This window comes from Gavia stellata, chromosome 1 (genome assembly GCF_030936135.1).
Source record: "Gavia stellata isolate bGavSte3 chromosome 1, bGavSte3.hap2, whole genome shotgun sequence".
NCBI classification, from domain to species: Eukaryota; Metazoa; Chordata; class Aves; order Gaviiformes; family Gaviidae; genus Gavia; species Gavia stellata.
In genome coordinates this window covers 101,823,736-101,884,683 of record NC_082594.1, presented here as the reverse complement: position 1 = coordinate 101,884,683, position 60,948 = coordinate 101,823,736, and the positions used below count along the sequence as shown (strand labels likewise).

Sequence of the window (60,948 nt, the reverse complement as noted above, 5' to 3'; positions counted from 1 at the left end):
CTATCCTGACTAACAAGCATAGCAAGTTGAAAAGTAATTAATAGGCAATATATGTTAAAAAAAGAGATACAAGTCAAACTCCTGCCAATACTCTAGGGCTCTTTGCACATTTGTTTATTCTTGAATGAGCTTCTCCTCACTGGACTCAGAAAGTAGTAGAATAGGACAGACACCATCAAAATTTCCAGATATTTGGACAATGGTAGACAGCAACCAGCATTGCACTCATGAGTCTGACTTGTTCCCAGGCCTACAGAAGTATTGAAGGTATCACAACACACCCTATGAGATAGGGAATTGATCATGGCTTGGCCGGAGTTACAGATGCACAGCATTAGAACACAGTACAATAATCTGCACCAGCAAAACAAATAAAGGATAAGCATGTACAAATGACAGTAGGAGACATGCAACACAGAGCAAACAGAAAACCAGGTATCACTTCATTAGGATTAATAAAGGACACGACAACTCTGGGCACCAGGGGAATATATGAAAAGCTCTTAGTTGCACTTAACAGTTTTCATTCAAGCAGGATGCGGCAGCAACAAAACTGCAAATAAAATGAATTCCTGGCACAACTTTAATAGCAAGAAAACATGCACACACTCCAAGTGTCAGCAGGTCCACACAAAAGCAAAAGTTAAGGAGATAAAGGACCTGCTTGGTAAATGGTATACAATGTACTCCAATATGTAGAAAGAAGGACAAAAAAAGGTAAAGTGGAAGAAAGATTTCAAGATGGGACAAAGATACAAACTCCAGAAAACCCCACCCCAACAAATTCACTCTCTATGAAAAGGATTGAGACTACGAAGTGCAAGCTATAAATACATAATCAGTCCAAATATGAAAGTTGTTATTGACAGACTCCAAATCCAGCAGCCAGAGCAGCACCAGACTGAAGACTACCGGAAAATTTCCCATTGGTGCCCCCCCCCGCTGTGCTACCAGCATGCAAAACCTTTGCAGAACCTTTGTAAAGCCTGTAACAAAGTTCTGAAGCCACAGACACCGAGCTGTGCCTATCCTTGGATAAGAGGAAAAAGTGATTTCATAAAGAAGACCTAGGAAATGCTTGTAAACCTCAGAGACTCTCAGCCTTTTGGACATATGGAATAACATCTTACGGAAGAAGGGCAGGGGTGAGAGCAGGAAGCAGCATTAGGAAGAACTGGAGCTTCTTGAACTGCTCTTTTGAGAGGTAGAAAGTCCAAAACAGAAGGGGTGACATGACTGCCAGAGGTGACAAAGTGCCACTTGGAGCCACTGCCTCTTCCTCCAGCTGTTCAACCTTTCATACTTAAACTCCCATCCTTTGATTTCTTTTCAGACCTCAGATGGAGTGTACGACAACAAAAAAAATTGCCAGTTACTAAAAAAAAAAGCAAGATGACAGAGATGCTACAGTTTTAGATATGTAAATACAGACCAGGTAAATGACAAAAAGTTTCAAGTGTGATAGTCACTACTTTATCAATGGAAATTTTGTCAAAGATAAATCCAGTCCTGTCAGATCCATCCTGTCACCTACTCATCAATAGAGTCACCTTTGCAGTCTTGCTTTATTCACTGTAATGCACAGTATCTTGGGGGATGTCTTATCTTTGTTGTTACTGGTTGTTTTGTTTTCTTCTTTTTAGACATCCAAGTATGAATTACTAAAAGCATTAAGCAGATATAATTTTCTGCAAAATGTTTCTGAAGTGTGTTGGGCAAGCCAGGATAAAAGCAAAGATGTTAGAAGAAGCACAACAACTGAACCCAAGACCTAGTTAAGTGAATTTCTGAACTTAGTCTATGCCTAGAGTAAAGGTCTACCCCTTGCTATCATTTCCTATGTTTGGAACTGGGAGAGGGTTTGCAGCATACCAGAAGAAGCAAGCAAGCTCTATAGATACAAATCACAAGTTCAGGTTAAAGAACTTGTCTTCCCCACGACATTCTTTCTAGTGTGACAAAGCAAAACTTGACCAGGCAGGTGATTATGCCTAGGGCAAAATCTGCGCTGTAACTGTTAAAACAGTTTGAGCGAGAGTTGCTGCAGTTCATTCCTTCCCCACCCTTGACAAGCCTGGACTACACAAGAACAACTACTACACTTGTTCAGCATTTCAAATATCAAAGTTGCTGCTCTGAAAAACAAAACCCTGGTTAGAAACAAACTTTAGTCTTACATGTTGTTGAATTCACATTGGTAACAAGTAAGGTCCTTAATGTAGTAATGCATGTACAAATGCATAATCCAATATAGGAACGTGTATCACTAAGCTGGCAACAAGTCTTGCAAAATGACAAATGCTAGTCATCACTTACAGATTTATGGAGACTGTGCACGCTATCCTTATGCAGAGGGCAGATAATAAAACATGAGCTATACTTCCAAAAAGAAAAAAGGAAATGAGGTCTTCTATGTAAAGCAGGATGGCTGAGTTGGAATTGCAAGTTATTTCTGTTACTCTAAGCAGGAATTCCCCTGGATGGGCCTGCTATTGATGAGCAGCAGCACTTTGCTATTTCAAACCACTTCTGTGTCTAGAACAATTTCTTAAAAACATCAGTACTTCTCAGTCATAAGTAGAGAAGAATGATGAGCATTAATATCAATAACTCCTTTCTGCCGTGAAAGGATTTCTATCCATATCGAGAGTGAAACCTTCAACGCATTTTTGCATATGTTTTGCAACACAAAGACTTACAGTTACTAGGTAAAGCCATTTAAATGTATTTTCATATTCCAAGAGCTTTAAAACCAGAATTATTCATGTTGTAGAAGAAAACTGGTAAGGATATTATGAAGGCACAGGGATTATTATAGAATAGTAAGATGTTGATACCTTTATTAGGAAGCACAACTTCAGGCACAGAAGAATCAGTTTTTAACTGGAATATTCTGGACTGTATTTTATTCATTAGTAGATTCCCATACTTTGATTGAGATCATGCAAGTCTCTTAATAAGGATGGAAAGCTTTTCTCCGAATAAATTAATTTGGTTGGTAAAGATGTGACTGGGACAATATTCTTATCTTTTTCAAATCAGAAGTGTTTGGAAGCTTAAAGTTCAGATTTTGGTGCAAAATCTTCAACTAGTTTCATGCATAAATACCACAACATTTACAAGAAGACAACAAAATATTTTAATTTAAATATGCCCGATACTATACAACTGTATAAAATACGAACTAAGCATTCATTTGAACATTAAAAAAACAAACAGAAAAAGCAAGCAGCACACTGTAGTAATGATAACAGAAGGTGGCACAAGCCAGGATATACAACCAGAAACACAGGCAAGTTACTGTCTCACAACCTTTGTTTACAATTACCATCAGAAGGGGAAAGACATTGTAAGCAACCCAAGACTTCCATCGTTTCTAGTGCCCACCTTATTAGGCAGATGTCAGCATACCAAAATGACAAAAGCCATGTTGGTATTTAACATTCTATTCTTTTTAATTGAAAGGTAGCACTGCTTTCTTAGGATTGCTAGGAAACAGAATGGCAACTGCCTGGGTTTCTAATGCAAAACTAATGCTTTGACTGGTAATCATGGAAAGATGGAAAAAGGACAGAACAGGAATTATTCCAACAATTTTAAACTGAATGAAGTGAAACACGAAGTACAGCAGTAATTTGCGAAACAGGGAAAAAAAATCTTGGAAAGGCTTAAAGGCAGTTGTAGCAAACCTACAAAGTTTCTCTCCATTTATTTATTTTGTGTGTTAATAAGCAGGAGGTGCATCCAGCTGATTGTTACACCTTAGTAACACAAAATAACCTTATGCACCCCCATGTCCATGAAACACTGATCCAGCAACACTTGACCTTAGCTCTTCTTAACACTGTTAACATGGAAAGAGTGCCACTTGAGTTAGGTCCAAGACAGACACCAAGTACCAGTGTTTGTTTCAATTTTCAGGGCATACCAATCAAAACAAGATCATAACTGCAAGTATTACAATATATTCCTGCTCTGTAGACACAGGGTATCAATTTCTATTTTCCTTAGTATAATGACAGGCCTTCAATAACACTGCGTTTACACTGCACCACAGCTTGGAATGGCTTCATTATACATCTTACTTTTAAAAATATATATTATTTATTTAAAAAACAAGGTGTGAACCTGGGCATTTAAGTCGATGTTTGCTTCAAATGGCACAGAATGGATTTCTTTGTTAACTCCAGCTACAAAACTCATTCTCAGACCAACTGTGGCAAAAGCAAACCAACAGAGGACCATGCTTTGATTTCTAAAAACAAGTTGAGAAGCTTCAAACACCCCCTTTCTAAAACTGTAAGTGATAATTTTCCCATAGATATCAGTTACTATCTCTTAAAAAAATACTGAAACTTATTTCAAAGTGAGGATCTCCATTTTAAAAAACAAGTAATAAAATACACTTCTGCCATCTTTCTTCCTCTAAACTTGTATGTCATGAGCTACTGTCTTTAACACAAACATATAAAAAACCTAAAGCTTCTCCCACATATACCCATTACTTAAGTATGCATCATTACTTGGCATTAAGCATTTCTAAATACTAGCTTATTTTGGAAGCAAAGCTAAGAAAGTTTATATTTATGGACATACAAAGCCAGTAGAAAAAGATACAAGTGTGCAGCTTGTAGAACAGTTCACATCAGGAATGAACAAGGAAAAGGCACTCCATCTCTCTTTGCTGTTCTACACACTGTGTGCAATCTTTCAATCACTGTTAAACCTTTGCTCACAATGCAGATTCACATACTGCGTAGAGTTCACGTCTCTCCATTACCATTTTCTTACTGAAAAATTACATTGCTGTGAATATGCAACATTAGCTTTATTTATACATTTAAGAGTACTTTTCCAACTGAGAAAGTCAAAGCTACCGAACAAATGTTATTGAAGATATAAATTATTTAAACTTAAATAATTTAAAATCAACTTATTTAAACAACTTTCCTATTGCACATTTTTCCATTACTTTGCCAGATAAAACCCTATATAGGCATTTAAAAGATTAAAATTTTAAAAGCACAAGTTACATAGCACCAAAATAAGGTGCTGAAGAAATTGTATGCCTGCTGGAAAATGAGTGCCAATAAAAACAAATATAAATATATATGTATATACACATCTAGTAGTAAGTCCGGGATGCTGAGATAATAAATACTTTAAACAATTTCCCAGATTTCCAGAAACATGTGAGAAACTATAGAAAATAATGCAAAGTTACTTTAGAAGACCAAGAATACACATGCACAAAATCTATTATAAGAAAAAGGTTTACAATTCCCACAGTTTTAGTTTTTAAAACCACCTCTGTTATCGCTATGTACTCCACACAATGACTAGCCTATTAGTTTGAGGATTTATGCAAGTCAGAACAAAGAAAGCTTCCCCCGCTTGCTTTATAAAGGAACAGCCAACAGTACCCCCAAAAAAATAAACCTAGTTTGTCCTGTTACATCTCAAAATGTCATCTTCTGCCTATCTTTTGTTCCCAGTGATCTGGGAATACACTCATGACATCCATCACCCACATCATCAAAAATAAGGATGAAACTTCCTGTATTTTGTCTGAGCAAACTTATATTGGAATTTCTCCTATTGTAACTGCTGCTGTTGCCACCAAACCTGTGACCTGCTGTTTCCACAGTAAATGTTGCCCTTGCATATGTCTACTTGTATCCCTTGGAAAAACAACAGCAGTTCAACTTAAATGGGTAGGAGTATAATCCGGCCTTCTTGTCTGAATAATTTTTGGTTTGGGTTTCTTCGGTTCTTCTTCCACATCGTTTTCCTGGTCACTCTCGCATACGTGGACAACAACACTAGGAGTAGTGTCAGTTGCAGCATGTAGCTCATACTTTTCTCCTGAAAGTTAAAATATTAGCAAAACTGGTTAAAATGGATACATTCTGTAGAAAAGTATGAAAGACATTACTAAAAAGCAAGAAATACATAAAAATGTGTAAGTAGTACAACTGATGATAAAAGCCTCATGCCACAACATGAAGTGCAGGCAGGTGCATTGCCACAGTTACATTTACCATCCAGAAGTATTTAGGTTCTGTTTTCAAAGCAACATAGCTCAGCCGCTCTCTTAAAAGCAAGTTTGCATAAATTACCCTAGTCACTCAAGAAAGCATTCTACATGAGCAGTCCTAAGTCTTCTTGGTGGATTTTAAAGCATACAAGATTATGCTTGTACCCACCGTATCCACATTCAGGAAGACTTTGTTTTCCTGAACGACAGCAAAACCACAGGATCTCCCTTCCCCTCAAAAGCTTTCAGTGCTAAGAAAGCTGGATGCATTTCTTCCCACCTCACACAGAGCTGCTCTAACACTGCTCTGGCATTCTGCGGAGCAGCAGAGCTAGACAGCAGGCTTCGTGCATATATAATGTGAAACACTCAGATGTAATACAGCCAATGTGTAGAAGTGCTACAATACAAATTTTATTGACCACTGATCTGAAATCTGTTTTTTCCATAATAAGGAATTCCTTTTAAATCTAACCAGGTGTTACATAATTTTAATTTCACAATAGATCAGGGAAAGAGCAAACTATTTACTTTCACTGCTTCCTTGATCAGCTCCCCTTAATTTTTTTTCGTGTTACTTTATACTCATTACCTCCCAGTGGAGAGAACAGTCTCCATTAAGACCACGACAGTGATCTGCACATCAGCTGTTCAAAAGAGCTAACACCTGTGGCAAGCAGCACACTCTAACATGCCAAGGCTCTGAAGCAGTCTCTGCTCTGTTTCCCCAAGAAATTTAGGAAGGGGAACTGGCACAAAGAGCAGTTCCATAGAGGAAATGGCTCTTGCATCCAGTTCTTCAGAAACACACAAGCCATTGTGCTAGACTAACCCCTGCTTCCTCCTTGGTACCAAGTCATTAACTCCATGTTCCAATGAACATCACAGTCAAGAGGCAGAGCTTTATAGGGCTCAACATTCACAATATATATGAAAAATCTCATGGGAAAAGGGATCACAGATCTGCCAATGAGCTCACTGCAGGGCATCTCAATAAGATCTTTCAGGGGAAAAAGGACCAACTTTTACTGCTTAGTAAGCCCTTAAGTATTTAATTTAAGACTTACAAGTTTCTTTTGGGTACTGCTAAAACTTAAAAGGAAAGCTTGTAGTAAAGAAAGCAGCACCCATGGAGCAAGCTCTGAACTTTCACAGAATTAGTAAGCTGTAGTGTTATTTATTCATTCATTTAATGTGTTTCATCAAAAACAACTTTTATTCTGACAAGCATAGTTTTATGGGACTTCTGTTTCAAAAACTGATTCCAGGAAAATAAAATATTTGATAAAAACATTTAGTATGTCAGCACTACTCTTGATGGATGGTTTTAAAGACATACATGCAGGCTCATCTGCTTAGTTTACGTATTTCTGGATAAACAAATGATTTGTGGCAGCATTTTATACCTCCACTTCTAACTGTAGTATCTTTCCTATAAATTGTTCTTGCCATTATAATTCACACATCATTTAACAGATGGTATTAATTAAAAACTGGCAATAATCTAACCTAATTTTTATGCCAGCATAAGCATAAATTTTCGTCCCTCCAAAAACTGCGAAGGGCTGAATTTTCACAGGTAAGAAAAATTCCCTAGTGGTTTGTGAGATGCATGTTATTTTTACTAGAATCTTTCTATATCACCAGCATACAGTCAACCATAAACTACTGCACAGAAAGCTGATCCATGAGGAGCTAAAAGTTCTGCCCTACCTTCTTCTCCACCCCTTACTACTGACATAGTAATACGTGCTCCCTAAGCTGGTAGGTAAACAGGTACATAAAAATACTACAGTAAAACAATTCAGACTACAGTTTTTATTCTCTTTAATACTGCTACTAAATGTGGCTATTTTTCTCCCCCCTAAACTTAAAATACAGTTACAAACAAGTTAAATCAGAGTTGTAGACTTTGGGAAAGATAATTTGCACCAATTCTCATTAAGAAGGTTTTCTTATCTGAGGTATAAAATGACATCAAGGGATGTGATCACTATCACTGAAAAGCAGAACCATGTTTAAAATACGAGTTCAGTTTAGTGGAGCTTTATATCAATTTCTGAAAGTAGTACTTGGTTTAAAACACAAACAGCAGGTAGAACTGTTGCCCCTATCTGTGGTGCTATTTTTAATAAATAGACCTACAAACAGTCTACACAGAACAGTTAGCTGAAGTGACAAGCAACTTATGGGACAGCACTAGAAATAAGGGGTAAGTGTACATTCTTAATACCTCCTTTATTTTGGACAGTGGAGAAAAGAAGAGGAACCTGATATAAACTTTTTTCCTTTCCAGGGTGAAGCTATCTCAAAGTTTCCGATAAATTAATAAATTGCAGCAGATGAAAATTAGAAAAGCAAGGACTGACAGAAACTTCTCCCTCTTAACTCCGAAAGAAAATTAGGTTCATACCGACAGTTTCCTTCCTACCCATACTACTATCTCAGATGCAGAGGTAATTCTAGCGCAGAGCTACACAGCTGTTAACTTGTTCATTGTCTTAGCCTGAAACAGGACTTCCACATCCCTTCAAAAGGTATGTAACTACACAATTGCTTCTTCATTTTTAGGAAGCTGCTTCTTAAATTCTGACAAATGGGCTAATATATTATTGAAGCAACATTCATGCTGTCTACAAGTCACAAAACAGATCACATTGTGGAGGTCTGGGCCCTCCAAGTGATCCTGTGGAATTACTATGTGTATAAGAAACTACCATTTACTGATACTTTTTCTGATATTACAAATTTAATTGGTACAAAGTAATTAATTTGAAAAGTTCTAGAAATCCAGGAAGTTTAAAAGGTATTTTATTCAACCAAAATTCTAGTCTTTCACTCCTTCTTACCTGGTCCTAACTTGGAGATAGCATATAAAAGGTCATAGTTGATGACTGGAGTAGCATCTTCTACTTGCTTCCAGTCAACAGGTGGAGAGGCAGGAGGTGAAATCAAGAACTGTTTGTCTGGATTTGGTGGCGCCAAATGTGAGCTTCCAATGTGCAAAGTCTGAAAAAAGCATAAAAGCCAAAGCTGTTTCACTATTATCAATGAATTCATCATTCGTGAGGAATTTTAAGGTTTGGATAGATGTTATGCTGTAACAGGCACTCAAGGTGGCAGCATGTAACTATATTATTGAAAAGAGCTATATGAAAGACCCAGTATACAAAATACAGACAAGCCACCACATTCATTAACTCTGATGAAACATGCAATGAAGTGTGCACATCCGCATCTTCTTATTATGGAGTTTTACAAAAATTTCACCAGAAAATATCTGTCCTTAAAATACTGAAGTAGGAGGAAGCTGGATATGGGCTTTAAGGCCTAATGACAAATGGTGTTGAAACTCATTACCACAAGTGAGAGTGGTGAGAATTCTAGAAGGTATATAAATAAACTGGCTCCTTCAGGACTGTCCCTAGGGACATCTGAAACAGACACACATAGATTAATTTTCCCATTAAATTTATGGAGGAAAATACACAGCAGCTACTAAAAAGCACCCAGATTACCAGAACCTGAGAGTCACACATCTTAAGCAGCAGACATTAGCCAGCTATAGAGCTGCAATGATGGCAATCTCCAAATACAAACGTGTGCTGAACAAACGATTTGCAGCAGTGAGTGCAGGATCAACAGGTAGAGTCCTGAATGCACAGCTCTACACTTTGGACTTCCTCAAATACTACTTGAGCATGCATGCGTGTGCAGTGTTGGCAGAGCACACTTGGTTTCCCCCACCCTGTTAAACCCTATCTTTGACTGGGCTGATTACTATCATCTACTCCCTTTCCCCAGGGTTATCAAAACAATAGAGAGGGAGACAAATGCAAAATATGCAACAGCCTCCAAATACTTGTAGCTTTGGAACAACCTGTGATTCTCTAATCAAACTGAAAAAAATTAGCAGTGTTCATTAGCATAATTGAAGACCCGTGGAAACTCATCATGGGTAAGTCATGCTTTAGTACCTTGTAAGGATAAACACTAAAAGACTTACCTGAGCAAAATACAGTTTTATTTCCTTTCCAAGGAACTCTGTCTTGTGCAATTGGATTCTAGCATCTGCTGCAGATAAAGGGTTACTGAAATTTATTCGTACTCTTTTGAAGCTCTTAAAATACTGAAAGGTGATATCTCTGTCGTATGTTCTAAACAGCGATTCAAATTTGGCCTGAAAAGAAAGGACCAGAGAAGAAAGTGAATATGCAACACTCTACATTTTCTCTGAAGAAATATAGAAATAAATTGCAGTTACTAGTAGGGTCATACTACCACTCTTGAATGTTGATGTATTTATAACAGTTGAGATTTAGTTTTCTTATTCTCTCTTATTATAGTGAATTTTTCTAATCTATCACTTGTTTTCTCTATAGCAGCTTTTTTCTTCCTTATTAAAAAATAGATTATCATCATTAATAAGTGTTGGACATGATATTCTGATTTAGTGATGTAACAGAAATAGTAGTATTGGTAAGATATTGAAAAGAAATGCTTGTCTTATAAAATCAATATCCAAAGGCCTTGAAAAAAGTCTGCCAAACACGCCTTTGTTTAAGTGTGCAATTTTCAAGGAAACCAACACAACAATAGAGAAAAATGAAAAAGCATATTTGCAAGCTAAATGTAATTTTCTTCAGTGACTCAGCATGTATAACAAAGATCATGAACATCTCCTGTTTTAAAAGCTGCTACTTTCATTTAGGAAAATGAACATATGATTACTGAACTCTAGTTTAATAGCCTCTTCTATTTCTGGAACCGAATTCTGAAAAGGCTCCCACTATCTTTCCTAAAAAAATCTTAAGTACTAACCATAGAGCTCCTGAAGGGCCTTTGACACACTTTCTGTTTTGACTGGGTGGTAAGAGTAGGAACTGGACCAAAACCTCATACCTTCATAGATCTGCAGCTCAGTTACTTTGCTGTCCTATCTGCGTGAAGACTGAAGCACCTTTACCAACAGTTGGCTATCCCTGTTTTGCACTTCGGGTTTGGGCTCCTAAAGGCATCTTTGCAAACCTGACTTGGCTATTTTTCATATCATTCATATGAAGAGTGCTTCCACTCTTACTTCAGGATGCCAGACCAAAGGTGGAGAAAGCAGCAGGAGGCTCTGAAGCTGCCAGGCTCATGCAAAGCGTTCCAGGCTCACATTGAGAACACAGTAACCGGTCACAAGCCTTATTTCAGTGATGGCAATAGATCAAGCATTCAGATTTCAGGTATTTTCATGTATTTTCTCTTCATAAAAGCTTACTAGAAGTTCAATACAAAGCCAAAATAAACAAGTATGTAAAATCACAATGCTTTTTTTTACTATTACATTTTGAATCAGTAGAAAAAAGCAACAAAGATTACTCAAGTAGCCAGTGATTACTTCAAAATTTCATTTTCCTTCCTGAAAAGCTCTGCCTCTTAAACTCGCCACAGCTGTGTACAGAACCACTATATTTCAAAGATATTTTAAAATCCTGCTTCTTGCAGAGCCACATTTAAGCTTCTTCAAAACGAGCTCTGAAACAAGACCAGGACCCTCTGCACACAAAGCCTGTATTTGTTAGCCTCCTGTACTCCAGAGAGAGCTGGATGCAACCAAGACAAGCAAGCCAAGACCATGCTTTTCGAAATTGCATTTCGAAGCTCACATTCAACATTTAAACTCAGAGAGTCCCTGCAAGATTTGTGCAATATATATAGTTTTTTAAAACATGTGTGATTATAGAGGTCATTAGTGTTGTATTGCTAGCATGACATTTAACAAAGTGTTATTTTTGTCCTTGAGGTATCTTAGCAGCCAGTAATTTACTGTATCAGGACTGGATTACGTACATTATATTAATTCTAATCAGTTAAATATAAATCCAAGAGGACTTCTTACAGTTTTAACATTATGCTCTTACCTACAGTGCCAGCCAAAAAATCCCATGAAAAGTATAAAGTGTACTATGTGAATCTTACTACCAAAATTATAATCTAAAACATTTGCTGAAAACACATATGCAAGTGAAGAATACACTATACAGACAGTCAAGGAAGTCTGAAGGTAAACATCTGATCATTTTCAAAAACACACAGCTTAAGATCTAATCATTTCCTGAGTTAGAGTCATTCATATCAGAGCATACTGTTGCAAACTTTAAGACACAAGACCCTTACATCACCCTGAAATTTTCCTACAAGTCAAAAAGCTATCAAGGCATCCATATTTGAAACAATTTAAAACAGCACCTACATATTTCAATTTTCCAGTAGATCACAGAAATAAAAGACAAAAGATGAAGCATACCCTTGTTTCTGCTTGATTGAAGACATCGCTATCTGCCACACAGGCAATGAGAGAACTAAAACTGTAGTTAAAATTTCTAAAATGCATTTTGTGCTTCGCCAAAGCAATACTTGCTGTTCTGCAGAAACCAATGACTTTTAAGGAAGCCGTTGGTCCTGCAGGCAGTGTTTATAAGGCAAACAAGTCCAGCCCCTCCAAAAAAAAAAAAAGGTAGGTTTCAGAGCATCCTGTATGTGACAGTGAATTCCTGAACAAAGTCCTGCATGCTTTGAGGCAGTCAGGAACAAAATGTAAGCTGCGACTGGAAAGAGGTGACGTCAGCACATTAGTCAGCTTCCCTATGCTAATTACCAGCACTCAGGAGGATGGAAAAAACAGCTGAGGTTTGCACAGCAGCTGCTTTATCAAGCCTCTTGCAGCATAGTTTCCACTGGTAGTAATTCCATTCAGCACTCAGACAACATGCTCTTCACTGGAATGGGACAACCCATCTTAAGATGGAAAATGTTACTGCTAAAGGACCAAAGTCTAGAGTAATAGGCTGTAATTAGCCAGGAGGAAAATTTCAAGACTTTGGAATGGAAAACAAATCCCTCAGGTCAATAGCTTTTGGTAATTTTGTGGAAAAAATACAAGGACTGAAATTTAGAGGTCAGGAGGAATTGATTTGGGAAAATACTTTCCCCCCCCCCATTAAAGTGAGAATTCATTTTGAAGCCTTCTTCAAAGCAACTGTATGGACAATTACCATTCTCACTTTATTAAAAACTAATTCTGAGCCTCAAACTGTTGAGGTTTTTTGTTTTGGGATGGTTGGGGGTTGGTTTTTTTGGGTTTGGTTTGGTTTTTTGTTTTGTTTGGGTTTTTGTTTTGTTTTTTTAACAGGAGCTTCATCAGAAATCTGCTGGCAGGGTTTTAAGAGACAACCCGAACTACCAACAGCAGTGATAAGGTACGAAACCTACATTTCTGACATTTTCTGGTTTATTTGTATCCCAGTTTCAGAACATTTCCCAAAAAGCAGCACAGGACACAGGTTTTTGGGTGGGTGGGTTTTTTTGTTTTGTTGTTGGTTTTGGGGGTGGGTTTTTTTGGTTTTGCTTTTGTGTTTGTTTCTTTGGTTGTTTTGGGTTTTGGTTTTTTTTTTTAAATCAAGAACAATTAAAAAAAATCATTAACATTTCCATTAATTCATTAAGTTTAAGCTGAAGCTTTTACAAGCTATTTGGAACTCTCCTATGCAGCTTCAGATCAAAATTTATAATGAAGTCAAAATTATAAGGGCATTTAGTTCATTTTACTGTAACATGGGGCTATGACAGAAGCATCAAGTTTTATGAAACACTTGCAAACAATAGACAGTTATAAGTTTAAAACCTATTTCATAAATATTTAATCATGTATAACCATTCACATGAATAGCCTTCTCTATTTCCATGGGCTCTACTTACTTGCTTAAAGTTAAGGATGCTTACTGTGCCACAGGCTGAAATCCCCATGTAGTCAAACTCTCTGCTAGCGTAAAATTTACCTTAGTGTGAAACACTACTCAGACCAACTTCCTACCGCTTTACCTGCAAAGCCCTCACTTAAAAATAAGCTCAGCTCAGGAAAAGAGGAGATGCTCTGTAGGCCAACACAACAACTGGTATAGATACTGTCAGTGAGATTAAACTCAACTCTGAAAGAAAGTAATAGGTAACAAGCCTCCAGTGCTCCAAGAGCACCTAACATACTTGGGTACCTGAAGGACAAAAAGATAGGAAGAAACAGGAGCTCCTTTCCTCTCCCTGAGCTCTCAGGAAGATGGGATGCAGTGGCTATCCAGCCACTCAACACTGCCAAGATCTGGACTGGGCACACATACAGTGAGAACAGGTCCAAGTTCCCAAGCTCACGACCAGTACCCAGAAACACAGATACTTAAGAAGAGGATTCATAAACAGCCATCATGCCAAGCAGCAAACCACCTGAGCTCACACAGAAAGTCATGCTGAGTATGTCTTGAATCCTGCCCTTGCCCTGGAATTAGGTCGTCAAGTGTCTTAAAGACTTCGGAAGTGGAAGCACCAAGCATGACTCCATAGACCAACGGTCAGGATGCTCATCTGGAAAATATGGCCCTGAATCACCTGAGCATAAAAGGAAAATAGGCTTTCCACATCCCAGGTGAATGCTATAGCTACTGATAAGAAAGTAAAGAAGGTCCTCCCTTTAACCTGCTACTGAGTCAGAGTCATTTGGCATACTCTGAGGCTACCAAGGTGACTGCAGCATCTCTGTGGGTGACAGCTGGGAAGAATTTTTCTTTTGTAGAGCCTCATAGGGCCTACACAGGAGGCAGTTTCAGCTGCTCAACAGAACAAAGCCTTTGGCAACCTAGCTGCAGACCTTCATATAGCTAAGCGTGTCAAAGCTTCCTAGTAGTCCAGTGATTGTAGAAGTCTTCAAAAGCCCTATTTCGGACTTCACAGCTTAAAGTAGGACAGGTAGATCCTAGGCACTTGCAATCCTTTGCAACTCCAGACTTACATTTTTATGCCCAGATCCTGTGAAGATTAAGACATTAAAATTATTATCCTCAAGGCTACCTACCCATTACTGAGACCCAAGGAAAATGACTTTACAAGTCTTACTACAGCCATCTTTCAAATATAACTTTGTAATCTAAAACAGGACTATAGCCTGCTGTATTACTGTGATAGCTGTAAACAAACCAACTATTTTTCAGAACACTTAACACATCACAAAATTTTTTTTTTTCCACACTGTGTTCTCCAGATTTAAAATAAGCATTGAGTATTCTACTGATACACACTAGGTTTTTACTTTGCCCATTTAAAAAGACAAAGAGACCAGTCCTAGTCTGTTCCATTTTATCATTACCATCATTATTTTTTCCGTAAGGTTGTGTCACCAGTCACTCAAAGAAACAATTCAGGTAAAAAAAGATTCACAACCGAGAACTAGTATTCAGGGGAAAAAAAAAAGTTAAAAAAAAATCACTGTGGTGTAATATCCTTACTGCTATGCTTGATTAGAACAAAAATGCAGTCTACAATGTCTCAATTACTGGATTAAACAACTACCTCAAATTATTAAAAAACAAACAGAAGGACTTATTTTTTCAAAAGAAAAAATTTCTCACTACCCCTGCTTCATTTAATGAAGTGTTATTTAAGGCAGCAGCATTATGTTGAGAGCCCCGAGATCTACTGTAGAAACCAAGAGTCAAAGTTACAAAACCACCATTACAAAATCCTGACAGTGTTGCAACGTTTCTTCCCTGGTGTTAGGGTCATGTAACATTTGTTAACCACATGCTAACAAACTGTCTGAAACAAGAACACAGCAAGACTATCAGAACTTCTGTATTTGATGTTCTGATACTATCAGAGTGCAGTTTTTCTTCTCCCTTGTCTTCAGAGAATTTGCTGCTTTCTAACTTCTCTTTTAGACTCCCTAGTGACCTACAGAAAGAGAACAAGGGCAAGGAGATCACCTGCTTCAAGATACATGCTGTCATCCAGATACCAGAGAATGTCTGACACTAAAGAACACAAACTTCATCAGTGCAATGGGATGCTGCTGTACTTTGGGCAACAAGAATCAGGGAAACCAAATGGGTAAGAATAGTATGACATGACACACGGTCAGCCCTGCTTTCTCAGCTTTCACCTTTCTCTTGAAAGGTACAGATTCTGGGGCTCAAGTTTTAAAAGTTTAGTTCTAAAAATTGCAAACAAGTTGCTCAATGAAGACCTAAAGTACTGCCTAACATCAATAGCACCTGACAGATCCTCCACTAGTAGCACTTCCCAAGCAGTGAAATTTAACAGAGATAATTTTTGGATTACTTTTGGGGGTGAAAGGAAAAACAGGGAGTCAAATGAGCATATGGAATAGCGGAAAGTCAAAACGATTGAATGCCATAAGTAGTTATATAATTTAATTTCCACATGCAGTAAAACAGATAAGGCACAGAAGAGGAGGAAATGAGACCACAGAAGTAAAAAAACCAGGCACATCAAAAATGTTCATGGCCGGTAACTATATTAGCAAAGCTAACAATCTGAGGAAGAAAATTAACATGAAAATAAGTGTGTTGGTAATTCTGTAAGCTAATAAAATGACCACCTACGAGCTATAAATCAGAACAATATAGTCCATTTTTTCCCCTCATTCCTGGCAGACTTCTACAATTGCCCTTGGAGGGTGCTCTTTATGTAATCCCTGTATTCCCACTATATGTACTTGCTGATCTTTTGCTATCAACATATAGTTTCTATTCCTGTCTTCATGTTAATTATCTTGCCTTAGCCCTTACTTATGACAGCGATAAACATCTTGAAGTTATCTAGAATGAATACTTACTGGTTTCATTTTCCTAGTGGTTGGGAAAGGAGAGGGAGGGGCAGACAGTAAACAGCTTCCAGAGCTATCCATGCATGTCTGGGGTCAGTAAACTCTGTCTGTGTGCATTAGCATGCACCTGGATTCAGACGACCTTCTAATCCACACTGTTCCATCAGCACAGGAGCAGGTGTGCTGTATGTCTGCATGGGACAGGCACACTGAAGGACAGAATGGGTAAAGCTGATAAATGTTCCTTTCTAGAACTTAACACTCACCTAGAGCATGGCTTCAGCACACATTCAGGTAAAACCAAAAAAACCCCAGAACTCAGACCCACTGAAAAAAGTAAGGAATATGACATATGACGGGCTAATGAGTACGTGTCCTTGACAGTATATTTTTCTCCACTGCCTTTAAGGGTCCTCTGCAAACTAAAACTGCCATCAGGAAACAGTAACATTCACCATCACTGGAAAACCTTCTTTTCCCTGCCCTTGGGATTCAAGAAGTGGGTTGTTTTTCTACGGAGGTTTGTGCTGTGGGGTTTGTTTTGTTTTGAAACTTACTTGATGAGCAAGAGAAGTCACATCAATGCTGGCTGGCTCAACTAAAATGCCAGGAGTGAGGGCAGTGAGTTAAGTCACTTGCCTTAAAATGTCTGCACAGTCCTCAGTCTCATTTTACTAGTCAAAAATGAATCAACACCCCCCACCCCCCAAAAAAAAAATTCAAAAATTCCCTCAAAACAAAGACAACTGAAAGGAAAATTGGACATTATATCTTTTTGCAAGTCTGACAGGATATGTTATGAAGTACAATTAACTGGTAGACCAATCATACTCAAGTATACTTTTCTCCTTAAAATCCTTACAATAGCCTGAGCATTGGGAGACTGGCAACCTTGATGTCTAATCCAGAACACTGGAATGGCTGAGAAATACTCTGCAACAAAACACCTTTTTAACAAGCAAAAAAGTCTTTAGTATTACAGAATAAACTGCACAAATAATATCTGCAAATTTATTTACAGTAAGGAAATCGCACAGAGCACAGCAATACAAGTACACAAACTGGTTTTCCAAATTACACAGAGCTACGTGCAGTGTATTAAGTCAAGGTAACACCCACACAATGACAAAATGGAAAAAGGGGCACGAAGCATGGAGTTAAGACTGTCATCATCAACTCCTCTCATTAACTTTGTTTATAATGTGGAACAACAAACACATGACCATTCACTATTTCATATGCTTACAAGTATTTTAGTCACTGAATTTCCAGTCATAGAGACAAAAATTTGTGCAGTTTTAACAAGATTTAAGCATCTGTTTCTATACAATAGGGTACACAAAAGAAAAGCCTATCTGTCTGTACTATATCAACTTATGTCAAGGACTATGCAGGAATGCCATTTGAAAAAAGTATTCAATGGCTATAAAACTCTGACCCATAGGACAGTATTTTCCTATCTAAAAAGCAACTTTTCAGAAATAAAGCTTGAATACTTGTCAGCAATATTTATCAGAGCACTAGTTCAGCACAATTATCGCTAGCATACTTTGCATAGTAGTGTAAATACTTACTGCAGATAGACACGGCTAGATTCATTTCACAATAAAAATTAAAGGCCACACATCTGGGGTGTGGTGCCACCTCTGTTTTAGACTTTTAGCTGTTCCAGGAAAACCTCTTCCAAACAGGAAACAGAGCAGAAAATGGTCACTCATACCTCTAAGATGTTAGGCAAAACATGTAAAAGCGAGCAAAAAAGCTATGAAGATCCTGCACCTTTACACTAAGATGGTACACATGCTTAAGACACAGGACTCAAACACCTTTATATACTTAAAATTATAGAAGGATAAATACCAATCAAAGCAAGCTTTTCAAAAAACTCTACCTATTTCTCCTATATTTATTTCTGTTTAAATTCATTAACTGATTCACTTCAATTACAAACGTATCTACCGGTAATATATTTACAGTCGAAAGAGCATATCACAAAATACCAAGTCTTTTTGCAGTAATTGGGTAGGGGAACTGGAAAAGGGAAGGAGAAAGTTCTTGCAAGGTCAATCAAACATTCCCCTCACCCCCACCACAGAGAGAGAATTTGGTTTCAAATAATCAAAACAACCTTCAAGACAACAAGATGCTTCTTAAAAGTGTATGAAAATACCTGAAAAAGACTATCCAGCAATATTATATGTCAGTCTAACACATGTTGGGGGCAGGGGGGGTGGGGCCTGAAAGAAAAAATAAAACCACAAAATAAAACGCCAAAAAGACCAAGATGATAATCTTTAACTAAGACAAATGTAAACAAGATAATTCCCATGGGCGGATGCAGTTGCAGTGTTGATTATTTACTTCTATTTAAGGCAGAAAGGGGAAAGAAAAGGTGACGGGGACAATAGTGCAGTCTATAACTCATCACGGAAGCAGTGCACATGCCACACTAGAAAAGGCTAACTATGGAAAGGGAAGGGCAGGAAATCCTTAAACAACTCTAACTTTAACTTAAACTTGTTGAAGGCTTCTATAAATATAGATATCTATATAAATCCTTTCCTCAGAGTGGAGATTAAAAAAGGGGAAAGAGGAATATTCTCCAAAGATCATCTATATTTATTATGAACTAAAAAAGAACAAGGGCTTTTAAACCAAAATGTGTTAATAGGCCATTTTTGCATACTATAGAAAAAGCATCTGTAAACTATTTACAGCAGAATTGAAGGAAGTTATTAAAAAAATGTTCCCACACTCCCCAAGATATAAAGTAATATCTCATAAGCACTGTGTAACTATGAAATAAAGGAAGCATGAGGTATTCTTCCTACCACTATAACTAGGAAAAATCATCAGCAGTCTGACCTTTAAGGTTATTTATTTGAATACCAGCATGGGAAAAAAGTCTAGACAGTAATTAACAGATAGGTGGATTTGCAACATGAAACAATTGAAGAAAGAAAGGATATGCCATGCATATCAGCTACTAAAACAAAAATGTCCCTTCAGATAATTATTTCTTGAGTGAGGGGGCACCTTCTGAAGATTAAGAACACTTTGTTTTGTAAAGAGGGAACAGCTGTAAAGTTATTTATAAGTTAGATTCAGCTGAGGGAGAGGTCCAGGGGATAGGACACATGCTTAAGAGTTGGATGCATGCATTCTTTAAGCAAGTCATACATATTCTGACACTTACCACAGCTGGAGCACTCCACTCCGATGCTGCCTCTGCACATCGCCCATGCGTTAGGGTAAGCTAAGGGGCATTGAGGAAGTGTCGGTGCTGGGCTTGTACACTGGTATCTAAAAGATACCATGTTTGAAGACTGAATGGGGACCAAATTTCAGAGAAATGGGCCTTAGTGTTAACATACAGATATATAAACATTAACAGTGATGTAACTGGAACTATCCTCAGAGCCAAAACAAGAAGCGATGAGGAATGGAAGTTCTTGCAAAGACAATCGCATCATGACAGCTTACAAGAAAGGATGTAGAGTGAAAGACACAGGAACCAAGTTCCCCAAATATCTGTCATGCTAAGAGGGAAAAAGACCCCAGTAAGCGATCCAGCAGTATGTCACAACACAGTCCCACAACTGAGAGTATTTTACTCACACACTATCAAATTGAAGCCAGTGTGGTCAAAGCTCCCCAATATCCAGATGTTCCAGTCACAAGCACACACTTTCAAAATTCCTGCCTTCCATCCTGGAGTTAGAAGCAGCATTCACAATATAATAAAAACACTAACAGAACATTGAACGTAAATTTGGTTTATGATTTTAAAAACCCAAGCCAATAAGCTGTGATCTGTTCTGATATATACACGTACAGTGATGAAGACATGATATATTTTACAAAACAGGAGTTTTTAAAAAGTAAATTTTGAGATGATCGGGCAGGGTTATGATCCAGATTCAAATGTTAAAGACTGTCTTCTAAATATATATATATATTTTATAATATGTTAGAGTAACAGCTTGATGTCAGCATCATAGTCTTAAATATTGCTTGAGGAAAAAATATTTGTTCAGCTCTCTGGCTTTATGAAACACACACTGATCATCACAGCAGGATTAAAAGGCAGGTGGCATTTTTGGTTCAATATGTTTCCATATCTGTTGAAACTTTTCTGAAAAGACCAAAAAAAGTCAAGATATTTTTATCTCACTTTGTACATTCTAGATAATGAAGGAGATAATGATAAAAGGTCAGTACAGAGGAAAAAAAGCAGAAGGAATGAATCTGTGTCAGCTTATCTTTATTCCCTACTCAACATCTAAATCAAGAGTTACCATTATAAAGTATGAATCATTGCATATTAAAGCTTCAGATAAACCAATTTAAGAAGCCCAACTACTTTTTCTTTGAGCAACCAAGGGTTTTTTTCCAAATCTGTTCTGAAAGCGTCACATAGTATTTTAGTGGTTTCCAGACCTATGACCAAGGATCTCTGATGGGTATTTTGGATCACCTGGTCAGACAAGGCATTCCAAAGTTCTTTAATACAAGAAAACTCTGAACCCAGCTATCATTTCTACTGATGATTTTGGAGGCTGCTAGAAGCACGCCACCAACCTGTGTTTTGGTATGACTTGCACTATTACCTCTACTCCTTAATTCCACAGACTGCACTGCAATATGACTTGTCTATAACATGTTAAGCAAAAACTTCAAAACAAGTAAGTGACATCTGATGGTGGAAACCAAAACCCAGTCATTCCTATCTGACTGTACTCAAACAGAACAAAAGCTTTTGAGCTGCAATGAACCTTCCATGATCACATCTGGCAAAATCGAATCAGTTTTCACCATGGCTAGTTAAACAAAAGAGTAAGTAGGGAAGGATACAGCAGTATGCATACACATGTATTTTCCTATTGGAAGGTCTTGAAATTCTGCAATCTGGAGTTTCTCCAGAACAGATGCAGGCTCCTCAAGGCTAATAAATGTAAAAAAGGCAGCTTGGGCCATCACTGCAATAAAAACTTTATTTACTCCAACATAACAGCAAAGTGCTACCTTTATTCAAACCAGCAGTCTTGGCAGTCCCTCCTCCCAGAAGCTGTTTCTCTACCATTACTCTGGTAGACTTTTGAGAATTTGGGAGTAGTCTTACACCCAAAGATAATATACAGGTGTCATTCTATGGACTACTCCCCCTCACAGATGGAGTAGAGCTGATTCAAAAAATCTTCAAGAGCTATTATTACTCTTTGATGACACTTGCTGAAGTAGTATACTGGCTTGCCTACAGTCCGATTACTTTAGAGCAACTTTGGAGCACTTTCTTTTGAATAAAAAAACATTGTGGAGAATGATTTGGAACAGTCAATCAGTCTTTCCTCATGGGATCTCCAAAACCTGAGAGATAATTTTGTTTACCATTTAATCAGTAATTCTTGAAAGTTCCAACCTTATTTCTTCTCCTTTCACTTAAAAATTCCACCTATTAAGACATGTGAATTGCAACCCAGGCTTGCTCCAATGAATGCCCGCTAACTTACTTGATTTTCTTGATCTTAATTCAACAGCTTCTCACACGACAGAAGAAAAACTTCCAGAAGTTTACCCACATCTATTGCTATTATTTCAAAAGGAGAATAAAGAAGAAAACTTACTCAAATTAGTTCTTAATGCAATTACAAACATTTATTTCAAGTCTGAAACTACAGACTGTACCCTGAAGCTGTATGTCCTTTCAGCAGAAAGCCATAATGCCAAGAGATCCAGAGTTTTGACCACAGAAGTGTGCATCACCTATGAATGTCAGCGAGGTTTCTACGAAGCCAAGTGCTGAATTCAGCCATTTCTCTGCACACAGAAGCTACCCACTCCGCAATTACTCCACTGAGGGATTAAAAAAAGATTCAAATAACCCACTGATGATTTTTCTTTTTAAACACAGATTCAAAAGCAATGCCAAGAAGGAAAGTAGCTGTTTTTACTGAATAGACTCTTACAAGATTTTTTTTAATAGGAGCTTAAAATATATGAACTGTTGTCATGCTTGCATTATGTAGCCTAAATATGTTCAAACAGAATATAAAGAGCTGTGCTCTGTCACAGAAGGGCTATTTACAGATTCAATGTGTGACAGTTTTCCAGCCAACCATCTGAAAAATAAATACCTACAGTGTGCTTATTCCTTCCTTGGAAAAATCCATGACTTACACTTCCATTTCCAAGCATTAAACACTAAATTCCTGTTCACTGACTGGTAACATAAAAGTCGTAATTTGGAAATTCCACTACAGAATATTTGAGTAACCAACTAGACTCATTCAGAAAACTTTTTAATATGGCAAATATATTCCAAAATTTAAAGTCTTTTTTCAACATGTTTCCACTCCTGCAAGGAATTTACTCGAATGTTCCATAGTAAATGGATTACCATTTTGACCTCATTCAAGTATTCTGGAAAGAAATAAACATTTTCATAGAGTATATTTACTGGCAACTATTTTTCTATTCATATTAAAAAACCATTCCACCTGGAAAAATGACTTTAAGTGCTAAAAACAAGCATCCAAAAGTTTGCATAATTGCAGTGCCTAAATAGAATAGTGGACTTATGAAAAAAAAGTAAGTATCTTATGATTTTATATGCTGAGAGCATTTCAGAAGAGATAAACAACTTCTATTTAATTAAGTTTTTTCATTGAGAAAAAATATTTTTAATGAAAGGCAAAACCAGAACAAGTAAATAAGAACTGCATAGCACTCTGTCAGTCCATAAGGACAGGTTACACAAACAGAGGCTATTCAAATACTCTAACACCTGTGCAAACCAGCATCTTAAACTGATCACGAATAAACCTGCTGAGGTAAGAACGGAGCCCTCTACAGAAACAGCCCTCCAAGAAACCTCTCTACTTTGTTCAAGAGTTGACATTCTGGAACAAAGGTGTTAACCTGAACTGACCAACCATGACGCTCAGTTATCACCAATTCACGTAATGCCACCTGAAAGCCTAATCAGCACTAGAATTCCTTCCCGCTCATCTATACCTCAAAGCCAGCCTGCACTTGGGAGCTACAAACCATTCAGTCCAGAGTAGCTGGTGTCTCTTTGGAAAACACAAGAAAAGAGCAAAGAGTGTTTATGACTGCTGTATATGTAGGAAGTATGTTAGAAAGCCCATAAAGTTCATTCTCACCTGGAAAGAAGAAAACAGTCATTAGCAAATAGCACCCTAAAAGGTTAGGAATTTCTGAGGAGCACTCTACGTTCATTCGGAGGATTACTAAGAGCCTATAACCCTATATTCAGACTTCATTCAGGGATAATCTCCTCAGGACATTACTTAATCCTTTAAAGAATGATCTAGAAAAAAAGCATTGTTCATTGTGTTTTACTTTGAAAGAGCTCCTTCATGCAAGTATAAATCCACAGAAGAAAAATATCCCTTAAAGTGATAGGGAGACTTTTCTCAAAGTCATCAGACAGCAGGCAAAAAATGGACTGTCTTGAGACTCTTAGCAAGTTTCAATCAAGTATGATACTGGAATGAAAGGTTAAAGGACAGCATTTGTGATAAAGAGTTGTGTAAAAATATCAGGGACCGGGCAGAGTAGGAAGACCAAGGAATAAGCATGCAGAACTTGATCATCAGCTATTTTGCTTGGCAGAAGCCAGCCAGGCAGCTTACGTGGGCCTCCGGAGAAGCTAGAACAAGTATCAGCATATGCCGCAGGATGTAAAGAAGGGAGAATTCAGAGCTTTGTAAAAGGTGATGGCCAAGGTCACAAATGCAAAGTAAGACAGATGTTTGTTCCACGATCTGTGAAATACGCTTAGTGTACAAAGGAATTTGCAAGCTTTAGGGGCTCACTTAATCCACATGCTATAATAAAATTTTAAAAATAAAAACCACTTAGGAAAAAAATTGTCTTGGTCTTCCAGGAGTTTCCAGAGCTCAAAACAAGAGTTAAGAATGAGTGAGGGCTAAGGATGATTTAGAAGGACCATCTCCTAACATGCACATAAAGGCTGAAATGCATACTGAGCAAGCGATGTGCATCTGAAAAGTGTATTTGGCACAGTAAGCATATTTTTGGTTTTAAGCATGAGAGCGCAAAGGCCAGAAGTGACAGAAAGAATTACGAGTGGCTATCTGGGGCGTGATAAAATGGACAAAAATTGAGGAGAAAAAAAGAATCCAAATGGATAGAGAAGTGCAGTGATAGGTTCAAGCTTGGTTCTATATACAGAGCAGGGGAAGACAGTGTTCAGCTCAATGGTATCTTGTATGGCTAAGAATTAACTTTTAAAGCCCTTTCTTGCCATTAAATTTCTCCAGATGTACTTAACTGAAAATGAGGTACCCATCCACTTTCCAAAGAAATTCCAAGTTAAAGTTGCCTAAGCACCATTCCTTTACATTGCCCTCTTTCAAAAATAGCCCAGTAAGTTAGCAAGACAGAGTTCAGTACAGCTAAACAGGAAAAGTGAAAGCAGCAGCTTCCACTTACTAAAAAACCCAAAATATCCAACCTATTCCACTAGACCTAACTGGTCTAATCAATATATCCATGCACAACTGTTGCCCACAAAAAAACCCCCAGAACACCCACAAACCCTCCCACCAAACAAACAAAAAACCAGAACACAAACCAACTTCCTATGCAGCCCCCTAAAAGAACTTGGATGCAGTCGTCTTTGGCCAAACCAGCTCTCATCAAGGAAGAAGCAGCAGCAAAAAGTGAGACTTGTCAGTAATTCAACACTCACAGCTTCCTATCTATGAAAGGATGTCAGTAAGTCCAAGCAACTCCCTTCCAAACAACCAAGAGCTCCCCTAGGCTTTTAGGTCAACAGCCCGTGTCACAAAAACTGCTGCAGGATTCGCTCCAAGGAAGACTGAAAGCTGCAGTCCCCTCACCCCATGTGCCTTTTTCTGCCATTTCCGATATACCCTTTTAATCTTGTAATGCCATAATCATTAACACTGTTCAGATCACACTTGCCAGTGCAAAAAGCATGGAAGCTCACACACTTCAATGCCTTTGCATGGGTGAGACACACAGACTACAGAACTTGGCTGATAATTACACTGATTACATGAAAAAATACATATTCATTACCACCCAGTAAAGAAATATTTGGCCAATTTACTGCATACGAGGATACCACTTTCTGTCAGTTCTCTGAACAACAGTAATCAATACTGAAATGTATGTACATTATCAAATACGTAACTTGTGGAGTACCAATGCAGAAGCCTTCATTTCTATGGTTAAGTTGTTTCAATTGTGCAGTCTTTGACTTTGCTCAGTTGTTACCCTGAAAGTAAAAGCCTGACAAGTCAAACGAGAGAAGACAAGTAACAGTTTCAGAAGGGAGAGTGAAAGCAGCCCTCCCTTTTTAATTATGCCAGCAGGAAAACACAGGTAGAAGAGGCAAGTTCAGGGAAGACAGCAGAGAAATTCCCTGAGCATCTTCAAAAATTGAAGATTTCCCCCAAAATAACCACGCCTTTTGCCTGATATTAAATTTCATATTTATTTCAAAATAAACCTTTTTAGAAAGCTATGAGAAAGTCAAAGAGCAGCAACGGTAATTGCTTGCTATTCTAACTATAGCCTTATTTATGACACATGATTTGTATAAAATCATGGAAAGCTGCACTATTTCCTAGTAGTGGAAGGCAAAGGGTGGTGGTCACTCAAATATTTGACTAATTCATTCCACTGGGTTTTCCATAAGTGATTCATGGCTGTACACAACTTTCCTGGAAAACATTTCACAAAGTCTACACATTATGTAAAGGAGTATATTCCCATTGTCTAGTTTCTAATTGCAAATGTTTGAGACTCTCTTTAAAAGCAAACAGCATGTTTTAGTGACTTCACTCTATCAAATACGGTTTCGTTAACTCAAGCACTCCTATACCCAGAACAACCGCCATCATAGCAAACATGCACACACTTGTTTTCCTAAACAAGCTACTCCAGGCTAACACACAGTTCTACTTTGACATGTAACTAGACTTAGTATATCCTTTAATAGTCTGTTTTACCCTCTTTTGCTTGTCCTGATCCTGACATCACTATTTTGTCTTGATTCTGTTCCCAGCTAAAGTTAATGCCATAACATTTGCCACTTTCCTAAACAAAAGGAGGATCAAATCCTTATTTGTAAGCTCTTCTTAGAAGGGATTTATCACCTTTCAAATGTTGCTGCCAAAATGATACGACAAACCCGAAACTATCAATAAATACCAAGTTACCTGTTAATACAACTGAAGGTAAGACTATGAGGGCAAGTTACAACAATTCGACAACCTCGAAAGCCAGAGGCTGTTAGACTCCAGTGAAAATACAAATAGCTCCTGCAAAAAGAAGTCTCAAAGAACAGAGCTGTCAGCAGATCCAGCGCCCTTTCCATTAACCCAGAAAGGGCTACTATGTTTAAACAGCAGGACACTTACCCTCTCTCAGCGTGTATGTTGGAAGAGAAAACAGATTGTCAAGTATATACATTTGAAGTATATACATTGTGGCTGGAAAGCTCCCCCACAGAAAAGGGCCTGAGGGTGTTGGTTGACAGCCGGCTGAATATGAGCCAGCAGTGTGCCCAGGTGGCCAAGAAGGCCAACAGCATCCTGGCTTGTGTCAGAAACAGTGTGGCCAGCAGGAGTAGGGAGGGGATTGTGCCCCTGTACTTGGCACTGGTGAGGCCGCACCTCAAATACTGTGTTCAGTTTTGGGCCCCTCACTACAATAAAGACATTGAGGTGCTGGAGCGTGTCCAGAGAAGGGCGACGAAGCTGGTGAGGGGTCTGGAGCACAAGTCTTATGAGGAGCGGCTGAGGGAACTGGGGTTGTTCAGTCTGGAGAAGAGGAGGCTGAGGGGAGACCTCATGGCTCTCTACAACTACCTGAAAGGGGGTTGCAGAGAGGTGGGTGTTGGTCTCTTCTCCCAAGTGACAGGACAAGAGGAAGTGGCCTCAAGTTGCACCAGGGGATGTTTAGGCTGGATATCAGGAAAAAATTCTTTACTGAGAGAGTGGTGAAACACTGGAATAAGCTGCCTGGGGAAGTGGTGGAGTCACCATCACTGGAGGTGTTCAAGGAATGTGTAGATGAGACATTGCGGGACATGGTTTAATGGGCATGGTGGTGTTAGTTGATGGCTGGACTTGATGATCTTACAGGTCTTTTCCAACCTTAGTGATTCTGTGAATCCCAAATCTATAGACACACTCAAACAGAATTGGAGTTTCTCAGACAATTCTTCTTGCTTCTTTATAGAAGGTTGGTAATTATGAACACTGGCCTGATTCAAGATTTAGGTGAAAATTATATTCCACATGGCAAGAAATTTACTTGTCCTCTGAAGAGGAGCATCTCTGAGGAAATCTTCTCTGCCAAATCCTCCGAGACGGAAGTCTTGAGAAACTGGGAAAGAGGGTAGATTGGGGACAGGCGGGTGGGTGTAATTTCATTTTGTTTAAAAATTTTGAAAAGAAATATAAACGCTTATTTTCAATGCTTATTTTCCCAAAAAAATATTATAAAAAAACCAAAATGTATGTGTATTTTTCACTCCTTCTTCTATACATCCCATTTACTAAAACTCCAGCCTTAGATGCCCTAGGAAACAGGATTTTTCTTCTAGTTTTTTTTTTTTGTAAGGAAATTTAGAAAGAGCCTCTGCCAATACTTGCATCTTCTATTAAAAGTGTGTTCTTTTCTTGGAAGTCACAACACTACAAAGAGTTTGTTTACATAGAGGGGCTGTGAAATAATTACAAGTTTCAGGAAACTACTTGACCAACTGGTTTCTAAAATCCCTTGTGGTGTCAGTTCAACACACCACACGCCAGTGAGGCCGACTTCAGTACTTGATCAAAGTTCTGGTTACCCACTGTCTGATCAAGCCCAAGTTAGGAAGGTACTACTTAAACAAATGAGTCTTCAAAGTAGTTCCCAGGACCCTCATCTCCTCCCATTTTCATAAAGAAATCTAAGGCAACTTAATTTTGTTTAGTATGCAGATAAGCTCTGGGTATAGTGAAACTACATATAAATAATGTGAAACGATGTTACATCTAAGCTGCTGCCTCTCTGCAATTCAAAGGGTAACAGGTTGATTTCTCTCACCAGACATTCTTTCCTGCTTAAAAGGGCAATCGATTACTCAATTCCTCCCTTCCCAGACAGTCTGACAAAGCACTGCTCACATTTCTCATGGCTTGAATATGACTTACAAATTTCATTTTGATGAGAGATTTACAGTCCTTGCTTCAGGCAAGTTCTGCTGGACTTCCATTAAGCCCCCATTTGAAATTACTTTGTTTACACTCTATGCTCTATTCCTTTTTACCAGTTTTAGAAACATAGGTTATCACACATATAAGTAAAACACTGCCATCAAAATAGGTTTTCAGTGTTATAAAATTGTTCCTATTTCCCAGTGGAGGTTAAATAATAAAGAAATTTCAGTGTGATATTAAACACGATGTAATTGCTCAGGTTTCCCTAGTGCTTTCAAATTTCTGGTTTACTTGTTCTCATAGTCCCCCAAACCCTGTTTTGGAAAATACAGCCATGAAGCCTTTTCTCCGGCCAAGGAAGAAAGGCAGACAGCTCCCTTCAGGGCGTTGCCCTGAGCTATTCTTAGTCTGCTAGCTATTAATGCCACTCTCCAAGGTATTTCTGAGAAACTTCATTAAATTACTGCAACAATAACGTCCTAGTCAAAGGAAAGACTACTATCATATACTTAGCCTTTATGTAAATACAGAAATAAAGACATCTTTCCCCCAACGGTTAAGGCTTACGATTTTTTCCAGGTGAATTGTGTTTTGATTGAATTACTTCTGTAAAAAACTTCGGCGATAAAGTGTTTTATTTCACAAGTTTGACTATGAGGAAAACACTAATGTGCTCAGGTGTTCTTCATTAAAAAAGTTTGTGCATGATTAACAGATACTCTTTTAGGAGTCAGAGTTTCATAAACACTGTATTTTTAACCACCACAGACTGGTCACTTCTCAAAGTCTCTTGATTCTGACAGCCTCTAAGGAAAGCCCTACCTTGGTTGTTTCTAAAGCTAACTCAGAAAATTTTAGCTGACATTTCAAACCTGCCAAGCAGAGCAAAAAAGAGCTTACAACAAGCATTTCCAGTTCTACATTACGCAACCAAAGTGTTACGACAAGGTTTTTGCAGATTTAAATGCAAAAGAATTACACAGTCTTCAAATAGGACAATATGCAATGCAAAGTACTAACCAGAGCAGTCAGCAAAAAAGTGATACTTAAAACAAGCAGGGGGGGGAGGGAGGTGGGAAAGGAAGGGAAGAGAGATTAAACAATAATGTGCAAACACATGAAAAGATTAAGTGTGTTGGAAAAAAGAAGTGGGGAGAAAAAAATTTTAAAAGTCTTACTGGCAGTTCCGTTAAGAAACCATGGTCTTGTGAATTTACAAGAGAAGCTACATCAACCACCAGAAAGAGTCAGCTGCCTGTTTTGAGGCTCAGGAACTAGCAGTTACATTAAAGATACACCAGCTTGCAATAACAAAACTTTCCAGGGTATGTTCTTCCTTATAGGGAAGAGGAAAAAAACCCAACCAAACCATCCCACACTGCTAAACTAGGAACAATTCTCTTTTAAATTGCTCTACTGCACAGTTTCATATGTCATTAAATGCCACTGCAGGATGTGGCAATTACAGTAATTCCTTTTCTGTCTGACATGGATGAGGCTCCAATATACTATAAAATAAATACAATCAGATTTGTCTGTTCAGTAGTAAACTTCGGTGTCCCACATACAATCTATTAAAAAATAAGGTTATTCACTCCAAAATTTAAGGTGACATGCTGGGGTTGACACATTAAGACTTTTCAGCACTTACTTGCTTACGGTCATTCTTTGGTTTTAGATTTATAGATCCAACTACTATTTCCCCCAAACCCTCATGGTCTGTCACACAGCTAACTTCTTGGTCTTCCTGGCCTTTACTCCTATTGGATATGTCCAACTGTTCAGAAAGAACAAGGCTGACCTTCCAAGATAACACCACCGCTCAGTGTAACTGTTCCCAACACCATGCCAATTCCTCAGTGCCATAAGCAGCAGGTTCTCCTGCCACAGAGCTGCCCTGGTGTGCAGGGGCCTGAAAGGGACCTCAGCTCCTCCGCTGACACCACCTCAGCTTTTGGACTTCATTAGCACAAACTGCCAATAGCTTATCTGTAAGTAGCTGTATTGCATTGCAGTTTTGAAGCACTGAAATGTTGCAGCTGGCTTTTTTTTCTCCTGTTACCTGGCTTTCACAGGATCCTTTACCACATACGTAAAGCGTATACTTGGGCACTTTTTAGGGATAAGATGATGGGCAACTGCCCTCCTAGAAATTATGGTTAAACAATAGGTCCCAAACACTGACCTGTGGGACTTTAAACCAGATTTAGTCTAGGGAAGGGAGACAGGGAAGCAAAGACAGCACAGATGCAGAGATTTAAGTAACTTCTACTTTCCAATTTACAATCAACCACTAAGTGATCAGAAGTTAATTCTTATCATTCTGTCTGGTTCTCCTACGATCTAGGATTTTTTAAAATGTATTTATTTAGAAGTGATATTAGACTTTAAAGCATCACATGCCTTCCGTTTCATTACTCACCATGGCATTTAAAAGAATGGATCTACTACAAATAACTTTAATAGCTGATTAACTGTGGGAAAGAAACACTCCTCAAAAAATAGACACCAGTGTCATCACTTGTTTCCCAGACCAAAGGACTCTCTAAATAGCATCAATTCAGGTCCCAGCTATGTCATACAATGTCATACATATGCCTTCTTTATCACCCCTGTATTGCAAATTACAATGGGGCTTGACTGTTCAGTATTTCCGTTTACTTCCTGCACTGATGACTTCTACAGGAATCTACCACAAGACAGTCACTAAAATACTCTTAATTTAAATGGAAGACTGCTATTAAATAAAAAGCTAGTTCAGAACACCTTCAGAGATAAAAGCTTCAAAATCAGTGTGGTATTCTGTAACACCTGAACTTCTGTGCATTATGGAGCAGAAAAATGGACTCACAGCACCACATAAGAATTAAGCAGCTGCACATAATTTTGTACTGGTTAATTCACTTTGACTAGCAAACATTTTGTATAACTTTTAGGCTTCAACACACCTTCAGGACTGCATCATCTATGGGGTCAGAGGTTTATTATAGTAGGTATTATTATTTTCAGCTAGCAAATTAGAATTTGCTGTCATTTACAGTATCTAGAAGGCAGCTCTTCAGAGGTTCCCAAGAAAGAAGCTGGCAATTTTAATTTTGTTTCCCCTGAACATGCACAGACCTCAGAATTGTCATCAGCTTTAAGAGTATTCTTGGCATTTTCAGAAGGGAAGGAACAAACATAAGAGACAAAGTGGCAATGCTCTCACACAAACCCAGTTCATTCGCACCAGAATGGAATGACAGTTTGACTACACTGGATAAGCTCGTGCACACATATAACCTAATGCCAGGAATGCTGCAAAATCTGATGACAATTCTAAGGTGCATTTCTTGGAAACTGTGAACTGTGCTATCAGAAGCAACTCAGAACCCACAGCAGCTATCCAGCTGCAGCCTTGTTATCTACTTGGCCTACTTCAGAGCCTTCAAAAGCCCTGCGAGTCCCTGCCTTAGTGATAAGGGCCCTAGAGTGCAGGACAGATGCTCGGAAAGAATGGCTTCTTCCAAAATTGCAAGGCCAGTGTTGCCAGGATGCTTCCACAGTATCCTAACTGATCAACACTTCCCTCATCACAGGACAGGAGTGACCTCCTCCTCTCACTTTTAATCCTGCTGCTTCTGTTTTCTACAACCAAAGTGGGAGATCGAGGCATTTCTGCTTAGACAAATATGCTTTGGTGCATGTTGTCAGCTAGCATTCTGGTGCACTTAATATAGCTTTTATTTAAAACTCAGTCTCCATACATGTGCCAAATTTTACCTAAGATACCCAGTTTATCCTTTAAATGACAAAGATGGTTAACAGGTGAAAATAAATCTAGATATTACCTTGGCTTTTTTTTTTTTAAACTTGTAGCATTAATGTTTATTTTAGTGATTTTTTTTTTCTTTAAAAAAGATCTTTAGCTCTCATTTCCAAAAAGTAATGCAGTTGTCCCCAAAACATTTTTCTAAATTGTTATGGGGTTTTTTTCAGCTATGACAGGTACATCAACTGTCATACTGAGTGAAGATACAGCCATAATCCTGATGAAATCTAATGAAAAATACTTATGCAATTAACTATTTACTATCATTAAAAAATGCAACTATATTATGCCAAAACTACTACTTGAGGGAGTGCAAAGTTAGAAGGAAGATAAGGACTAAACTGTATGAAAACAGCATGTGTTTCAGGGCTTTTTTAGTGACTAGTTCTTTATAGCATGACAACAGTATTTGTTTAACTTAAGTATTAAAGATGTTATCATAGGCAAGTAAAAGTTAGGGTGTTCACCTTCTGACCACTCTTCTGATATGTTTTCTGTGACTAAGGGAAAAACAAGTCAAGGAAGAAAAAAATTATACTGTAACACCGGAATCTTTAGAAAACCACAGCAGTTGTTCAGAAACAAGCTGGTATTTTTGTGAACTTTCAAGAATGAAGTTTTCCACTGGAGTCAGGGAAGGAAGAATGGAAGATAGTTTCAAAATATTTTTAAAGAATGTTCTGAGTGGGTAGCAGAAGTACAATATAATTGCAATTAGTTATTGTACTTCTAAGAACATACTAAGTGCACCTAGAAATTTCAAAAGCATTTAAAAAATATATTAATAAAGATAATAAAAGGACCCACAGAAGAGTCTGGATTTTATCCTAAATCACATGCATTTTTGGTAAGGTTTTCTCAGGCATGTTAAGTTAGTGACATACTAGATATTGTGATAAATTATGTAACCTGTATTTGCAAACATACTACAATATAATCAATGACAGCTTTAACAGTCAAATAGCGTAACGGTCTGCAAAGTTTGTGAAGCTTCCTATGTAACTAATCCTTTCATTGCAGCCGCCACACAATAGCAACACAAGGGCTGAATTACTTCAACTGCTACTGGCAATATCGTGGTATTAAAAACACCAGCAAAATAGACATATGATGATCTGACCTAATCAGAGATGCCTCAGGGTAATTTTGCTGATGAAACACTACTGGTAACAAAAACCACTGGCTTTTAAGGTACTTAACAGGATGCATTTAATTTCTTTGTTTATATGGCAAGAACACATCTGTTTTGATTAAAGGGGGAAATAGATCAGTACTAGAAAATAACTCCTGAAACCATTATAGCTTCCTGAATATTCAGGGAAACGTTTTTTGTTTATGAACTTACACTTCAATTAACATTGCTGAAAACCAATACAGTCCTGCATTTCATTCTATCTTCTGCTTCCCCCGCCCTTCCTATAGAAATTTTTGGCTTTCACTTTTTTCAGCAGGGGAGATGAAAACTTCATCATTGCAATCTAATATTGATAAGAACAGAGTTTTATTTTGGCAACTTACTAAGGAAAAAACAAGAGACATAGCTGCATCTCAAGTAGTTAATTAAGGAACAATCTCTCCTGAAATAGTCTCTTGTGAAGAATTAATCTGCTATGGGCTAGGTTACTAAAATCGCTTTTAAAGTTTGCTTGGGATATACCAAAGAAAAAAAAAACTTTTAAAATGTGTTCAAAGTTATTATACACCTCTCAGGCAAATGACCTTCTCCCCCACTCCTTTCTCAAGAGAAAAATATCTGACTCCTGATGTGAAGGCTTTATCTATTCATGCCTAATAGGTGGGCTCTATTTAGTGTCCTTAAATTATATGCTGTAATGAGGCATGAACACATGGGCTAACAGCATTTTTAATAGAAGTCACAATGATTTAACCTAGTCTCTGATCCGATTATTCTTTTGGTTATACAACCCCAGGCAAGAGTTATTCATACTTTCCACTGCCTGCAACAGCAGCTGTTTCACTATCACCCTAGAGCCTCAGGAAAATTCAAGCCCTTAATCACTGTTTCCATTAGCCAACCGATCTTTGCTATCAGCTTGATGCGATATGGCCAAAGTGCCAAGTAGTCTAACTACAGGAAATTGATTAAAAAAATCCATCCTGCAAAGAAGCATCCACATACCTCAGAAGTTGGATACCATTCATGAGTTCCCATTGATGCCCTCTTGCTTACACAAGCCACGCACATAAGTAAGCTTTCTCCCCAATACTTGCACACAAGCTTTCTCCACAATACTCCACAAGTATGTATGTTCTGCTTGACACATGAAAATATCTCTCATTATTTAATATCACAACCTACAAGAAATATACATGTTAGTTTTTCTCTCATCTTTTCTTCTTTTACCCGTTTAATTTCATCTTCCTCCCTGAACTAGGCAAACCAGTCTGCAACATACATATTTCCACTTTTAGACAAAAAGCAGGACTAAAAGTAGCCTCAGCTTTCTATAGTAATGGATGCATTAGTCCTACTGCTTCCCAGCAATGCCACCAGCCCTGAATAATTATCAAAATTCTATAAAGAAGTATCAGAAATGGGAGTTGTTCTTAACACATCTCATAACACGTATTATTAACATTTGTTGGGTTACACCTTCCCTTTCTCGTATTTTCACTGGAAGCCTACAGATGTATTTTATTTAACTATACAGATTATGAACAGCTTCTTCACCTACAAAAACTGGAAAGAAGAAAAAAACCAATTTATTGTGACAATACAGCTTGCGTCTTCTGGCAGTTCACCAGCTCAGTTACTCTGGCTTCCTCTCTCTACAGAGAAAGGAAACAGTACCTCTAGGAAAAAGAGAAACAATTCGCCATGCCTTTCAGCCAGTTTTTATTTCGAAAGCATCCTGATTTTTAAGAGGCCTTTTCATCCAGACAGTCCCTTGTTTTGAAAGCAGGCCCAAACCTTCACGGAAGCTTCTAGAACAGTATTCCATCAATGAAAGAAAATAAAGTGATTTGTTTTACTTGCCTATACAGAATCTAAAAGTCAGTCTGACTTTTTTTTTTTTTAAGGATACCAAAATTTATTTTTTTTTTTAAATAGTGTGATAGAGACACACATATATCAAACAAACCTCATCTCACCACAATCTCCACTCAAAGCCAACATGCAATCCAGCATTTTTTTTTTTTTTTTTTGCCTCAAGAAAGCTCTCTGCAGCTTCTCAACAGGGTAACTACAATGTAGCTTCCAGGAGAGAAGTGCCAAAAGCACCTTATTCTTCTCCTTGCCAACTGTCTGACAAATGACTTAAGTTTATCCCATCAGAAACATCCTCCGCCAGGTTGAAAAAAAGTAGGAAAAACTAATCGCAATACTTTCAACTCACTCCTACTTCACTCTCGTAATAGGGCAGTTTGGTCACATTTACTACTCCTAAAACCACTGTTGCATCAGAGAGATATGACGTCTCACAGTTAATGGGGTTCACAGTGTGTCTCTGTGTGTGTTGCATTTTCATAATATCTTTTGTACTTCAGGAACAACAAGTTACTAAAACCCAACTCATTAGGTTTGCAATGTACTCTCAGCTCAATAGCTAAGAGTGCATTTTCCTTCCAGGAAGTCGGTCAACGTCAAAATAACTCCAAAAAAGAAAACCTTTAAAAGGAAAAACAATTCAAATCTAACTATTAACTTCTGAACTATTGGAAAATCTGCCAAGTAAAGAGGAAAGTTCATCTTGGACAATGAGGTTACATTTTAATAAATGAAATCCACTGCACACTATGAGTATTGATAGCCCTGCTTTTATGAGCAGGACCAGTAATAAATAATGACTCACATAGTTAATGAAAAGAAGAAAGCCATTCTAGTTATCTCTGGCAGTAACAAATGCTTGGAGGAAGAGACAAAAGGTATAAAGCCAGGTATGTATAGACTACTCTTCTCCCATCTAAACCTGGCAACAGCACTTCACAGACTCTGAAGATTAAGTTATACCCTAATCACTATGCTTAACAGATACTACTCATAAATCAGTCTCACCCCTTTTTTAATATTAGGCTCCTGGACTCCCAAACATTCTAGGACAATGACTCCCACAGTTTAATTATGCATTACACACAAAAAAATTAAAAATATAAATCATATTTTAGACCTCAGTCCTAACTTCAGGTTCACTGAAGACAGCAAGTATTTCGGCTTCACTAACGCATTTCCAGCATATTATCAGCTTCTATGAGAAAAATAAAAGTACAAACATTCCACACAGTGGCTCACTCCCGCACCTCCCCTCTCTCATGAAAATGACAATCCTTTACGCTTCAAACTTTTTTGGTAGAATTCAATGGAGTTGGTTTGGTTTTTTAAAAAAAAACACAAGCCTGAAAATTCAGATTACAGTAAGTCATACTGCATGAATGATCTCTTCAGACTTAAAAAAATACAGTTTCCCTTGGGGGTTGGGGCAGGTTCTGGCTATCTAAATGGAAAATCTGTAATTAATTATAAAGTCATTCCTAGTTGCTTTTAGGCCAGAGGTGTCTAGAAACCTCTCATCACAGACAAAGTGAAATCCTTACATTACTTGCAAAAGTCTCAGTTGGGTCCATCCCTCATATACTTATATAATCAGCTGTATTAAGTCTTGAGGGGAAAAAATCCAAACTCAAAAAACCACCTACAGTCTCCATGTCATGGTTGTGAGACTTTTGTTTCACTATGTTGAAGTCCCACTGAAAAGCAGGGCTTCTGAATTATCTTACATTTTTATAAATTAGCACATAGAAAACATTAATTAGCTTCACCAACTCTTCTTTCACATTGTTTTACCTGCCACACTGGTGTCAAAACAGCTCTTAGATTATTTATCAGAAGATGCAGCAACATTAACAACAAAAACTTAATTTTTCCTCACTAACTTGAGAAACACCTCCATGAAAAGTTTGAAGTACATAACCATGCTTTGGACCTGGTCATACTTACAGCAAGAGGAAAAAACCCAAACCAACCCCAATTAAGACTAAGTAACATCCCAGTTGAGGAAGGCGGCACATCTTTGTTAGAATATCATTAAAAACCCAACAAAAACAAACCCACACATCCAGATCTCCAGTATGTTTTCACACATAAAAGAACAGAAATGACACTGTAGTTTGGGTTTTATTTAATGTACCATGTATGAACTTTGTGTAACCATTTTTAAATTATTTTCCTCATTTTCCATTTTCAGTTCTTCTGACATTCAGTTACGACACTAAGAAGCATATTCTTTATTAATGACCAATATTACTTATATTTCTAAGTTTATAAACATTGCTTATCAAAACTTGCCCAACTTAATAAGCAATTTCAGTAACAAACTGCTGTAGAATTAAGTTTTCTGTATTACTGCTGCTGAAAAGACTGTCTTTTTGTAATTTTAAACCTATTCTGCATAGGACAGTTCAGTCATTGCTGATCTTAATCATTTTATTAATGCTTATGTTACTGGGATGTGTTTGGGGTAAGTTTCAAGTTAGTATCACATTTAACATTCTGTAGTTATTCTCATATTTTTCTTTTTACACAGGTATGTATGTGCCAGTATTGCTGAAGAACAAAGCTAAGTTTGTTACTAAAAAAAGACAGATAAAGAATATAAGGAAATGCACTCCATAGCATTTTAATGTATACTAGACTTGTTGGCATGACCAGAGCACAGTGATTTAAACCAGACAAAGTTCTTCCAAGTTTCCATTCAATTCTCCAGGAAGATTAAAGCTTTTAATCTTGTTGAAGCACAGATCTTGTCTATGATCTTTTTTCAAGACTTTGAGCTAATGATTAGAGCATTGGATCATATGGAAATATTTTCTGTTAGTATCTCTAACATCTATGCTATTAATGACAATTTTACAATATTAGTTTTTATTTTTAGGTATTTTTAAGCCACCCAACAACCATCTTGTGCAGCATTACTGAAATTATTTCTAACCAATGATAAATTTGACTGTTGCTTACTCTTATTTTCACCCCATACATATGACTTATCTTAGCATATTATATAAATACTATATACTTGCATTTTATTTCTACTTACAATGGTGTTTGCATTGTTTGCTCGAAGAATGGAATGATCAGCACACTTTAAGGACTTAACTAGTAGTGGGTTTTTGACATAGAAACAAGTATTTCACTATTTTCACCTGACCTAGGAGACGTACAGTGGGCCCAAGTGTGATATAAACCTGAACCTGCTCAAATGTCTCCTCTTAACAAGACCAATATATTCAAAGCTGCAGCATGAGGGTTCTCTGTTAGCACCTTATTTTGTCAAGGATTCAACTGGTTATGGTGCACTCTGAAATGCCTTGAGCACAATAAAGAGCTACAGAAATGAAAATAATTCTCCCTCCCCTTGTGAAATCAGCCTTTCTACTACAGTTCTATAGTATTATCTGTACTTCCACAAGAAATATAACTAATATGTGGACAACAGTTAAAGGAAGCCAATTAAATCACTATTCAATGCCTCAAAGTCCAAGAGTACATGAAAAAAAGCAGTCAAGCACTGCTTGACCAAAGAATTTTAGACTGTACAGTCTCTTCAAATCCTTCTACTCCAGCTGAAGATAGTATATTCAGCTCAAAACTTATTCAAATCACCTTTGTGATTTGAATTTTATTGAATTATTTATTTGAAATTTATTCAAATCACCTCTCAGCATCCCACATGAGAACTGGGAAGAAGCAACTAGAAAACCTACTCTGGGCTCACACACCAGAAAAAGCTACTCAAGTGAGAAGACTGAAGACACCATCCTTAAACTAAACAGACACACCAAGACTGAATACAACTTTAATACTTGATAATATGTAGAACAGTATTCATAGCTTAATTCCATTTTCTTATAGAAAGAATGGACAAAAAAAACCCCAGGACAGCATTATCACCAAGCAAACTACAAGCATTAAAATCTCTATTTACTTTGAGTCTATAAAGCATATAGCTTTTGTCTTCAAAATGAGGAATACTCTAACTTTGCTCTCTCTGGATAATTTACCTCTTCATGACTTGCTAAGTTTTCCATACAGAATGCATATACAGTATAAAGTGTTAGAACTCTTCATATTATTCATAAAGTATGCCACCTTTTTAGATAAAACACATTTTTTCTGAAGACCCTCAGAAGCTGAGAAGGTTAGGCATCCCAATGACTCTCAGGAGTTCATGTTTGTCCTCAGATGCAGAGATATGAACAAGTTCTGCTTGTGCACTTGGCAGACTGGATGCATCCCAGGAGCCATAAAACTGCATTAGCATGGTATTATGCCCTACTGTAACGTCAAAGATTATTACGTCAGCCATAGCATTATATTTATATGGCTTCCAGATTTCAAGTCACTCAAAAGCCTCCCTTAACCTGTTAATAGCTGCAGAATAAATCTGCATCATCTGAAAGTACAAGAGCTAAATACTTCCAGAAGTTTTATTGCAAAAATTGTCATAATGGAAGATTTTCTTTTTTAAGTCATCCTTAATCATTTTACTGTTTAATGTAAAAACAGGTTATCGGGATATGATTTTGAACAACAATCTTAACCCTGGGCTTTTTTGGAAAGCAATAGCATAGAAAGAACTGTAAACATTGTGACAAAAAAATTATTTGAGAAAAACACTGGCAGAGAAAGGATGAAAATCTTCAAAATATAAGCAGAAAAGTACAGATGCCATTAAATAATTTTTACTTTCCCATTAGGGAATATTTTGCCGAAACCAGAGCTGTGATCACAAAAATATAAACGTGTAAACACACTCACCTTTTTGAAATTTACTTTTAAATTATTTTTTTAAAATGTGATCTAAGAGGATTAACAAACTTTAAGTAAAAGGATCAATGAGGCATGTGACTGAGACAGGAAGAGATTACCAGAAAGCCCAAACACTACTTTGTAAAGAAAGTTTTGTAAATACTCCTGAGAAATTTGACAAACTTCCTGTAAAGTAGAAGTAATTATCTAAGTATTTAAAAAACACAAAATACATTCAACATCTCATGATTATTCCAGTAGGCTGCAAGTCAATAAAGAATTTCTAAAAGCATGGCTCATTTAGCAACGGCTTTATTTTCAGACCAGTTCATGAACAAGTTTTTCCCGTTACTGAAACTATATAAAGCTAAAGGAAGAATAGAATTTTAAAGCTATGATAATCATTAACAAGATTCAATACACCTGCCACTACTGCTTTCTTCTTGGTTATACTACTGCAGAGATTTCTGACCTTATTTAAGGCCTTATCTCCAAACACAATTATAATATTTTATTTTTAAAAAATAAATAATCACAGACATTGCTTCACAGCCAGTTCTACTTTTGCTTGCCACTAGAGGTTACGTGAGGACACAGACTACTGTAGGAGACTGGCTCACTCCTACTTCTAGAGCACTTAAAAGCAGTCAGGCTAAGTTTCTTTAAAAATCCAACTTTCAGTGAAGATTCTCCCTAGCGAGCTCCAGAGAAAAACTATTATCATGATATAACAGCCTGTTTTCAAGAGTTAGCTATGAATGTAATTTTTCATTAATTAGGAGAAACCTTCTCCTACATTCATTATTTTGCAGTAACTTGCAAGATTTAACAAATTAAGGCAATTATAGATATTTTAAATTACTTTAAGGAACTCAATCCATTCTAAGGAAAATTAGCTGCATCAAAAATCTTTCATCTCTTAGCCCTAAAAATCAATTCTTTTCTCAGTAGCCCAAAGTTTAATTCTTTCTAGATACTCTTTATGTTCCTCTTTTACTCTTCACAAATTAAATGAGTGATACTTGTCTACAATTAAGCTGAAATGGAAATGTGAGAGTTAGAACAGACCTAGGTAACCTACTTAGTAAGAGACTACCAGGGCATAAATGAAGTTATTTAGCCCCCCTGTGGCTGTACTCAGAACTTTAAAGTCATCAGTGAAGTATGCCACATCCCTTCAGGATTACATGACAGAAGCAAGCGTATTACCTACTGGACGTGCCATTTGACAGTACAAGTTCTATAAAAAGACCCGAGTGTCCTCTGCTGACATAAAAAGGCTCTTAAAAATTGAATGCCAGTTGAGGAGGATGGAAATATGCAAAAGCATAATTGCTGTCTCTGGTAATTAGCTACTGACACTTTTTTTTTTTTAAATGAGTACATGGGAATACAGTTACAATAGGTCAAACTCATCTGAAGAAATACTGCTTTTCTCTAAGAAAGAATTACAATTCCTCAGTCATAGAGTCAACATTAAAACTACCAAAAAGCTGGGGGTTAGAGATAGAAGACATTTCAGGAAATCAGAACAGCATTTTTCCAAGGTAATTAGACAACTTCAAGATCAGATAAAGGGTTTTCATTTAAGATTAATTTCTTGTACTTCAGTGAAAACAAAAGAGGATGCAAAATCTATAGGTATTCCTCTAACTGTGCTTTAGAAAAGCTTGAGAGTAAGTATTTAAGCATTCTCTGGAAGATTTTGGAACCTACACTGAAAAAACAGCCATAAGGTATTTAAGCAAGTCAGATTCTTTCTTATGAGAATAAATCAGACAACAAACTGTCATTTACTAAAACTACTACCTTACTTGATAGGATGGTCTATTTTTAAGAGATTGATCGCAAACCCAATAAAACTTCAGATTTCTCAACTGCGACATCAACACCTCAATAAAAAAATTTAAAAAAAAAAAAAGGAGAGCAAGAACATACAACTAGCATTTCAAGTGCAAATCATTGTTTGGGAAGGGGGAGGGCAAAATAGCAACAGTTGTTGTCAGCCATCGCCTAGCTGTCCTATCTCACCTTTGATTGGATCAATCCTCCTCAAATAGGGCAATCCAGGATTATTAAGGGGCCTACTGAACAGAAAAAAAAAAACCACTAACTATGGTAGACAAGGTATTTTAGAAGCGTCACATACGTTGGAAAAAGTAGGAAGTTCACAAAACAGAAGAAAACATATTGCACACACCAAAATTCATAGAACATTTCACTACGTGTGGTGATGTTATATTTTACAATACCTTTACCAATTCCTTTATCATCACAGAAACAAAGTTCCACACAACCGTTTGCTACACTGATAAAAGCAAGTTTGATTTTTCTGTATACACTCTACAGTAAACTAAGTGAATTTTCTTAAAATTAACTCCCTGATGAAGTCTAGCCTTTTAAAATTATTATTGTGGATCGTTTTGAGATGCTAAGCTGCCGCTCTAGACCAAAACACCTTAATTTTCTTGGATTCCAGAATCAGTAAATGCTAAGGTAAAACTGGATGCATGCATGGAAGACTAATCTTTTTCCCACTTGTAATAAAACCTTGTTCTTCTCATACCATCCACCAGCAGTATGCTGAAGCCACCCGTCACACATCCAAACAGTCCGAGATCCAGCCCTAGTGCCTCATCCCACCTTTTCTCTCTTTGCAACTGCCTGACATTTGGCCAACAGAACACATTAAAAATGTATCCAGTCCCCGAATCTGCTGTTTTCCTACACAGCAGTCATACATTTCCAGCTTCAAAGAGTTAGCTCTTGCCATCTCTATAACTGTATTAACTGAAGCTAAATTATGTATTTCAATGGCCAAGATTCAGTTAGCAAAAACCTAAGCTGTTTTTTCAATCTATTAAAAGTCTGTGGACACATACCACATTTATAAAACACCAGGTCCCAAGCACCTCAACTTTTTTTTTAATTTTGCGTTATTTATAAAGCTTTGAGAAAGACTTTTCTTCCCTCTTGGATACACATATTTATTCAAGTTCAAGGTAATTATTCCATTCTTTGCATTAGGAATTTAAATTTTAAAAGCAACAGCTATGCTGCAGTAACTGTACATGCTGTCATCCATGGTTAAGATAACACAGTTTATGCTGAGATGATTAACCTCAAATTAATTTGCTATTATTTTAAGTAATGTGCATTCTTCCCTGCTGCAGCTCTTGGCAAGAAAAAAAATAAGTAGTTAAAACTATTTTCTGTTGTAATGTTAAGGACACATAAGACTTTCTCCTGATCTAAATTAAGTGTCGGGAGACGGAGATTCTTTGGAATCAAAAAAGAAAGACAGAAAAATGGTTTAAGTATTCAGGTATCTCCTGGTCTTGCATGGGATTATATGTCTACATTGTCATCCATCTAACTGCTGCTTCAAAAGATGCACTTCAAGGTCACAAGAATCCATCTGAGAAAACACTATTGCTACATGCAACTGATGGTACTACACAGAACTGATTATAGGTGTTTTCCTAAGCATACTTGGAGTGAACTTGAATTCAAGTAAATAGGGTAAATCCCAATAAAGGTGCCATTCCCATCCACCTGCAGGTGTCTCAAGCAATACAAAAATATATTGCCATTAAAAGTTATATAACCTTAGAAAGTAACTGGAATACAATGTAGCTGCATCTCCTGTTTCCAGCTCATTTTTAATGCATTATAACTGTTAGCAGGGTTGAGCTCTTGGACTACTACCACAACAGCTCTAAGTTGTTTTTCACAAAGAGACAGCCAATTATTTTAATAGGATTTTAAACCAGTACAATTATTGCCTAATTTTTCAAGTCCATTTCATTTAATTTCAATCTGTTAAAAAACTAAACATCTCCTTCAGTATCAAAGTCACTAGAAAATAAGAGCTTGATAGCAAAACCAGCTATAAAAACCAAGAGAAAAGTTAGTTCATTCATTCTCTAATTCTGACAACGGCCGCGACAAGTAAAAGGATGCAAAATTAAGGTTGATTTGAATTCCTTCTTCATCAAGAAGGCCACATATAACATGAGAAGCAATTCTAAAATATTGATGTCCACTTATTACACCTAGAGCTGCAGTTTAGTTCAGAGAGTTTATAGTATTCCTCTGACGGCTGCTGTTACTTTTCTCTGCTCTGGAACAACGGTTGGTAATTTTGATTATTTTTTTTAAACACAGTGGTCCTCAACTCAGGCAAGCGCTACAGATCCGTGTGTGCTACCCAACAACTCCCTTTGCCTGCAGGCAGGCAGCTTCTGCGTCCCCTCGGAGCCCTGCCTACTAACGGCCTGCGGCGCTGCCAGGTCTCCAAACGCTGCCTTCCGCCTCGTGTCTCACCAAACGCCTTCGGGGGCATCAACAAACTGCTGTTCCCCGCTAACCCATGACCGCAACGCTCTGAACAGAGAGGTGGAGGGCAGTTAGTTTCCCTTCCGGTCTATGCACCTCTTCGCCCTGACCTACGGGTTCAGGTCAGGGGATCCGCCGGACCGAGCCTCCGGGTCAGACCCGAGGACAGGGACTTGACACGCCGCGCCGGCGGAGGGGCCGGCCAGCCGGGACGGAGCCGCCGCCCCTCCCAGCACTCGCTTCATGCCAGGAGAGCGGGGGGGGGGACGCAGAGCCACAGCCTCGGCCCCGCCACCTCCTGAGGGAGGGGGCGGCCACGGAGACCGAGGCGCCCGCCGAGACCCCGGTGGAGGCGGGCCGCCCCCCGCCTCTCACCCCCCAGCCGCCGCACGGCGCCGGCCCGCGGCGCCCGCCCCCGCCGCAGGCCGCCGCTCCCCACACGAGCGGCCTGAGGCGGCGGCGGCCCCAAGCCGGCCGAGCTGCGCAGCGGCGGCTCCTCGCCGGCAGAGGGAGCCGGCCCGCGGCCCTGCCGGCCGTCCCCCGGCGCGGGGCGGGCCTGCCCGCCGCGCTCACCCGGCACGGGCCGTCCTGGAAGACGCGCGGGTCTAGGTTGCAGGCGATGGTGGCGGTGGGCAGGTCCCGAAGCGCCACCGCCTCCATCTCGCCGTCAACGAAGCTCCAGTCCGTCTCGGCCTCGGGCGGCAGCAGCGCCTCCTCCTCCTCCTCCTCCTCCTCCCCTGCTTCTCCGGGCGGCAGCGGCTGCTGGAGAGGCGGCTCCTCTTGCCCCGCCGGGCCCCTCCCGCCGCCGCCGCTCTCCATGGCCGGGAGCGAGCGGAGCCCCCGCGGGGCGGGGCCCGGCGGCCGCTGAGGCGACGTCGAGCGCCTCGCGGCGGTTTTGCCGCGCTCCTCTCCGCCCCGCGCCCCGCCTTGGCGCGCGCACACAAAACTTAGAGGCCCAGCCCCCCGCCCTTACGGTTTCCTTCACCCCCGCGCCAGTTCAACCGGCGCCTTCCTGCCCCCGCCGCCCCCCGCGCGCAGGGCGCACGGCGCCGTGTGAGCCAATAGGAAGCCGCCGCCGCAGCAACAGGTGGCCTGCCCGAGCTAGGCGCTGGTTCCGCCATCTTGAGTGAGGGCAGCGGGCGGCTTGTGGGGTGTGAGGGAGCCCGCGGGTCGTGGGGCGGCAGCCCACGGGGAGCGGCACACGCACGGGAGGCACGAGCGGCGGCCGGGCGATCAGGGCGGGGTGGGGGGCGAGGGGAGCCAGCAGCAGAGGTTGGGCACATACCTGGTGAGTGCGGCCATCCGCTCGGGGATAATCGCAGCGACCCAGGGCCGAGGTGACTGGGCAAGGCCTGCTGCAGTCGCACGGCTGTGTTTTGCGGCACGGTTGGAGCAGGGAACAACACGTCTTGATTTAGAGGACAAGGAATATTGTGCAACAAGCAGATGAGTAAAAAACCCCATACTCATCACTTCTAAATCAGATGAAAGTTACTGTCTTGTACGTGTTACTTCTCTTATCTGCCTTAAGGACATGGCGACCAACCCTTGATGTTCTGCAAACAGGTCACTGAACAGACAACAGAAAGGAAGCCTAAGAAAATAAAAAGCCAGTTGCATCTCTTCTTGCTGGAGAATGATGCATCTAATCTTCACCCTTTCTTTGTACTTTTTTCCAAGGTATCCTATTGCTGGACCAAGACCAAACATGTTTTGGCTTTAAAACTTGCGAAAGAGGGCTCATAAAGCCATGTCTATGTCCTTTCCTCCTTACTGTGGACCTGAAAGATGCATTTTCTTACAACCTTTCTCTTTTCCCTGTTTCAAAAGGCCATAAGGGATAATGGCACCTTCCCTGGCTACACTCACGGAGCTGCTTGTGTCAGACATTCCTACGTAGAAGAATAAAGTTTACCTAATGTGCTTAGCTCATTAGTCTGACCTAACCAACCTAGACAAACACTTTCCATACGTATACGTAGCATCACCTTCTAGGGGAAGACAAAAAAGTGAGCTTCAGAGGTCACAGGTTTTTTATAAAGATACTGTGACATTCACACATCTACCTCCAACGTCCTATACTAGTACAAGGACAACACAGAATTATAAAAGGCACTAAGGAGTGAGAGGATGCTGGGTAGCAGTTGGCAAAGTACTAACCTAATATTCTACCTCTGCAGGGTTGTGTAAGAAAGAATGAGGTCTGAAAAGTGGAAAGAACCATCAGTCAAAAACCTGTTTTCTCACCTGAGACCTGCTCCAGACTAAGACATGGCTACTAGTGAAATGTACTTGAGTTCCTGTAAAGAATGAGAACTGGTGGCAAAACATGGGAATTCCTTCTTATTATGAGAAAGCCTCTGAGGGTCTAATCCTATTCTCATTTCCAGTTACAAGAATGTTCTCAAAGACATGAGTGAGAAGATAGTTGGTGTTTATACTATAGCTCAGAGTCCCAGGGCTTACTTAGAAAGCAACATTCATCACGCATAACGATCTTGTCATCAGGCATCATCTATCCAGAGACTGAAAAAAATTATTTCATTTCATAATGTCTGGTATTCTAGATCACAGATTTTTAACTGTATTTTTGTAGATAATATATGTTAGTGTGCACTTGGGAAAAATAACCATGCCAAATACAGGATTGAATTTTGTAACCAGACTATAAACATATTGATGCAGGCTATGACGGCTCACTTGTTCAGCAACATTAATAAATTATTTAAAATATGGTATGGAAAATATGGCAAATGGTGTTCAAGGTAGACTACTCTTACAGATCTTTTCTTCCAAAATGCAGCAACATTTTGGTGAAGTAAAGAACTTCTGAAAAAACAACATTGGTGGTTGGGAATGCCGTATCACCTACTAATCTGCAGTACACAAAGTTTACAGCTGAGGTTAGCACTGCTGACCGTTTTTTCCAACAGATCAAAGACTTTTAAACTGATGAATTACTTGTCTGAGCCAATTTTAATGAGATCTTGCAGGATACAACAAGAAGGAGAAAAATGCCACATGAAGAGATAATAATTTGCCTTCTCCTTCCTCTCTGTTAGAAGTTTCTTCAGACTCTGTAATATGTTTTGAACCATTTAAGCCTTTTTTGTAGAGATAAGCTCTCATCTTAGATACAAGATATTTTCATGATCACTTGTGCTAAGTGACCTAAGTCTGTATGTTCTCACACCAGTTTTCACAAAAAATCAGACAAATGGTATCGTAAAAGAAAAGTCACATATATGAACAAGCTGAAACTTTTTAATGTAAATTAACGTTAAAACCTCCAGACAAGCTAATGCCATTTTTAACCTTATTCTTTGATCTCAGATTTGCTTCCTGACAGGAGTGGTGACACTTTCCTCTTTGAGGAGAAGCTATTTGTCTGTGTCCTCTGCATCAAGAGCTCTAACCCCCCCTACAGAAATCTCACTTGAGGGATCTGAATGAATATCTGCTGTTACATATATTTAAAAACTTGCAGACAAGAAGCAAAACTCGCCAACATAAGTACCAGTAATTGCAGCCTGCCATCTTCCTATTATGAAAGCCATTGAAAAATATTCATCTACCCACTACTGGTCAAATGGCATAAGCCACACCCCAGCTGGTTATTGTAACTTGTGTGTCAGATTTGAGAGTGAAAATAAGTTAGTAATGATATTTGTAGCATAATAGCACCTAAAGCTCAACCGAGATCATTATCACATCGTACAAAATGCCGCAGTACTTCACAGCTGAAGGAGCTATCTCCCCTCAGAGCTTAAAAGTTCAAACAGACAATTCAGAGCAAGCAAGCATTGCTGATGTTTTAAAAATACGGCAAATAAATAAAATATGAAGTGAATACACAACCCCAGCATTAATTCAGTCATAGACTTCAGAAGAAAAATTAAACCTGGGGTTTAATGACAGGTACATCCTTTCTTTTTGTTACATATGAAGGGAAGGCAACATATGCTTTTGACTGAAAGAGCTGGTAAATCAGGAAGAAAATAGATCTTCGCTCCAATGGTCAGCTTTGGGGATAAAGTACATCTTTCAATGTAAGTGACAGTGATTAACAATAATGATTTCTTTACACGCAGGAAAAGAGATTCCTGGGATAAATCGCTAAATGCACACTAGAACAGTGCTATTCAAAAGGTTTAAACAACACACACTACCATCTAGTGGTAGAAAGAAAAGCACGAAGGATTTCAAAAGGGCCGCTTATGTTACACGCATCTGCAAAAAAAATCCTCGCTTCTCAAGTGAAAAGTAGCTATCTAAGCAGCACGATAAAAAAATCAAACTGTACAGAACTTGGTTATAACTAAATGGAAAATGTTTGGAGAAAGACTGAACATGTGATCCTATGAGCATCTTTACTTCCTTAACACTCATTTAAACCATTGACTTATTTAATATTCCTCAGAATAAGTTTTCATTGCACCTATTTAATGGCTACACATAGGCAGATGTAGTTAGCAGTTTAAACACATGGCATTGGCATCAGTGACAATACTTTAGAAGACTTTTGAGTTTTTTTCCTGCATAGAAGCCCATTCACAAGACAGTACTGCAATCATGCATTGGCTGTAGACTTTTAAAAAGGCTATGCATATCTAAAATATGCATATATTAACACTGAAGATTAATTTTGTCTATCAGTAACACCGTTTTCTTCTCATTAAAATAAATTTTCGTTAATTATCCCCATATCCTGCAAGTACGAAAACACATGTCCTCAGTTACTTCCTTATATTAACATTGAAATATTTGTACTGTCAGTTATTTGCATATATGTGTAACAGAAAAATTTTATTTCTTAAACCTTAACCAAATAACCACCTAGACTTACAATAACAAATGTCCAACACATTCACAGACTTCCAGTTGAATCTAAAAGATGGTCAAAAAAACTTGATCCATACGCATACTTTCCCCACAATCAAGCAGGGCACACCAGTGTATGATACATTTTAGACATTTACTTCATTTACGTTGTTAGATCATATGAACTTCATGAAAGCCTGACTGGTCCAACAACACTGACTTGTGGGGATCTTCTTTGGGGCCTAAGGTCTGAGGAAGGGGTTCTCAAACGTTTTCCTGTGTGGAAAGGCATACCTTAAGTGTGCCAGTCAATTTTCAGTCCATTTGCTCCAAATCCAGTTCTTTTGTTGGAGTGGAAATGCCCATCCCTGATTCCTTCCCAGAGCCAGGAAGACCTTTGCACAGAATCACAGAATCACAGAATCACAGAATCACTAAGGTTGGAAAAGACCTGTAAGATCATCAAGTCCAGCCATAAACAACAAACAAACAAACAAAAAACAAAACAAAACAAAACAAAACAAAAACCACCCACAAACCACAAAACACACCACATCCCACACCAAAACAACCCACCCACACCACACAGCACCATGCCCATCAAGCCACATCCCACAATGCCACATCCACACGCTCCTTGAATACCTCCAGGGAGGGTGACTCTACCACCTCCCTGGGCAGCCTATTCCAATGTTTCACCACTCTCTCAGTAAAGAACTTCTTCCTAATATCCAGCCTAAACATCCCCTGGTGCAACTTGAGGCCATTTCCTCTTGTCCTGTCACTCGTCACTTGGGAGAAGAGACCAACACCCACCTCTCTGCAACCCCCTCTCAGGTAGTTGTAGAGAGCGATGAGGTCTCCCCTCAGCCTCTTCTTCTCCAGACTGAACAACCCCAGTTCCCTCAGCCGCTCCTCATAAGACTTGTGCTCCAGACCCCTCACCAGCTTCGTCGCCCTTCTCTGGACACGCTCGAGCACCTCAATGTCCTTCTTGTAGTGAGGGGCCCAAAACTGAACACAGTATTCGAGGTGTGGCCTCACCAGTGCCGAGTACAGAGGCACGATCACCTCCCTACTCCTGCTGGCCACACTGTTTCTGATAGAGGCCAGGATGCTGTTGGCCTTCTTGGCCACCTGGGCACACTGCTGGCTCATATTCAGCCGGCTGTCAATCAACACCCCCAGGTCCTTTTATGCAGAGCAGCTTTCCAGCCACTCATCCCCAAGCCTGTAGCGTTGCCTGGGGTTGTTGTGGCCAAAGTGTAGAACCTGGCACTTGGCCTTGTTGAACTTCATCCAATTGGCCTCGGCCCATGGATCCAACCTGTCCAGATCCCTCTGCAGAGCCTTCCTACCCTCCAGCAGATCAACACTCCCACCCAACTTGGTGTCGTCTGCCACAGTGGTGGCTCCTTCACAGGCTGCCCAAAGAGCTTTACCTCCTACATTTCCTACAGCCACCCTGAAGGCCTTGTTCTCTAGGAGATTTCACTGAAAATCCTACTCAGTAAAGACTTCAATTTACCTCTTTCAAATGTTTATTATCTGCCAAGCAGCCCCTCTGGCTTAATTTCTCACAGATAGAAGTTTCCCATGAAACAGCCTCCCACAGACAGAGGTCTACCCTTTTCAAGGCAAGCCAGTCATCTTAAAGTGAATATATAAGGTACACAAAATTTCACTACTTTTACTTTAAACTCAGTTTGAGCAAAGCACATGCACCGGAAAGAAAATAGACATAAAGAAAATCCCCACAGCTTGTTCTGATGTTAAATACTGTTAAAGGTATCTTAAATTTGCCTGGTTCTCACTGATAGCCATTTGCTCTAGTTTCGTTTTTCTCCACTGTAATAAAAAGTCTACCAGTACTTGATGTTTTATGTTGGAATCCCTCCTCACTATTGTTTTTGTTTAGCTAAGCAGATCCAGTCCTGCAAATCTCTCAAGAGTGTTTTTTCTCTTAGAGCTGCTGAAAGTGGTTTCACGCCTGGTCCATAGTTCTCCCCATCATGTTCCCTTTCCATCCCTTGACTTAATCCAGACATCCCAAGGGATTCTTTTTTCAGAGTATCATCACCCTTGCCCTCCAAGGGTCTGGATGCCATCCAGTGCTGCTTGCCAAGCTCCTGCCGTACCTCTGCAGCATCATGCCCCCACGCTGCCTTTCCTTCTGGATGCCTGCGGTCTTCACAGCTACTTGCTTAGCTCAGCCTCTGTCCACCGATAGCTGCAGCAACCACAGTAACCAGGTGTCCTGAGCACACTTACTCCAGTTTGATAGCTTTCCCCAGGCTTTATGAAGGCAAACATACATTACCACACGTTTGATTTTTTTGTTGGCTTAGGACAATTTTTATTTTTTCTGTATGTCTTTTGGTCTTTGTAGCTAGCAACATTCAAGGAATTGCTACAGACTGTGTCATATCGACCATCTACATTAGCTATTTCCAGCTGTATTGACTGAAAATATCTCATGACACTAGCTTTCATAGCAAAATGTCTTTAACAGCACAAGCTAAAGGGTTATTCCTGATAGCAGTTTGGTGCACTGCATTTGCCAGTACGCCATCCTTTTTTTTTTTTTACTTCTTTAACTTGTGCAGACTGATCCTCTTTGTCTCAAAACTGCAGTAGTGAGAATGAGAGAGCATAGTGATAGCCTCTCTCTCCCATATTGTGTAGATGGGTCTTTTGCAGAAGGACCTGGCACCCACGGGAGAGGTAGGATTAGCTGGAGTGTTTTTCAGAACTTCTAGTATTTGGAAGAGTAGGAGTTGTCCCAGGGCAGAGAAGAAACATACAAATAAAAATGCTCTTAAATAAAATAAATAGAGTGAAACTAAGGTTTCTTTACCTTCGTATTGGTAGGAGGCTAAAAAAAGTCTTCAAGTGCAGAAGCTAAGGCTTGTTAAGGAATCTTTAAAGTGGTAGGTAATGTACAAAGCTTGTGTAACTGATTCAGATCAGTTGCTTTGTTAAATGTCTATCAGCACAATCTCTTCTCTTTTATCCGTATCTCGCCCTTCTTCCATGGTTCACTATGCCCCTTCCCTGCCGCTGTTCTCAGTTAGATGGTAGCTTGCTCTGGAAAGCGTCTTCCTATATTTGCATTGTGCCTGCAGGGTTGGACTTCCAAGGTCACTGCCACCTTTGGATGCCACCCCAGATCTCACAACGATACGTTTTTCATTATAGTAACGCATCAGGTTACCGTGTACCTCTTACTGATTTTTAAACTACGCTCTGGTAAGTCAGTTCCTAAATTAGGTAGAAAAGAGTAATACACAGTAGAAGTAAAAAAGCCATTTATTTCAGGAGCAACGAGTAATAAGACTGGTTACTCATTTACCATAGAGCTCAGGTACAAGTGCTGTAGAACAAATGGGTTTTGTCAGTAAGCACTTCTGAAAAGGAACAATAAATATATTACAGTTTCAATAAAACCTGTGTCAAAGCTGTTAACAGAAAAAGTAAGGTTGGATTCCTAATCCTGGGAAAAGAAAAAGAAAAGTAAAAAAAAAAAAGAAAAAGAAAAGAAAAAGAGAAAAAAGGGAAAAGAAAAAGAAAAAAAGAAAAAGAAAAAGAAAAAGAAAAAGAAAAAGAAAAAGAAAAAGAAAAAGAAAAAGAAAAAGAAAAAAGAAAGAAAAAGAAAAAGAGAAAGAAAGAAAAAGAAAAAAGATAAAAATGAAAATAAAAGAGAAAGACAAGAAAAAGAAAAAGAGAAAGAAAAAGAAAAAGAGAAAGAAAGAAAAAGAAAAAAGTTAAAAATTAAAATAAAAGAAAAGAGAAAGAAAAGAAAAAGAGAAAGAAAAAGAGACAGAAAAAGGAAAAGAAAAAGAAAAAAGAAAAAGATAAAAATAAAAAGAAAGAAAACGAAAAAGAAAAACAGAAAAACAGAAAAAGAAAAAAAGAGAGATTGTGGCATAACCTGCATGCAAATAAAATAAAATGAACATCAGTGAAAAATGGACCTGGGCCCATACAGAACAAACTGTGTGTAATTCTATCCCACGGCAGATGGTGCTTGCCTTTTTCTACAGTTTACTACCCTTTATCATCACTTCTAGAGCATTATGCACCAAAACCAGCTTCATTAACCCTCCCCCCAAAAAAAAAAGAGTCAGATGCATAGCTATCGTGGGAATTCCACATTTGAATTAAGGAAAAGGAAAGCAGGGCTGAAGAGACCTCTGCAGATCACCTATTGCAGCCTCTCACTACAAGACTGCAAAAACATCCATTTCTTTACTGATGATATGAAAAGCTATTTTCAAGGCTATTATTACAGTGTATAAAAATATTTCAGAAAATTCTCCTGAATTGAAAGCTATGTATTAATTTATAGAAAACTACATATAGATGTGATCTGTTTTTCTAATGAATTGAGTAATTTAACAGTAAGTGTAACAGTCAATCTGCAAATATTGCAACACTGGTAATAAATGTTAAATAATCACTGTACCTCTTGATTGCACGTGTAACTTCTATATCAGCTAGGTATTAACTCAAATAATTTTATGACTATTTTGAAATATTCTAAGTTTTATTTGCAAAATCTATAATTATTTTAAAAGCTTTAATAATTTCAAAAGTTCTCTGAGTTTTGAGAAGAATAATTGCATTAAAAGCCAAGTTCAAGTGGAAGTGGTACAGAATGTGACTCTGTTTTACATGGGGGAAAAAACCAGCTGTTAAGAGTTATGAAAGGTAAACTGAAATTTAAAACAAAAGCAAGAGTACGAAAAAGATCAAATGAGCTGTGATTAGGGATTATATTTTAAGCAATTATTTCAAGATGTAACAGGCACAGTAAAATAGAAAACTAATTTAAAATTAATGACAATTTTATGTATTAGGAATTAATAGAGGAGTTCAGGAAATTCTAGACACTTTGTTAAAAGTGAAGAAAATCTCTTGGACCTTAGAAAAAGCTTTGAATTATTTCCAGGTTCCACAGTAAAATGCTCTGATGGATCTAATTAGGACTTCATATGCAATTTTGTAAACCAGGTCAATGTGAGAAAAGCAGAGTTTGTAACACAGAAAACATGAAACACCTGATGTATTTTATCCATTTAGCTTTGAGTATAAATATGTCCTGGGCTCTTTGCAAAACAAGTAAAGGCATGTTTTCTTCTCTGAAGAGCTTTTATTTTAAGGACTAGTTTTCAGATGCTTTGAGCAGATGAAATTCAGCTGAAGTTGGAGCAGTTCATCACTTTTGAAAACTCATGCCCCAAATTCAGTGCTGCAGTATGTGTCAGAAAATGGAGGGAGGAACAATGAGGATGACAATAATGAAATCACAGTTACTTAATAAGACCCAGATCCTTGCAAAGACTCTTAGCTTTAAACATATCAGTAATCCCATTGAATCATGTGCAAATCAAGATGGTCCTTTAAATAGTGTTGTGTGCGCACCCTTCCCTAAGCGATGGTGCATGAGGTAGGGGATGGGAATGGTTGAAAGGCATTTGAAAGTGATGGAGAGGAGGGAGCTCAGTGAAGTAAGTTTGATGGGGATTTCCCAAGCAGAATCAAAAGCCTGGGCAGAGGCCTGGAGGTGTCCAAAATGAGAGCAGGTCCAGAGTCCAAGCCAGACTTACTGTTAATAACAAAGTCAGTGCTGAGCTGGCCTTATTTAGCTAGCAAACGAGACGATATGGGGCTCCAGGACAGCCACCAGACTTTCTAGGACCTTGATGCTTCTGGGGCACTTAAAAAGTTAATTCCAAAACACTATTTTATTGAATTAGATATGATACTTGGTAATAAAAAATTACATATAAGGTCTGTTATCTTGCCTGCAGCACATGGAGTACATTATTGCTTCATTAAAATAGTACTGCTTAACAAAAATAAAAGATAAGAATAGGAAAGTCAAAGGCTTTTTTGGAGAATGAACAGATTTTAAGTACTTTAAAAAATAGTTAGCAGTACAGAGTTAATTTTTTTTGAAAGGTTTGTAATGGATATTCTTCTATTTTTTCAACATACTGCAGAATGGTTCATTCAGAATTTAAGTACAGGCTGCTTTGGCTCCTGCAGTTTTGTGGGATGCCGGGAATTCAGGGAACTGAGTAACAAACAGAAAGAGAAGGACCAGTGGTATCTGGCAAGAAGGTGCATCTCTCTGCTTTTTCAGCCTTGGTTAGAGGTAGCTTGGCTTTCTGTGCTTCCTAGCCCGACAACTAGGCTTTTTCCCCCTTTGCTTGTCTACATCCCTACCACCTTCCCAAGCTGGCTGCCTCTAAGCAGCTGGGAAGGGAGCCGATTGCCCCTAATCAGCTTAGTGCTGGGAAGCTCAGAACACTAAATACAGATGGCATCATCCCCCCAACGTGCAGCATGCCACTGCGATTTTCAGTGAGGCATCTCTCCCTCTTAATTTTGTTTGGGTGGACCGAACACCCTCTCAACCATGAAGCAGCAGAATGCCACACTGACTTCTTGACAGAAGTTTAAGAAACCAGGGACAAACATAGCAAACTTACATGTATGTTGAAAGTAGTAAAAATTATAGTCCTCCAATACCATTTTTTCACTTGCAAATTTGTCTTTTTCATAGTTGAAATAACATATTTTAAATAGGAGCATAGAGAACTGGCTTACATACAAACATTAATACAGATTTTAGGTTTCTTTTTTTCCATCACAAAGGGCTAGGCAGTCATATTCTTATATGGGATAATGTTTTATACCACAAGTAATTTGCGGAAATTCCAGTTAAACCACCAGCTGAATAAAAATAATGCAGAAAAAATAATTGGGCTTTGGCCCACATTTTGCTGACTGTCCATTTTCAAATTTCAGTCTGTAAGGGAATCACCTGGGACAGGATTCATCTCATATGAGTTTAGGTGTGTCCAGCACAGACATCATCCCCCCAAGCCAGTCACCCGCCGGTCCTCATATGGTCGGTGCAGAGAAAGATGAGAAGAATCATTTCACTGACTCTGCTCGCTAAGTCTCTGTTGGCTGTAGGGTCTGCAGACATGGAGCTTGTACCCATCTATGTTTACTCTGATAAATCCCTCCCTCCATCCCATGGTGGGGAACCCAATTAACTGCCATCTGATTTCTGGAGGCTCTGTTCACCCCTATTTCCCACTGAGTTCAGTACAAAATAGCAGTTACTCAGCGTGTGGCAGAAACAAGCAGAATTCAAATCATGTGCAGGCGGCGTTTGGCCTGGGGATACGTAGCTTCTTTTCTGAAATGTGGCAAACCCTGGGAAGAGCAGATGCACACACTTGACAAAACAGCACAACTTCAGCCAGAGCAGGCACCAGGGAATAGGTAGAGCAGGCTTCTGTGGGAGGCAGTGGCCTGCACAGGGAGGCAAAAGAGCCTTGCTGACTGCGTTACCCCAGTTCACTTAGGACAAACCATTAGATATTTGGCATTTGTGTATTTGGCACTGCACAGGACTGTGAACTGGAGTCGCAGAGGCATGAACGAATACCCTTGTCTGCTCCCTTTGTGGTATGGCTGTCCTAGGAGTTAGGCAGGCCGGTGGGGAGGGCTCTCTCTGAGACGCTTGTAATGCAAGAGGCATTTTTTTTCCTTACCCCAGGCTGCAAAAACTACAACCTTGATCTGCAACTCCCTGTACAGTCAGGGAAGGAAAAGAAGTTACAGTAATCCAAGCAAGTACAGCCTAATTGATAACCCCCAGGGACATAACTTGTTTGCTAACAGACTATAAAGGGATCTTCATGTTGTCCACTAATGTCTAACATCTGTGATATTTAATTACCTGCACTCATCTTTTAAATGAAGAAGGTGTGCACTAATCCTTCCTGAAGCTGAACTGAGAAAATAATATTTATTAGCTGAGGGCCTATTTTAGAAACAGATGGGGTGTAAAGAGCTTGAAGGTAGTGTACAGGAGGAGTGTGAAGCAGGAGAGATTAATTGCTAAGTAATTGAGACAGAGGGAAAGAGTGTTGAATGCAGAGAGCACAGAACAACAGATATCCAAAGCTCTGGGATTTCACTGGGACAGTTCTAATTTTCATGGTGTATTTCCAAAACTGCCTTTGTGAAACCACGAGGCTGAAGAGTGAGAAGGAGCAATGTCGGGCTGACTGGCCAGCTGTCCTCTGAACTGTGCCCACCCTGTCCCTCTTTACCCTGTCCCCCGGCTCTCGGACTTCCTACTTTGTCTCTCTTGCTTGCACAGGGACCTCATGGCATAAGCACCAGCAGGGTGACCTGCTAGAGCAGCAACATGAACCGAACGCCTGCACGTGCCATTGCTAGGTCTCAACTCCAGCAGAATTAGAAAATGTCTGTTCCTACACTTGGGGAAAACCACAGCAAGATCTGTTACAAATTGTTCAATCATTACTCCATAAAAATGGTAACTATACCTTAAACTTTTCTCTATGCTACAAAGATAATTAACAACTTGGCTATGTCAGCTGTTAGTCCTTTTCTGGTCTCCTTTGTCAGATTTCCATGAGTATTTAAAGAGCTATTCTTTTGTTATGCTTAAACATTGTCCAATGTTAATAATCAGGCAGTGTTTATCACTGAAAGGGGTTTTTTTGCCAGCCTTGAAATCCTCACCTCATTTTGTACTGAGCTACAGAGCAGGGAATAGGCAAATAAAGAAAAACAGGATACTGGTGTTAATGAATAAGCTCTGCAATGAATAAGTATAGGTGGGAGACAATCACCTCTCATCAGATCAGGAGGATGCAAGTCCCATGTCACAGAATCACAGAATCACAGAATCACTAAGGTTGGAAAAGACCTGTAAGATCATCAAGTCCAACCTTAAAAAAAAAAAAAAAAAAAAACCACCCACAAAAAAACAAACCACAACACACCAAAAACCAACCCACCCAACACCACACAGCACCATGCCCATCAAGCCACATCCCACAATGCCACATCCACACGCTCCTTGAATACCTCCAGGGAGGGTGACTCTACCACCTCCCTGGGCAGCCTATTCCAATGTTTCACTACTCTCTCAGTAAAGAACTTTTTCCTAATATCCAATCTAAACTTCCCCTGACACAACCTGAGGCCATTTCCTCTTGCCCTGTCGCTAGTCACTTGGGACAAGAGACCAACACCCACCTCTCTGCAACCCCCTTTCAGGTAGTTGTAGAGAGCGATAAGGTCTCCCCTCAGCCTCCTCTTCTCCAGACTGAACAACCCCAGTTCCCTCAGCCGCTCCTCATAAGACTTGTGCTCCAGACCCCTCACCAGCTTCGTCGCCCTTCTCTGGACACGCTCCAAATGTGATGATGTCAAACTCACAGCCTGAGCAAAAACTGAAACTGATACCCAAAGGAGGTATTTAGAGAAGTGGTGCACATTCAAGGGACAGTTGGAAAGAAGCAGCACCTAAGAACAGGCAGCTCCTGTGAGCCAGAGGAGGCTGTGCCACATGGGGCTGCAGAGGGAACCCAGCTGTCGGGGCCCATCAGCCACCAAAGCTGAGCAAAGCTGAGAGCTCGTGGGGACTGGGAGCAGGAGAGGGCTTCTCAAGAGGTGCAGCCAAACACAGTATTGGTATAAACATAGCTCGCTGACTTTAGTAGTTGTGTCTATAAGCTGCAACCATTTCTCCTGCAAAATTCCCACCGCTGGTATGCCATGGGTGTTGCTTTGTTATTCATTCCCACCGTGAAAACCTGAGGTGAGTCGTCTTCTTTCCGGCCACTGTCCTATCCACCATTGGACAGGAGACAACACAGCAATGCTTGTGGATGGTCTGCACAGTTGAAGACAGCTCTGTCTCATACCTGGAAGCTTTGTAAGATGGGACTTGTATTGTACCTGGGGGATGTGACCAGCCTTCAGGCCAAGGATTAGGAACCCTTCAGCAGTGGTTAGGACAAGTAAACCAGTATTATCTATGTAGAAATAGAGATGACTGAAATGTGTCATTCTACTGATATCAGAACCCATAAGAGAGAAGTGAAATAATTGCCTTATGATGGGTCCAGCTGCAAGACCTCCGTTGCTAGATGCTGAGCCCCCATTCCTAAATCTTCAAGAAACATCCCATCTGACCATGACTGCCCCTCTTCGTTTGTCTCACTGGCAATGCACCTCTGGGTAAACGTAATTGCTATGAAAAATAGCTGCAGGATTGTTTATTTATTTGTCTGTTTGATTATTTTTATCAGAGCAGGTATCTGACCTGATGGAATGTTTTATTCTATAGTATTTCCCATCTCCTGTTGGCTGTGTCTTCTCCCTTCCTACCCATTCCAAAACCCTGTGTTCAGTCTGTCGCTGCTCTTTCCACTCTCAAATATAAAGAAGTGATTTTATGTACACATACATAAAACTGTTTAACTGCATGGGTTTTTAAATATGATACCTCACTCCTGTCAGCTAACTTTTCCATCCACTCTTCTCTCGGCACCTAGAAAACTAGGACTATTATCAGTTCAAATAGCATAAGTAATGCTTTCACATAAATCACTTCTGAGAAGAATGGGACTAGAGCAGGCTGCATTTTCTAGGAAATTACTTCTTGCCTACAAGCAAAACTACTGAAGCTTATCCTCACACCTGAACCTGCTGATCGTCTTTTTCGCCTCCATAAGCCAGCGAAATTACCAAAAGTGTGAAAAGATGTCTTTTACCTGGAACAGAAGGCGGCCTGCGGGATGAATCTGCAGCTGCCTGACCCAAACTGAAAGTTACCGCTTCTTTCACACCAGCTGCCTGCTCTGCGCAGAACACGGTATTTCTCATCACACCTAAATGCACTGCAAACCCTTGCAGAGGTGCATAGTGCTTGACATGGTCACATACGAAGGAAAGCTACTTAAAAGTATGCGAATTAGTTTTTTTTACACAGAGTGTTTCGATGTTCCCTCTTACAACTTTTGCAAGTTGATAAGAATACATTTTCCTTCTTAACAATGTTTGGTGCAGCCCAGAGACAGCTTGGGAATACGCTTCAGATACTACGTAGCTGTTGACGTCAGGTATTGGTTCATCTGTATTTTTAAGAAACTCTGCAAGGCTGTCGGGGCTGTGCCAGTTTCAGTGCACCAGCAGCAGTGGGGGTATTAGTGGTTCCCTTCCTAAACCTGGGTTTGGAAAATGGCATCCCTCTCCTTGTTCTGGTGGCCAGCAAACCCTCGGCCCCTGGGTGGCTGTCAGCCCCACCTGCCAGCGGGCCCAGGGCTTGTGGGTGCCAGGCTGGTGGCTGGGGAGAGCAGCACCGAGGCCGTGAGCAGCAGCCAAGGGGAAAAGCAGGGGCAGAAACGGGGCTCGGGGGGGGGCTTTGGGTGGGAGGCGAGGCCCAGG

The 60,948-nt window shown here is 39.2% G+C and overlaps 1 protein-coding gene across 3 annotated transcripts; it reads right to left on the bottom strand.

Annotated features, from left to right (window-relative positions):
- Positions 1-4,240: 4,240 nt before the first annotated feature.
- RCAN1 (regulator of calcineurin 1) lies at positions 4,241-45,545 on the bottom strand. Of its 3 annotated transcripts, XM_059836249.1 has the most exons (5): positions 12,333-12,361; positions 10,940-11,302; positions 10,044-10,217; positions 8,887-9,046; positions 4,241-5,865 (listed from the first exon to the last, which is right to left on the bottom strand). In XM_059836249.1, exons 2-5 carry the CDS (start codon positions 10,943-10,945, stop codon positions 5,702-5,704), a joined length of 504 nt encoding a protein of 167 aa, XP_059692232.1. In that variant the 5' UTR covers positions 10,946-11,302; positions 12,333-12,361; the 3' UTR covers positions 4,241-5,701. The 3 variants fall into 3 exon arrangements, with proteins under 3 accessions (XP_059692232.1, XP_059692240.1, XP_009805706.1); XM_059836257.1 differs by lacking the exons at positions 10,940-11,302; positions 12,333-12,361 and adding an exon at positions 45,409-45,545; XM_009807404.2 differs by lacking the exon at positions 10,940-11,302 and having other exon boundaries at positions 12,333-12,599.
- Between the last annotated feature and the right edge of the window lie 15,403 nt (positions 45,546-60,948).

What these genes read in the sequence shown, in the direction of transcription:
- RCAN1 (XM_059836257.1), bottom strand. Translation starts at nt 45,495, where the DNA reads ATGGAGGCGGTGGCGCTTCGGGACCTGCCCACCGCCACCATCGCCTGC. An exon ending in TCCAGGACGGCCCGTGCCGG is followed by an intron (nt 10,218 to 45,408) that starts GTGAGCGCGGCG and finishes CTTTCTTTTCAG; the next exon opens with GCCAAATTTGAATCGCTGTT. An exon ending in TATCTCCAAGTTAGGACCAG is followed by an intron (nt 5,866 to 8,886) that starts GTAAGAAGGAGT and finishes TTTAACTTTCAG; the next exon opens with GAGAAAAGTATGAGCTACAT.